A 72,089-nucleotide genomic window follows, 5' to 3' on the forward strand; every position below is an offset into this window, starting at 1 on the left:
GGTGGGACAACTTGCTTCTTCAGTTCAGACCTTGGCAATGACTGTTGAGAAAGGCAAGTTTCCAAGTCAACCAGTGCCTAATCTTAAAGGAGTACATGAAGCAAGTACCAGTTCACCACAGCAACATGGAGAGGTCAAAGTAGTCATGACCTTGCGAAAAGGAAAAGAAGTAGACAACAAAGTGGAGATGCTCATGACAAAAGAAAATCAAATTGTACCTGTGAATGTTGAGGACTCATCACTGGATGAGAAAGAAGAAACCAACCCACGAGAATACGTTCCCAAAGCTCCATTTCCTCAGAGGTTAGCTAAAGGAAAAAGGGAAAATCCACAGGTGAGATTCTTGAAATCTTCAAACAGGTAAGTGTTAACATCCTTTTACTTGATGCTATTAAACAAGTTCCATCTTATGCCAAGTTTCTTAAAGACCTTTGTACTAAAAAGAGAAACATTCATGTTCAAAAGAAGACATTTTTAACAGAAAACGTTAGTTCTATACTCCAACATAAAATTCCTCTAAAATGCAAAGACCCAGGCTCCCCCACTATCTCATGTAGCATAGGGAACCATACAATTGAGAATGCTTTGTTGGATTTAGGAGCTAGTATAAATCGGTTGCCTTACTCAGTATTTTTGAAACTTGGACTTGGAGAATTATACCCAACTCCAGTGGTGTTACAGCTTGCAGATCGGTCCACGAAAATACCTCGTGGTATTATGGAGGACGTGCTTATCCAGGTAGACAAGTTTTATTTTCTTGTTGATTTCATTGTAATTGACACTCAACCAATACAGGATTCAAGGAAGCACATCCCCATTATTCTAGGCCAACCTTTCTTGGCAACTGCGGATGCTCACATTCAATGCAGGACTAGAAATATGCAGTTGTCCTTCGGCAGCATGACTATGGAGCTGAACATCTTCAACATTGCCAAACAACCCCACAATGCAGATGATGGAATTGTTGATGTGGATTTAATAGAAACAATAGTTGATGACACTTTTCTTTCAAACCTTTGTGATGATCCTTTACAAACATGTTTAACTCACTTTTGTTTGGATTTTGATATTGACAGATCAGTCGAGGAGGTCAACGCCCTACTTGACTCAGCACCATCCATGGACACTAATAAATAGAAGTCAAGAGTTGAACAACTAGCACTATTAGAGAAGAAACTCATCCCATCATCAGAATCACCACCAAAACTCGAGCTCAAACCATTGCCCAACACATTGGAATATGCATTTTTAGGAGAAGAAAGTACTCTGCCGGTAATCATCTCATCATCCCTAAATGACGAACAAAAAGGTAAGTTGTTGGATGTTTTAAAATAGCACAAATGAGCATTAGGATGGACCATAGCGGACATGAAAGGTATAAACCCAGTAGACTGCATGCATTACATTCACTTTGATGAAAATGTTAAATCTACTAGGGAAATGCAACGTCGGTTCAATACTAATATGAAAGAAGTTGTTAGAACTAAAGTCCTTAAGCTATTAGATGCAGGTATCATTTACCCAATTTCTGATAGTTCATGGGTCAGTCATGTACAAGTTGTCTCCAAAAAGTCAGGAGTCACAATAGTTACGAATGCTGATAGTGAATTGATACCAACTAGAGTAACTACAGGATGGCGTGTATGCATTGATTATAGAAAATTAAATTCTGTCACACGTAAAGACCATTTTCCTTAACCATTTATTGATCAAGTGCTTGATAGATTAGCAGGCCATGAATTTTATTGCTTTCTAGATGGCTACTCAGGATATAATTAGATTCCCATAGCACCAAAAGATCAAGAGAAAACTACTTTCACTTGCCCTTTTGGCACATTTGCATATAGGAGAATGCCATTTGGATTATGTAATGCACCTGCTACATTTCAACGATGCATGCTAAGCATTTTTTCTGATATGGTTGAACGATTTCTTGAAGTCTTTATGGATGACTTTTCTGTCTTTGGTGATTCGTTTGATCAATGCTTACATCATTTAACACTAGTTCTGCAGAGATGTATCGAGAAGAACTTGGTCTTAAATTGAGAGAAATGCCATTTCATGGTAAAACAAGGTATTGTTCTCGATCACATCATTTCGAGCAAAGAGATTGAGGTTGACAAAGCCAATGTGGATCTCATTTCTAATCTTCCTCCACCCAAAACAGTTAGATAAGTAAGATCTTTCCTTGGGCATGCTGGTTTCTATAGACGTTTCATTAAATATTTTAGTAAAGTTTCTATACCCTTATGCAATTTGCTTGCTAAGGATGTACCTTTTATCTTTAATGATTCATGTCTTGTGGCGTTTGAAAAATTAAAGCAGTTGTTGACATCATCACCCATCATTCAGGCCCCAAACTGGAGCTTAACATTTGAGCTCATGTGTGATGCATCTGATTATGCAGTATGAGCAGTATTAGGACAAAGAGTTGATCGAATTCCCCATGTTATTTATTATGCTAGTATGACATTGAAGGATGCACAGTTGAACTATTCAACTACTGAAAAAGAAATGCTAGCAGTAGTGTTTGCATTGGAAAAATTTCGATCTTATCTCATTGGTTGTAAGATAATTGTGTTCACAGATCATGCTGCTCTTAAATATCTTCTCACAAAGAAAAATACAAAAGCTAGACTAATTCATTGGGTGTTACTTTTGCAGGAATTTGACTTGGAATTCAAAGATAAGAGAGGCACAGAAAATGTTGTGGCGGACCATCTCTCTCGTCTCCACTTTGACACAATTATGGAATAATTACCATTGAATGAGTCATTCCCAGATGAACAATTGATGAGTGTGGAAGTATTACCATGGTATGCTGATATCGTTAACTATCTTGTTACAGGTCAACTTCCAGAGCATTGGACCAAGCAAGACAAGGCTAAATTTTTTGCAGAAATAAAGAATTTCTTTTGGGATGACCCGTATTTGTTCAAGTATTGTGCAGATCAAATTGTTAGACGATGTGTCCCAGAAAATGAAATTCAGAATATTCTTTCATTTTGCCATGAACAAGCTTGTGGAGGCCATTTCAGTGCTAAGAAAACAGCGACTAAAGTTTTACAATGTGGTTTCTATTGGTCAACTATATTTCGAGACCCTTACACTTTCTGTTCTTCATGTGATAGGTGTCAACGAATGGAGAGCATTACACGAAGGAACATGATGCCACTAAATCCAATTTTAGTGGCTGAGATTTTGGACGTGTGGGGTATCGACTTCATGGGACCCTTTCCCCCTTCTTTTGGCCATCAATACATATTGGTTGCTGTTGACTGTTGTGCAAATTTTAATGTACTCGCAAGCGCACGAATCTATTGTAGTATAGACTAATGGTGACGAGTGTCGATCCCACGAGGAGGTGGATTTTAATTATATGTAGAATTAATTTTGTAAATGGATGGTTGAAATTGTGGTGGAAATGATTTAAATTATCCTAAAATTGGAATTGAGATTCTAAAATTGGAATTGCAATAGCGAGAATAAATTGAGGTGAAATCTATTGAAATGACGTACTTGGGTATCTGGATCCGTATCAACATGCATCATGGGCTAAATAATCTGTATTAATGCCAATTAAATCATGAGAGGGGAATCCACACCTCATGAACCACGCTCTAATCAATATGGTGCTAAGGGCTTATCGTGCCAAATAATAATAACCTTGTACTAGAGGACCGGTGAAACCAAGGCGGTACTAGACAAGAATATTATTATTTGTCGACGAGAAGTCAAAACATCCACAAAAACTAGAGGGGAAGAGAAAATAAATTTACCAAATTAAGCCCATGACACATGTTGAGACTTCACCTTCAACCCAAGCTTGAAAGAAAATTAGCCACTCATAATTGAACTAGGGGCAAAATGGGAATTTATTAAAATACGAAGAAAATACAAGATGGAGAAGGAATTACAGAAAATGGATCCCAAAAATGAATTCAGAGATCTTAAATTAGGCGGGGAGGCCCCCTTTTTATAGATACATGGAGTAAATCATGGCCATCGGATTAAAAATAGTTTGGACGCTCAGGATTGCGCCACGTCATCAGTCAACAGTCCACGGTTTGACCACGCGGATGAACAGTAACGCGGTTTGACTCGGATGAACAGTAACGCGGTTTGGTTGAAAATAATCCTGTGTGATGCATGTATCGTACGCGAGATTTTTCATCAACTGATATGCTGCCACGTCACCATCAACAGTACATAAGAATTTTAGCCCAACAGGATCGTGACACCTCATCAGTCAATGCCACATCATCGGTCAATACCACGTCATCGATCCGTCTATGTAAACAGTGTTGTGAACAGTAACGTAGTTAGTACCGTACACGTGAATAGTACCGTATATATGAATAGTGCCATTTTTCCTTTTATGCTCCTCTTAAGGTTTTCGACCGTCCTGAGTTCAAAAGTGATGTTCGTTTTGCCGTCTGATCTCTCCTTTATTGTGAAATGACTATAATGCCCCTAAAATACATAAAATACTTAATTAAAATAAAACACATGTAATTAAATCACAAGAAGGTTAAATACATAAAAGTAAGGGTTGTTAGTAAGACTTAAAATGTAAAATAACGGTTTTCTCCTTTATAAATATGCATTTTCTAACACTCAACACACCCCCCAACCAGCTTATTGCTAGTCCCTAGCAAATAAAGCAAAAACAAAATTCAAATTCAAAATATTTATTATTTTTTTTAATAGAAACACTCGTATTTATTCTGTCAGATTAATGATAGCAATCAAATAAAAGTATAAGCATTATCTCCAGTCTAAAGCAACATCACACCCACATCAACCATCCACATGAATCAGCCCAGTAGACTTTGTCATAGCTACTTTCAAGAATGACATATCAAACTCCAAAATCTCACTGGAAGTAGTGACACTCTCACAAAGAAATTAAAACCAATAAAAATAGTCACTCCAATGAATGGTAATTGAGAGAGAAAATAATAAAGAAGTGATATCACATGCTCTCACCAAGATGAAATAAATATGCCCTCAGCTTATAAATAATACGAACTCAAGTCAAACAAAAATGCTAGTCAACCCACTTTATTTATCTTCTTTTTTTTTATTATGCATCACTACATCTTTTTAGCCCATATAACTAGCTTCTACTTCAAACTATAGTTCCCTAAAATCAAGAATGACTTTTATTAGGACGTAACGTAGGCTAGGGACATGGCTAACAAAGAAAGAAAATAAGGAAAACAAAGTGTATGTTTGAGAAAAATGCAGAGAATTTTTTTTTTTTTTTGGAAGTTGCAAGGTGGATTTCACCTATTATTTTTATTTTTTATTTTTTTTTGAAACAACAACTTTTATTTTTTTTTTTGGCATAACTTTACTGAACAACATAATTATTTATATTTTCTCAAACATAAATAGGTGATGGAACTTATAAGACATTGGGTAATACTCTAAATCGGAGTGAGTCAAGATGATAAGTTGACAAAGAAAAAGTTTTTTTTTTTTAAAGGTTCAAAAGGATTAACTATGGATATTTGATAAAAGAGATGGCTAGAAAGGCTCAAACGGATCAAAGATGGTCTTTCCATCGTCTTTCAGAGCTCTAAATAATCTTCCATATCTACTAGTTAGATGGGCCTCCAAATGTAGCAACACACTCTTTTTTCTTTTTTTTTATTTTACAATTTTTTTAAGGGTTAACTCAAAAGCAATTTAGAGATCGTGTGTAAAATAATAAACGGCTAAGCTGTATAAAGAGTGGGCAAAAGGGTTATTCTCCAAGAATAATAGGCTCAAAAACTCACTTGGTACTTATTATGACATGTTCATTCCTTCAAGCAATTCACATTTGTCTCCGACATCAACATGTAAAGTAGCAAACATAGCGTAACATCACTTAAGACCAAAGATAATACAAATACTAAAATTTGAAATTAATTATGTCATCCAATGTTAAAACAAATCACACAATTTTTTTTTTAAACAACATTCTATCCCCCAACCTATTCTAAACATGAAAGGAAAATATGCATGCAGAAATGTGAAAATGATGCATAAAAACTAATTAGAAAAGTTACACGTAAAATGATAGAAAACGAAAATGATTTTTTTTTAAAAAAAAGATGCGTTTCTAGAGGAACTACACTCCATATTCAGCCATCTTCGACTCAAAAGTTGGAAAATGTATATTTATAGAGGAGAAATTAAAAAGAAGAAAAATAAACATAAACACATAATAAAGAAAAAGAAAATGTCTGAATTTTTTTTTAAGTTTTTTTTTAATTTTTTTTTAAAACGATGAAGATGCGTTTCTAGAGTCACTACACTCCATATTCAGCCATTTTCAACACAAAAAGTTAGCAACAGTTAGTTTCTACAACAAAAAATTAGTAAAAACTTAACCAAAATTCCACAATTGTCGATTATTCCCTCCCCCCAACCAGAACGAAACATTGTCCTCAATGTTTGAAATGAAAGAAGTAGAGTTTAGAAGAGATCACCTGGGTGGTGCAACACAGAAAATAATATTTACAAGCGGAGAGTTAAATATAATTTGTACTTCTTACTGTGGCTATTGTTACCATCATTATGTGGATGTTCCAACAAAAAGGTCCAGGGGTCTGGCTCCGGTTTATAAGCTTGTAACAGATCAAGTAGCTCATTAGCAGTGTAAGCACAAATAAAAAGTTTTTTCACATTAGAAGGAATGAAATAGTTTTTTATGGCATGGTTAAGAAATGCGATAAAGCCATCATAAAAGTTATTGACATTTAACAAACCGATGGATTTCTGGTGGATGTGGAGATGGGCCCAAGATGCTAGTGTGATAAGTGCCTCTAGTGTTGCAAGATCTCCTGGAAGGAAAATAAAAGCATCAGCATGATTAAGCATTTCAGTTATTCTTTCTTGCATACCTAAGACAACTAACTCTTCTCCAGTTGATGAGTCAGACGAACTGCCCAACGGTTTTAGGACTCTTGGGATAATGCCTAACACTTGACTTCCTCTGACAAAAGCTGCTTCAGAGACCATTTTTGATAACCCTCGGTTACCTCCTCCATACACCAAGTGTAATTTTCTCTCTGCTATACTTCGACCAAGATCGATGGCTGCCTCAACGAACTCTTTATGTTTGCCATAGGTAAATCCAGAAAGCACACAAATGTTCTTGAATTGTCTATTTGGAGTAGCTGCCATTGTGATACTTCTCGAAAAATAATTTGTGAGTGCTTGACAAAAAAAATCACATTTAAGAGTCTTGGTGACAGTGGGTCACAGTTGTGTATGAGGTAACATGTCAGTGTCAAATAACGCGTAAAGCACGTGGCTCACGAGTCAAAAAGGAAACAGTAAAAAGGAAAAAGTAAACAGTAATAAGAAAAAAAACAAACAGTAATAAAATTTTTAAGGACAATAATACACACAATAAAACAATAGTGAAATAAAATAACAATAAAGTGAAAGGATATTTACAGGTAGTTGCGACTGTGGCTCACATCTTCCTCTGGTTTTACGTCCAGAAACGGCTTGAACGCCCTCTATGGGTCGAGGATAAGCTTCCTATCCAGTTTTCTTATAAACTGGCAAATAGGGTCGTTTATAGTCAAATTCCCGAGACTATATCGTGCTTGCTCTTTCTGGAATAATGGCCATAACTGGAGAATTGCTCCTTGCACATATCCACTGGGATGCGTTTCAAGAGACAAAAGGATATCATCCAATGACTCCTTATTCAAGCCATCCCTAATGAATTAAATCTTATCTTCCCTGTTATCAGACATCATTCCAAAAGAACATGGGTTTTTATTACAACTCATTCTGGCACACTTATGACAAGCAACAGAAATTCTTCGAGCTCGTCGTTTTCTTGCATAATTTCCTTTACCACAACCAGGCATGTATGCAATAAATTTTGGAGGTAACTCACCTGCCGATCGTACTTTAGCCTCGATTAACCAACGGATGTCAGCAGGTATGTTATTCCTCATGAGTAATCGCATGCATTCGGACCGAGCTTTATAGATCGTAAGGAGGGCATTCTGAGGAAGTGAAGGGAATCGCTTGTGAAGTTTCGCTAGAATCTCGTTTCTGTCCATACCTTCGCCTCAGAATATCAGTTATTATGGGAATCTGAAGTAACCGACTTGATTGTCACGGAGTACCGTTATCCGCCACTTCACCGGGGTAACAAACTAAAGCACACAAACAGAAAAACAAATTAAAACACACAAAGAAAATTAAAATCGTCCTCTTATTGAATTTACCTCAAGCTCCAACTGGATGTCGTAAACACTTCTCTCAATGTCTCTGAGTTGGCTTTCTAAACCCTCAACATAGGCTACTAACTCTGGTGGTTGTAGAGCCCAAATGCGATGTGTTTTACAAAATTGAATCTGCCTTTTGAGATGAGTTTTGACACGTTGAAGTGGTTTAAGAATGTTCAGGAGGAACGGTCTAAGTAAGGTACTCATGATTAAAAACGATAAAAGAAAACTTAATAGTTAAACAAACACACTTATGCAAAAATAATTTCAATTAGCAGAAGAATAATATAAAGAAAGGAAAAAAAATCAAATCAACGAAAAGAAAAAAAAATCAATTCAAATCTGGTGGGTCACTCAAATTTATTTCGGTGTCCTCTCCATGTGGTTGGTATTCTAGATATGGCTTTAATCTTTGACCATTAACTTTAAACGTGACATCGTTCTTTGGGTCCTTAATTTCAATTGCCCCATGTGGAAAAACAATATGAAATGGGCCAGACCAACGAGAGCGTAACTTACATGGGAATAGGTGCAAGCGAGAATTGAATAAAAGCACTTTCGGACCTGGAGTGAATGATTTTCTCATAATTTGCTTATCATGGAAGACTTTCATTCGTTGCTTGTAAATCTTGACATTTTTGTATGCATCATTGCGAATTTCTTCAAGTTCTGCCAGTTGTAATCTTCTTTCTAAGCTGGCTTGCTGCATGTCAAAATTGAATTTCTTGATGGCCCAATATGCACGATGCTCGAGTTCCACAGGTAGGTGGCAAGCTTTTCCATACACTAGCCTGTAGGGTGACATCCTAATCGGGGTCTTGAAAGCCGTTCTATATGCCCATAAGGCATCATCAAGTCTTAATGACCAATCTTTTCTGTCTGGCCTCACCATCTTTTCTAATATGTGCTTTATTTCTCGATTGGAGATCTCAACTTGGCCACTGGTTTGCGGATGATACGGAGTCACCACTTTGTGTGTGATTGAATACTTTGTCAAAAGAGCTTTGAATGCTTTGTTACAAAAGTGGGCACCACCATCACTGATTATTGCTCGAGGGAATCCAAAGCGTGAAACAATGTTGCTTTTCAAAAATACTATCACCACCTTGTGATCATTGGTCCTACATGGAATTACTTCTACCCATTTCGATACATAGTCAATAGCAACCAATATGTATTGATGGCAAAAAGACGGAGGAAAGGGTCCCATGAAGTCGATACCCCATACGTCAAAAATCTCAACCACTAAAATTGGATTTAGTGGCATCATGTTCCTTCGTGTAATGCTCCCCATTCGTTGACACTTATCACATGAAGAACAGAAAGTGTAAGCGTCTCGAAATATAGATGGTCAACAGAAACCACATTGTAAAACTTTAGTCGCTGTTTTCTTAGCACTGAAATGGCCTCCACAAGCTTGTTCATGGCAGAATGAAAGGATATTCTGAATTTCACTTTCTGGGACACATCGTCTAACAATTTGATCTGCACAATACTTGAACAAATACGGGTCATCCCAAAAGAAATTCTTTATTTCTGCAAAGAATTTAGCCTTGTCTTGCTTGGTCCAATGCTCTAAAAGTTTACCTGTAACAAGATAATTAACTATATCAGCATACCAAGGTAATACTTCCACATTTATTAATTGTTCATCTGGAAATGACTCATTCAATGATAATGATTCTGTAATTGTGTCAAAATGGAGACGAAAGAGGTGGTCTGCCACAACATTCTCTGTGCCTTTCTTATCTTTGAATTCCAAGTCAAACTCCTGCAAAAGTAACACCCAACGAATTAGTCTGGCTTTTGCATATTTCTTTGTGAGAAGATATTCAAGAGCAGCATGATCCGTGAATATAATTATTTTACAACCAATGAGATATGATCAAAATTTTTCTAATGTAAACACTACTGCTAGCATTTCTTTTTCAGTAGTTGAATAGTTCAACTGTGCATCATTCAATGTCATACTAGCATAGTAAATAACGTGGGAAATTCGATCAACTCTTTGTCCTAATACTGCTCCTACTGCATAATCAGATGCATCACACATTAGCTCAAATGGTAAGCTCCAGTTTGGGGCCTGAATGATGGGTGATGATGTCAACAACTGTTTTAATTTTTCAAACGCCATAAGACATGAATCATTAAAGATAAAAGGTACATCCTTAGCAAGTAAATTGCATAAGGGTCTAGAAACTTTGCTAAAATCTTTATTGAAATGTCTATAGAAACCAGCATACCCAAGGAAAGATCTTACTTCTCTGACTGTTTTGGGTAGAGGAAGATTAGAAATAAGATCTACCTTGGCTTTGTCAACCTCAATACCTTTGCTCGAAATGATGTGACCGAGAACAATACCTTGTTTTACCATAAAATGGCATTTTTCCCAATTTAAGACCAAGTTCTTCTCGATACATCTCTGCAGAACTAGTGTTAGATGATGTAAACATTGATCAAACGAGTCACCAAAGACAGAAAAATCATCCATAAAGACTTCAAGGAATCGTTCCACCATATCAGAAAAAATGCTCAACATGCATCGTTGAAATGTAGCAGGTGCATTACATAATCCAAATGGCATTCTCCTATATGCAAATGTGCCAAAAGGGCAAGTGAAAGTAGTTTTCTCCTGATCTTTTGGTGCTATGGGAATCTGATTATATCCTGAGTAGCCATCTAGAAAGCAATAAAATTCATGGCCTGCTAATCTATCAAGCATTTGATCAATAAATGGTAAAGGAAAATGGTCTTTACGTGTGACAGAATTCAACTTCCTATAATCAATACATACACGCCATCCTGTAGTTACTCTAGTGGGTATCAATTCATTATCAGCATTGGTAACTACTGTGACTCTTGACTTTTTGGGAACAACTTGTACAGGACTGACCCATGAACTATCAGAAATGGGGTAAATGATACCTGCGTCTAATAGCTTAAGGACTTCAGTTCTAACAAGTTCTTTCATGTTAGGATTTAACCAACGTTGCATCTCCCTAGTAGTTTTAGCATTTTCATCAAGGTGAATGTAATGCATGCAGTTTACTGGGTTTATACCTTTAATGTCTGCTATGGTCCATCCTAATGCCCCTTTGTGCTCTTTTAAAACATCCAACAACTTACCTTTTTGTTCGTCATTTAGGGATGATGAGATGATTACCGGTAGAGTACTTTCTTCTCCCAAAAATGCATATTCCAATGTGTTGGGCAATGGTTTGAGCTCGAGTTTCGGTGGTGATTCTGATGATGGGATGAGTTTCTTCTCTGATGGTGCTAGTTGCTCAACTCTAGACTTCCATTTATTAGTGTCCATAGATGGTGCTGAGTCAAGCAGGGCATTGACCTCATCGACCGATCTGTCAATATCAAAATCCAAACCAAAGTGAGTTAAACATGTTTGTAAAGGATCATCACTAAGGTTTGAAACAAAAGTATCATCAACTAATGCTTCAATTAAATCCACATCAACAATTCCATCATCTGCACTGTGAGGTTGTTTGGCAATGTTGAAAATGTTTAGCTCCATAGTCATGTTGCCGAAGGACAACTGCATATTTCCAGTCCTGCATTGAATGTGAGCATCCGCAGTTGCCAAGAAAGGTCGACCTAGAATAATGGGGATGTGCTTCCTCGAGTCATGTATTGGTTGAGTGTCAATTACAATGAAATCAACAGGAAAATAAAACTTGTCTACCTGGATAAGCACGTCCTCCACAATACCACGAGGTATTTTTGTGGACCGATCTGCAAGTTGTAACACCACTGGAGTTGGGTGTAATTCTCCAAGTCCAAGTTTCACGAATACATAGTAAGGCAAAAGCTTTACACTAGCTCCTAAATCCAACAAAGTATTCTCAATTGTGTGGTTTCCTATACTACATGAGATAGTGGGGGAGCCTGGGTCTTTGCATTTTAAAGGAATTTTATGTTGGAGTATAGAACTAACGTTTTCTGTTAAAAATGCCTTCTTTTGAACATGCATGTTTCTCTTTTTAGTACAAAGGTCTTTAAGAAACTTGGCATAAGATGGAACTTGTTTAATAGCATCAAGCAAAGGGATGTTAACACTTACCTGTTTGAAGATTTCAAGAATCTCACTTGTGGATTTTCCCTTTTTTTCCTTTCGCTAACCTCTGAGGAAATGGAGCTTTCGGAACGTATTCTCGTGGGTTGGTTTCTTCTTTCTCCTCCGGTGATGATTCCTCAACATTCACAGGTACAATTTGATTTTCTTTTGTCACCGGCATCTCCACTTTGTTGGCGACTTCTTTTCTTTTTCGCAAGGTCATTACTACTTTGACTTCTCCATGCTGCTGTGGTGAACTGGTACTTGCTTCATGCACTCCTTTAGGGTTAGGCACTGGTTGACTTGGAAACTTACCTTTCTCAACGATCATTGCCAAGGTCTGAACTGAAGAAGCAAGTTGTCCCACCATCTTCTCGAGGCTTGAAACTGATTGGGCTTGTGAGTTGAAGCCCGCTCTCAATTCATTTCGTAGTCCATCAATGGTGCGGTTCTGTTGCTCAATCGTAGAGTGAGTAAGATTCTTGAGATTCTGGAATGAATCCTCCCATGGTCTAGGTTTAGAGTAGTTCTGGTTCTGATTGTATGGTCTAAATGGGGGCTGAGAGGCTTGAGGAATTTGCGGAATTTGTTGCATTGGTGAAGCTGGAGCTGCTGGTCCATTCTGTTGGAATCCTTGAGACCATGAAAAATTGGGGTGGTCTCTCCATCCAGGATTATATGTGTTGGAGTATGGGTTGTAATTCGATGGTTTTCTTATTACACCTATGGCATTGGCTTGATCTGAGTATGAGTCATGGTCATGTGATTCTGTTGATTTAGCAGTCGATAACGATGCTATTTGTCGAGTAAGACTTTCAACCATCTCCTTGACTTCTTTGATTCCTGAAGTTGATTCGCCAATTTAAACCTCATTCACTCCTTTAATTTTTCTAGTAGTCCTGAGTGATCGACTCCATTGTTGGGAATTATCTGCTTGTCGCTGGAAGAATTACCAAATTTCTGATGCACTTTTTGACATTAGCTCTCCTCCACTTGTTGCCATTAGTCATTCTTGCACATTTGGTAGTAATCCCTCCAAAAAGTATTGGCATTGGTGCCATTTCTCGTACCCATGATGTGGACACTTCAAGAGTAGCCCATTAAATCGCTTCCATGTTTCGAAAAATTGCTCGTCCTCTCTCTGGGTAAACTCCGAGATTTCCCTGCGAATAGCATTGGTTTTATGCACTGGGAAATATTTATTCAAAAATTTTATAACCATTTGTTCCCATGATGTAATGCTATTAGCAGGCAAAGTATTTAACCATGAACGAGCTCTATCCTTTAAAGAAAATGGGAATAATCTGAGTTTAACATCATCGTCTGAAAAATTTTCGTATTTAAAAGTTTGACAAATGGCATGAAAATCATTCAGATGATTATATGGGTCCTCATTTTCTAGGCCATAAAATGTGGGGAGACAATTTAACACACTAGGTTTTAATTCAAAGCTCCTAGCAGCTACATTTGGGTATCTTATACATGATGTGCTCAAATTTGCTAAAGGACTGAAATAATCTTTAAATGGCCTCTCCTGTGGTTGCAAATCCATTTTATTTTTTACTTGTTTGTGTGTACGAAGTGTTTTCTCAAGTTCAAGGTCTATAAGTTCAAGATTGGGTAATAATGACCTTCGACCATGCATGCAAAACAAATAAAATAAAAAATAAAAATGGGAACAAAATAAATAAAAATAAATAAGAGGGAGAAATTACGATACTAACCTTATTGCGCTATTACAACCTTTCTATACAAATACAAAAAAATAAATATGTGAAATAAATTAACTAAAAATTAAATTAAAAATTTAAAAAAATTACAAAGAAAAATAAATTGAAAATTAAATTACAGAATTTTAAAGAAGAGAAAGAGAAAAGAAATTACTAACCTCTAAATGCGGATTCACTTTTTTTTTAATAAAAAATACAATAAAAGAAATAAAAGAAATTATTCACAAAAATTAATTCTATGAATTAAAATTACTTACCTCCCCGGCAACGGCGCCAAAAACTTGTTGTGCAAATTTTAATGTACTCGCAAGCGCACGAATCTATTGTAGTATAGACTAATGGTGACGAGTGTCGATCCCATGAGGAGGTGGATTTTAATTATATGTAGAATTAATTTTGTAAATGGGTGGTTGAAATTATGGTGGAAATGATTTAAATGATCCTAAAATTGGAATTGCAATAGCGAGAATAAATTGAAGTGAAATCTATTGAAATGACGTACTTGGGTATCTGGATCCGTATCAACATGCATCATGGGCTAAATAATCTGTATTAATGCCAATTAAATCATGAGAGGGGAATCCACACCTCATGAACCACGCTCTAATCAATATGGTGCTAAGGGCTTATCGTGCCAAATAATAATAGCCTTGTACTAGAGGGCCGGTGAAACCAAGGCGGTACTAGACAAGAATATTATTATTTGTCGACGAGAAGTCAAAACATCCACAAAAACTAGAGGGGAAGAGAAAATAAATTTACCAAATTAAGCCCATGACACATGTTGAGACTTCACCTTCAACCCAAGCTTGAAAGAAAATTAGCCACTCATAATTGAACTAGGGGCAAAATGAGAATTTATTAAAATACGAAGAAAATACAAGATGGAGAAGGAATTACAGAAAATGGATCCCAAAAATGGATTCAGAGATCTCAAATTAGGGGGGGAGGCCCCCTTTTTATAGATACATGGAGTAAATCATGGCCATCGGATTAAAAATAGTTTGGACGCTCAGGATTGCGCCACGTCATCAGTCAACAGTCCACGGTTTGACCACGCGGATGAACAGTAACGCGGTTTGACTCGGATGAACAGTAATGCAGTTTGGTTGAAAATAATCTTGTGTGATGCATGTACCATACGCGAGATTTTTCATCTACTGATATGCTGCCACGTCACCATCAACAGTACATAAGAATTTTAGCCCAACAGGATCGTGACACCTCATCAGTCAATGCCACATCATCGGTCAATGCCACGTCATCGATCTGTGAACAGTGTTGTGAACAGTAACGTAGTTAGTACCGCACACGTGAATAGTACCGTACATATGAATAGTGCCATTTTTCCTTTTATGCTCCTCCTAAGGTTTTTGACCGTCCTGAGTTCAAAAGTGATGTCCGTTTTGCCGTCTGATCTTTTCTTTATTGTGAAATGACTATAATGCCTCTAAAATACATAAAATACTTAATTAAAATAAAACACATGTAATTAAATCACAAGAAGGTTAAATACATAAAAGTAAGGGTTGTTAGTAAGACTTAAAATGTAAAATGGCAGTTTTCTCCTTTATAAATATGCATTTTCTAACACTCAACATTGACTACATATCAAAATGGGTAGAAGCAATTCCATGTAGAACCAATGATCACAAAGTGGTGATTGAATTTTTGAAAAGCAAAATTGTTTCATGCTTTGGATTCCCTCGAGTAATAATCAGTGATGGTGGTGCCCACTTTTGTAACAAAGCATTCAAAGCTCTTTTGACAAAGTATTCAATCACACACAAAGTGGCGACCCCGTATCATCGGTAAACCAGTGGCCAAGTTGAGATCTCCAATCGAGATATAAAGCACATATTAGAAAAGACGGTGAGGCCAGACATAAAAGATTGATCATTAAGACTTGATGATGCATTATGGGCATATAGAACGGCTTTCAAGACCCCGATTAGGATCTCACCCTACAGGTTAGTGTATGGAAAAGCTTGCCACCTACCTGTAGAACTCGAGCATCGTGCGTATTGGACCATCAAGAAATTCAACTTTGACATGCAGCAAGCCAGCTCATAAAGAAGATTACAACTGGCAGAACTTGAAGAAATTTGCAATGATGCATACGAAACTGCCAAGATTTACAAGCAACGAATGAAAGTCTTCCATGCCAAGCAAATTATGAGAAAATCTTTCACTCCAAGTCAAAAAGTGCTTTTATTCAATTCTTGCTTGCACCTATTCCCAGGTAAGTTACGCTCTCGTTGGTCTGGCCCATTTATTGTACATACTGTTTTTCCACATGGGGCAATTGAAATTAAAGACCCAAAGAACGGTGTCACGTTTAAAGTTAATGGTCAAAGATTAAAGTCATATCTAGAGTACCAACCACATGGAGAAAACACCGAAATAAATTTGAGTGACCCACCATATTTGAATTGATTTTTTTTCTTTTCGGTGATTTGATTTTTTTTTCTTTATATTATTCTTTTGCTAATTGAAATTATTTTTGCATAAGTGTGTTTGTTTAACTATTACGTTTTCTCTTATCATTTTTAATCATGAGTACCTTACTTAGACCGTTCCTCCTGAACATTCTTAAACCACTTCAACGTGTCAAAACTCATCTCAAAAGGCAGATTCAATTTTGTAAAACACATCGCATTTGGGCTTTACAGCCATCAGAGTTAGTAGCCTATGTTGAGGGTTTAGAAAGCCAACTCAGAGACATTGAGAGAAGTGTTTATGACATCCAGTTGGAGCTTGAGGTAAATACAATAAGAGGATGATTTTAATTTTCTTTGTGTGTTTTAATTTGTTTTTCTGTTTGTGTGCTTTAGTTTGTTACCCCGGTGAAGTGGCGGATAATGGTACTCCGCGACAATCAAGTCGGTTACATCAGTTTCCCATAATAACTGATATTCTGAAGCGAAGGTATGGGCAGAAACGAGACTCTAGCGAAGCTTCACAAGCGATTCCCTTCACTTCCTCAGAATGCCCTCCTTACGATCTATAAAGCGCGGTCCGAACGCATGCGATTACTCATGAGGAATAACATACCTGCTAACATTCGTTGGTTAATCGAGGCTAAAGTACGATCGGCAAGTGAGTTACCTCCAAAATTTATTGCATACATGCTTGGTTGTGGTAAAGAAAATTATGCAAGAAAACGACGAGCTCGAAGAATTTCTGTTGCTTGTCATAAGTGTGCCAGAATGAGTTGCAATAACAACCCATGTTCTTTAGGAATGGTGTCTGATAACAGGGAAGATAAGATTCAATTCATTAGGGATGACTTGAATAAGGAGTCATTAGATGATATCCTTTTGTCTCTTGAAACGCATCCCAGTGGATATGTGCAAGGAGCGATTCTCCAGTTATGGCCATTATTCCAGAAAGAGCATGCACGATATAGTCTCGGGAATCTGACTATAAACGACCATGTTTGCCAGTTTATAAGAAAACTGGATAGGAAGCCTATCCTCGACCCATAGAGAGCGTTCAAGCCGTTTCTGGACGTAAAACCAGAGGAAGATGTGAGCCACAGTCGCAACTACCTGTAAATATCCTTTCACTTTACTGTTATTTTATTTCATTATTGTTTTATTGTGTGCATTATTGTCTTTAATAATTTTATTACTGTTTGCTTTTTCCTTATTACTGTTTGCTTTTTCCTTATTACTGTTTGCTTTTTCCTTTTTACTGTTTCCTTTTTTACTACCGAGCCACGTGCTTTACGCATTATTTGACACTGACATGTTACCTCATACACAACTGTGACCCACTGTCACCAAGACTCTTAAATGTGATTTTTTTTTGTCAAGTACTCACAAATTATTTTTTTGAGAAGTATCACAATGGCAGCTACTCCAAATAGACAATTCAAGAATATTTGTGTGCTTTCTGAATTTACCTATGGCAAACATAAAGAGTTCGTTGAGGCAGCCATCGATTTTGGTTGAAGTCTAGTAGAGAGAAAATTACACTTGGTGTATGGAGGAGGTAACCGAGGGTTATAAAAAATGGTCTCTGAAGCAGTCTTTGTCAGAGGAAGTTAAGTGTTAGGCATCATCCCAAGAGTCCCAAAACCATTGGGCAATTCGTCTGACTCATCAACTGAAGAAGAGTTAGTCGTCTCAGGTATGCAAGAAAGAATAACTGAAATGCTTCATCATGCTAATGCTTTTATTTTCCTTCCAGGAGATCTTGCAACACTAAAGGCACTTATCACACTAGCATCTTGGGCCCATCTGCACATCCACCAGAAACCCATCGGTTTGTTAAATGTCAATAACTTTTATGATGGCTTTATCACTTTTCTTAACCATGCAATAAAAAACTATTTCATTCCCTCTAATGCGAAAAAACTCTTTATTTGTGCTCACACTGCTAATGAGCTACTTGATCTATTACAAGCTTATAAACCGAAGCCAGACCCCTGGACCTTTGTGTTAGAGCATCCAAATAATGATGGTAACAGTAGCCGCAGTAAGAAGTACAAATTAGATTTAACTCTCTGCTTGTAAATATTTTCTTCTGTGTTACACCACCCAGGTGATGTCTTCTAAACTTTACTTCTTTCCTTTCAAACATTGAGGACAATGTTTCATTCTGGTTGGGGGGAGGGAATAGTCGACAATTGTGGAATCTTGGTTAAGTTTTTACTGATTTTTTGTTGTAGAAACTAAATGTTGCTAACTTTTTGTGTTGAAGATGGCTGAATATGGAGTGTGGTTACTCTAGAAACGCATCTTCATCGTTTGAAAAAAAAAACAAACAAAAAATTCAAAAAAAATTTCAAAAAAAAAATTTAGACATTTTCTTTTTCTTTATTAAGTTTTGATGTTCATTTTTCTTCTTCTTTTTAATTTCTCCTTTATAAATATATTCAAATATTTGAGTCGAAGATGGCTGAATACAGAATGTAGTGCCTCTAGAAACGTATCTTCTTAGTTAAAAAAAATATTTCTTTTTCTAATTAATTTTTCTACATCATTTTCACATTTCTGCATGCATATTTTCTTTTCATGTTTAGAATAGGTTGGGGGGTAAAATGTTGTTTAAAAAAAAATTGTGTTATTTGTTTTAACATTAGATGACATGATTAATTTCAAATTTTAGTATTTGTATTATCTTTGGTCTTAAGTGATATTACGATATGTTTGCTACTTTACATGTTGATGTTGGAGACAAATATGAGTTGCTTGAAGGAATGAACATGTCATAAATAAGTGTCAAGTGAGTTTTTGAGCCTATCATTTTTCTTGGAGAGTAACCCTTTGCCTATTCTTTATACAGCTTAGCAGTTTATTATTTTATATATGATCTCTAGATTTCTTTTGAGTTAACCCTAAAAAAAATTGTAAAATAAAAAAAAAAGAAGAAAAAGAAAAAAAAATGTGTGTTGCTACATTGGGAGGCATATCTAACTAGTAGATATGGATGATTATTTAGAGCCCTAAAAGACGATGGAAAGGCCATCTTTGATCCGTTTGAGCCTTTCTATCCATCCCTTTTATTAAATATCCATAGTTAACCCTTTTGAGCCTTTAAAAAAAAACAAAAACATTTTCTTTGTCAACTTATCACCTTGACCCACTCCGATTTGGAGTATTACCCAATGTCTTATAAATTTCAACACCTATTTATGTTTGAGAAAATGTAAATAATTATTTTGTTCAGTGAAGTTATGCCAAATAAAAACAAAAAACAAAAACAAAACAAAACAAAACAAAAGTTGTTGTTTCAAAGGAATAAAAATAACAATAATAGGTGAAATCCACCTTGCAACTTCCACAAAAAAAAAAATTCTCTGCATTTTTCTCAAACATACACTTTGTTTTCTCTATTTTCCTTCTTTGTTAGCCATGTCCCTAGCCTACGTTATGTCCTAATAAAAGTCCTTCTTGATTTTAGGGAACTATAGTTTGAAGTAGAAGCTAGTTATATGGGCTAAAAAGATGTAGTGGTGCATAATAATAAAAAAAAAGATAAATAAAATGGGTTGACTAGCATTTTTGTTTGACTTGAGATCGTATTATTTCTAAGCTGAGGGCATCTTTCTTTCATCTTGGTGAGAGCATGTGATATCACTTCTTTATTATTTTCTCTCTCAAGTACCATTCATTGGAGTGACTATTTTTATTGGGTTTAATTTCTTTGTGAGAGTGTCACTGCTTCCAGTGCGGTTTTGGGGTTTGACATGTCATTCTTGAAAGTAGTTATGACAATCTACTAGGCTGATTCATGTGGATGGTTGATGTGGGTGTGATGTTGCTTTAGACTGGAGATAATGCTTATACTTTTATTTGAATGCTATCATTAGTCTGATTGAATAAACAAGATTGTTAAAAAAAAATGTGTTTGAATTTTGTTTTCGCTTTATTTGCTAGGGACTAGCAATAAGCTGGTTGAGGGTGTGTTGAGTGTTAGAAAATATATATTTATAAAGGAGAAAATCGTCATTTTACATTTTAAGTCTTACTAACAACCCTTACTTTTATGTATTTAAGGTTCTTGTAATTTAATTATGTGTGTTTTATTTTAATTAAGTATTTTGTGTATTTTAGGGGCATCATAGTCATTTCACAATAAACAAGAGATCAAACGGCAAAACGGACATCACTTTTGAACTCAGGACGGTCGAAAACCTTAGGAGGAGCATAAAAGGAAAAATGGCACTGTTCACATGTACGGTACTATTCACATGTACGGTACTGTCTACGTTACTGTTCACGACACTGTTCGCACAGACGGATCGATGACATGGCATTGACCGATGATGTGGCATTGACTAATAAGGTGTCATGATCCTGTTAGTCTAAAATTCTTATGAACTGTTGATGGTGACGTGGCAGCATATTAGTGGACCAAAACTTGTGCGTACGGTACATGCATTACACAGGATTATTTTGAACCAAACCGCGTTACTTTTCAAAGCCGGGTCAAACCGCGTTACTGTTCAAAGCCGGGTCAAATCGTGTTACTGTTCACCCGCGTGGTCAAATCGCATACTGTTGACTGATGACGTGGCGCAATCCTGAGCGTCCAAACTATTTTTAATCTGATGGCCATGATTTACTCCATGTATCTATAAAAAGGGGGCCTCTCCCCCCTAATTTGATATCTCTGAATTCATTTTTGGACTCCATTTTCTGTAATTCCTTCTCCATCTTGTATTTTCTATGTATTTTAATAAATTCTCATTTTGCCCCTAGTTCAATTATGAGTAGCTAATTTTCTTTCAAGCTTGGGTTGAATGTGAAGTCTCAACATGTGTCATGGGCTTTATTTGGTAAATTTATTTTCTCTTCCCCTCTAATTTTTGTGGATGTTTTGACTTCTCGTCGACAAATAATACTAATCTTGTCTAGTACCGCCTTGGTTTCACCAGCCTCCTAGTACAAGGTTATTATTATTTGGCACGATAAGCCCTTAGCACCATATTGATTAGAGCGTGGTTCATGTGGTGTGGATTCCCCCCTCATGATTTAATTGGCATTAATAAGGATTATTTAGCCCATGATGCATGTTGATACGGATCCAGATACCCAAGTACGACATTTCAATAGAATTCTCTTCAATTTATTCTCGCTATTTCAATTCCAATTTTAGAATTTATTCTCATCATTTTAATTTAAGTTTTAGCATATTCCAAATTATTTCTACCACAAATCCAATCACCCATTTACAAAATTAATTCTATACACAATTAAAATCCACCTCCTCGTGGGATCGACACTCGTCTCCATTAATCTATTCTACAATAGATTAGTGCGCTTGCGAGTACATTAAAATTTGCACAACAATAGCCTGCCTCATCCGTAAATGTATCAAATTTGACTTGGCCAGTCAAATAAGAGTTTGTCAAATTGATAAGTATCATACACGAATTATAGATGTGATATCATTCACTAGGATTATGATTCGAAAACGTAGCTTAAATAATAGTGAATCTAGTGTGCAGGTGTCTAAAGTCGTCATTGTTATGAAATATCTCAAACCAAACTGCAACTTATAAATTACCCAAAAAGTAGCTCAAAAATTCAAACACATAAGTAGGGCTTCTAGCCATTTACAACTGATGCTTCTGGTCATTTATTTATGCATCTGGGTTTTTTAATGGATAACATCCTTTATGCTCTATGATTATCAATAATATTCATTTACCAATATGATAAAAGTCATTTGCTAAAGATCCATAGTATCATTTATTATTGCTATGAATATTGAAATTTAAACATAAAATAAAGCATAGCATTTTAGAAACACGTAATCATAAAAGAGATGGTAGTTTAAACCATTAAACAAAACCATATCATTATATCAAGGGGATGTAGTGCTATGATAATATAGAACTAAATCATATATGGTAACATAAAATTTTTGTACTAGAAATTGGGTAAAGATGATGAGTCAAAACTCGATCTAACATATATCTTAAGTCAATAATTAGTTTTAAAGAATAAATATAGAATTGAGGTTAAAGAACAAGTGCACCTGAGATTGTGATCTGCATTATTTGATTGGCATTTCATCAAGCAAATTCCAAGCTTGACTTCGCATTTTGCAATATTATAACTTGGGCATAAAATGAATAAAATTTGCGGGAAAGAAAAATCCAACTTTGTCAATGCTTTGAAGCTTGAAAATATGCCTTTCAGTTCTCATCATCAATAAGCATTTGTTTTGTTTTAAAAGCTTTATTAAAGTGAGCCAAAATAATCAATATTCAGCCTTTTCCAAATTATGCTAATTGTACTTCTTATTACACTTCCTTAATAATTATGGGAATTTATGCAATGTGAATGACAACTACCATCAAAAGACGGTGTATATATGCATAATTTCTAATGTTCTCTTTGCGAAAATATAATAAAGCTGTGGTTAAGAATAATTCATGCTCTCAATTAATTTGATACTTATATTGAATAAACTGAAACAAAACCTGGGTTTAGATCTTGGCTCCTGGGCAACATTGTCTCAAGCATATATGTAGTTGTAATCAGCAACAAACTCACTTTTGAACTTTCATATCCCTTGAGGCGATTTAACGAATAGCTCCTGATTTGAATTTTAACAATTTTGCCTCAACTTGTAATGAACTGAATTTCATACCAGAATTATCTAAATACCTTCCATGCATATTCTTCACATGAAAACTAGCTGCATGATTGATTGATGGGGTGTAAAACCAGCAGGAAATATCTTGAAGAAACCAAAGATCCGTGGATTTTTTATGCTTACCACCTGAATTTAACTATATGTGTAATCTTTATTTTGTACCGATTCCCCATAGACGGCGCCAAATGTCGATGCCCAAATCTGATCTATTATATTAGAGACTTAATATCAGACTTCTACACCAGCATTAGATTTATTTGGTGGAGAATCGATTGGTCAATCGTCAAGATGTCCTGCAACCATTAGCGATTAACCTGCGAATACCTGAAATCATAGAAGATAGTCAGAGGCACCGAAAGTTTTTCCAGCGTGAAACCTCTGACGCTCAAGTCAATTTCTGGGCCTTCGCAAAAAACTTGTGCCACCACTCATATGGCTTAATAAACATTGCCTTAAAACCAAAAGCTTTTTGAGTGATTTGCAGAAAAGTGAAGTAGAGTGTAAAAGAAAGAATTTTCCATGAGAGGAAGAGAGAAAAAAATGCCCTCCAGAAAAAAGTAAAAATAAATAAGTAATCCTTTTAAGGTAACGCCCCACTCCCCTCTTTTCCCCTTTGTTCTCCTCCACTTTCGGAAGTTAAGGATGAGATAAAAGCAATGCCTCTACTCTCCATTTTTTTCTCCTTTTTCCTTTACCAAACAAGAATCTCTACTTGTAACGCATTTTCATAGAATATGATGGACCGTAGTCGAGACAAACGGCCAATTTTGGGTGGGATTTTACCATAGAATTTGTTATGCTAAAGATTGATAAGTCTTAAGGAATGTCAAATTGCTCATAAAGGAGAAATGTTACCTGTAAAATTTTGTTCACTGAGATTCAATACAGCGACTCTTTGATGTCAACGGCTACAAGTGACACCATGCCACTGGCAAAAGTTAACAATCATGCCATGTAGTCAAGGCTCCAAAGCGATCATCACCATCCTTGCTTTTGAAAGCAAGCAAAGTGAGTTTATTAGTTTCACTTCCAAGATTAGCCCATTGGAATGAAGGGAAATGAAAGTAATTTAGAAAGATAAATGGAAGAAAATAAGAATGCTACTTGGGAAATTTTAGAACGCTTCATTTATATGAGAACCTGGAATGCAAATGTAAGAGAGATTGTAACATTTTTCAATTTTTGGTTTAACATTCTGGAAGAAAACGACTTGCCGTTTCTGGAGAAAACGGAATTTCAGAGAGCATATTTTCTGTTCTACAGGAAAAGGCTAATCGTTTGGAGAAAACGACTAATGGTTTATTTCCAGAGAGTATGTTTTCTGTTCTATAGAAAACGGCTAACCGTTTGGAGAAAACGGCTCACCGGTTATTTCTAGAGAGCAACTTATTTGACATTCTGGAATAAAATGGCTCGCCGTTATTGAGAAACCGGCTAACCGTTTTCTTCCAGAGAGCGCGTTTTCACGTCAATTAGAAAAACAGTTAACAAGCTTGAAAAATCAATTGTGAATGGATGCAAATTTCAAACCAAAAAGAGTGTCTTTGAAGAAGTATCATTTCTAATGGTTGTAATCTTTCATATAAACATGTTCTTCATTAAAATAGACATATACATTGGATCAAATAGATCAGATTAATTACATATTTCTTTGTGTTCTGGAATACAATCTTATTTGCTAGAGATTGTATTCAGGATTTGTTATATCTTGAAAGTAATTAGAAAAATGGTTAGCAAGCTTGAAAATTCAATTGTGAATGGATGCAAATTTCAAACAAAAAAAAGTGTCTTTGAAGAAGTATCATTTCTAATAGTTGTAATCTTTCATATAAACATGTTCTTCATTAAAATAGACATATACATTGGATCAAATAGATCAGATTAATTACAGATTTCTTTGTGTTCTGGAATACAATCTTATTTGCTAGAGATTGTATTTAGGATTTGTTATATCTTAGAAGTAATTTGCCATTAAAACTCTATAGCAAACGAAGATTGGTGAGGGCAAATAAAACCTTAAAACAAAGTGTGCAAACACGTTTCAAATCCTAAGAAATTTATTTGTTCTTTGCCACCATATCCGAAAATCTACTAACAATCTTTAAGGTTTTATATTTTTTTGTTACAAATGGAGGTTGAGAAGAATTTAACTTCATTTCTTAATCCTAGTGTCCATCTCGATCGTTTTGATGGCACTAATTTCACTCGTTGGAGAGGGAAATTGTTATTTCTCCTTACTGTTCCTAAAGTGGCATATGTTCTTGATCCAAAATTGGAACCGTTTTCAGAACCAAAAGAAGATGATACAGAAATTGTTAAGGCTGCAAGGAAAAGGCGTGAAGATGATAAGTTGATGTGTCAGGGTCATATACTCAATACACTTTCTGACAGGCTCTATGATCTTTACAATTCTATAGCTTCTCCAGTAGAAATTTGGAATGCTCTTGAGTACAAATATAAAACGGAGAAGGAAGATACTAATAAATTTCTTGTCTCTAAATATTTTGAATTTATTATGGTAGACACAAAATCCATTCTTGATCAAATACATGAGTTAAAATTATAATTGCTAAGCTTCGAGAGTTAAAAGTTGAAATTTCTGAATCATTTCAAGTTGGGACTATTATTGCTAAATTGCCTCAAAGTTGGAATGATTATAGAAAGAAACTCCTTCATAGTAAAGAGAACATAACTTTAGAAGAATTACAAAAACACTTAGTAATCGAAGAAGAGACAAGGTCTCACGAATCCAAGGATAAGTATGATTCTACTAAGGTTAATGTTGTTGAAGCTAGTAAATTTTCAAAGAATTTTAAAGTCAAGAATGACAAGAAATTCAAGAAGTCCAGCACACAAAAGTTTCTGGAAATTGTTTCTTTTGTGGCAAGAAAGGCCATCGCCATTCGCCATTCGCCATTCACCATTCGCCAAAGTGATTGCAGATTCAAGAAGAAAAATGAAGAAGTGAATTCCCATAAAGCTAATGTTATTGAAGACAAATTTGAAGAGATTTGTGCTATGGTTTCTGAAATGCAAATTGGCATGATTACCGAAACCAATATGGCTAAAACTAAGTACTATGATTGGTGGCTCGATTTGGGTGCAACAATTTATGTTTGTAATGATAAGAAATTTTTCTTATCATACAAAGAAGAAACGGAAGGACAAATGGTTCTCATGGGAAACAATAATGCATCCATGGTAACAGGGAAATGAGTAGTTGAGATCAACTTCACTTCTGGAAAGAAAGTTACATTGTATAATGTCTTTCATGTACTTTTCATTAGGAAGAATCTTGTTTCTGCTAGTTGTATTTGTAAGCATGGGCTTAAGATTGTGTTTGAGGGTAATACTTGTATTATCTCAAAGAATTGATTATTTGTTGGAAAAGGGTATTCTTGTGATGGAATGTACAAACTCAGCATTAATAATAATGACATCAACTTAGCTTATATTGTTGAGTCTTGTGATGTTTGGCACGCTAGATTAACACATGAATTTTAGATCTTTGAAATACATGTCTAAGCATGGTTTGATTAATTGCAATGATGTTAAAGGTCATAAGTGTGAAATCTACATTCAAGCTAAATTAACTAAGAAACTTTTTCCTAAAGCCGAACGAAATACTCAAATATTGGATTTAATACATACTGATATTTGCGAGTATAATGGCGTTTTAACAAGAGGAGGTAAGAGGTACTTTATCACTTTTATTGATGATTGTTCTAGATACACTCATGTGTATTTACTTAGAACAAAAGATGAAGATTTTGATAAATTTAAAATTTTCAAAGCTGAAGTTGAGAACCAAAAAGATAAGAAAATCAAAATGGTTCGAAGTGATAGAGGTGGTGAATATTTCTCAATTGAATTTAATAATTATTGGGAAGAATTTGGAATTATTCACCAAAGATCAGCTCTATTTACTCCTCAACAAAATGGTTTGGTTGAAATGAAGAATATGATCTTTACGGATATGATAAATTCCATGATCCTTAATGCAAAACTACCAAATAATTTGTGGGGGGGAGCATTACTCACTGCATGTCATATTCATAACATAATTACATCTTTGAAAACACATGTATCTCCTTATGAAATTTGGAAAGAAAGAAAACCAAACTTGATGTATTTAAGGGTCTGGGGTCGTTTAGATTTTTATAAAATACATTATCCTAAATTATCAAAGTTAGGTGCTAGAGGTATAAAAATTGTTTTCATAGGATATGCTGAAAATCCAAGGCTTAGAGGTTGTTAAATTTAGATTCTAATATGATTGTGGAATCTAGAGATGTTGAATTTATTGAAAATAAATTTCAACATGATTCCAATATTGAATTAGAATCAATTATTGATCAACCAAGTGATAATACTCCTGGTACTTCCACTAATAACAATAAAAGGAAATAGTATGTGACATCTTTCGAACCAAGGAGGAGTCAACGTGAAAAGAAAGAAAAAAGTTTAGCTCTGGATTTTATTTCATCACAAGTACTACTCTTCTTGGTTGAATGGGATAGAAAGAATGTACTTAACAAAGTACCATTGTTGTTAAATATTGAAAAAGATTCAAAGACATTTAGCGAAGCTATGTCTTCTAGAGACGCTTCATTTTGGAGAGAGGTGGTAAATGATTAAATGGATTCGATTATGTCGAATCAAACTTGGGTCTTGGTTGATCTTCTTCCAAGATCTAAACCAATTAGCAGCAAATGGGTATTTAAAAGAAAGTACAATAGTGATGGTTCTTTGCAAACTGTTAAGGCTAGATTAGTAGCCAAAAGGTTTAAGCAAATAAATGGTATTGATTATTTCGATACATATGCTCCGGTAGCAAGGTTAACTTCTATAAGAGTGCTATTTGCAATTGCTTCATTGAACAATTTGTATGTGTATCAAATGGATGTTAAAACCGTTTTTCTTAATGGTGATCTTGATGAAGAAATCTATATGGAACAACCTGAGGGATTTGTTTTGCCTGGTGAGGGTAAATAAAACCTTAAAAGAAAGTGTGCAAACACGTCTCAAATCCTAAGAAAATTCTTTATTCTTTGCCTCCATATCTAAAAATCTACTAACAGCAAATGTCTTTATTCGGAATTCTAATGTTCCTGATTTGTTGCACTGCTGTGCTTCGCGCCTTCCTGATTATAGTACATAGTTTCTAGAAAATGACAATTTCTTCGATCAGTGACGACATTTGATGACATTTACATGAAAAATCGTTGTAAATAGGCAATAATATTACCAGGAAAGCTCTTAAATCAATAAAAAAAATCGTGTTTTTTTTTTCTTTATGCATAAAATTTTGATAATAAATGCATCCTTAAACTTTTATTTTTGGACTGTTGAAAATTTCTGTATTTAGAAATTAAAGAAAATAAAGTTTTTTAGATTTGATGACACGTTTGCATGACAACAACTGAAGAAGCGTCAATATGAATTGTGTAATATTTTATTATTATTATTATTATCTAGCCTAACGGCAATTTATTATTTCCCCCATCTTATATAAATAGTGTTCAAATCCAGACCCCTTATTTTTAATATAAAAATTTTTACTATTTGTGCTAGATAAAAGAAGATTCAATAAAATAAAACATTCATGACACCCTTGCTTATTTTCACGTAACTTAACCTAACCCAAATAGAATAAATTAAAAAATGACTTTTGTGCTTTGACTTTTGTGTTGCGACTGCATGCATCCACTAACGAGACTACTAAACAAAAAAAAGCAATGCTGCATTTTTTTTCCCTTTAAAATAGCTTTATGGAAATTAAATTTGTCCCAATTCATATGAGCATTCGTTGAACCTAAATCTCTTTTATTCAATTTAAGAGATTTTATAAATTGAACTAACTACCCTTAAAAGATTTAAAGTACATAATTTTTATCACAAGTGATATGATATAACTAGGGATGGCAAAAATCCCCACGGGGACGGGTACCCTCGGGGATTTTCCCCATTCGGGGAGGGTATGGGGATAATTTTATACCCAATTTTTTATTCGGGGAGGGGACGGGGATGAGGTGGAATCCCCATCCCCTACCCATTTCCCCATTTTAATTTTTAATTTTATTTTTATTTTTAAAATTACTAATAAATAAATAACAAAATTATAAATATTGTTAAAAATAATAAATATCAAAATATTTATATTATTAAATGCTAATAGGTATCCTACATTAGCTCGAATTGCTAGAGATATTTTGGCAATTCCAATTACAACAGTTGCTTCTGAATCAGCTTTTAGCACCGGTGGTAGAGTTGTGAGCCCACACCGTAACAAACTTCATCCAAGCACATTGGAGGCCTTAATGTGCTGTCAAAGTTGGTTACGAGCTTACAATAACAATATGAGTTTATTTTACATTGTGATTATATTATACAGTTATTAATATTTGCACTTATAAGTTACTTTACTTATATTATTTTCATTGTTTTATAATTATTTTAATAATTTATATTTTGAATGTGACTTTGTAATGGATCAATATTAATGTAAGATATATTTTGAACTTTATTTTTATCTGAATTTTTTATTTTAATATGATTAATTTAAAATCGAAAATAAAAATAATGTATTAGACTATTAGTTATTCGGGGACCGGGGACCCTCGGGGATCCCCTGTTATTATTCGGGGAGGGGATGGGGATTCTCTCAAGTAATTCTGACGGGGACGGGGAGGGGACGGGGACATATGCAAAATATCGGGGATGGGTATGGGGAGATTGGTCCCCTCCCCTCCCCTCCCCATTGCCATCCCTAGATATAACCTTATTAATTGATAGGCGGTATAACAGTGTCAAGGTAAAATGAATTATAATTATAATTATAATTTTATTATAATCATAAATATTTTTTTAATAGATTATTGTTATTAAAATAAAATTTTGTTTAGCCCCCTCTACTCAATTTTATTTTATTAAAACCATAGAGTATAAATTCGCCCCCATAATTTTAAATTCTCAAAATAACCTCCATTTAATTAAAAATATAATTATTTTTAAATGAATTATAATTATAATTATAATTATAATTTTATTATAATCATAAATATTTTTTAATAGATTATTGTTATTATTAATAAGTAATAACAAGAATAAAAAGCATTATAAATTGTTAATAATAATAATAATAATAATAATAATAATAATAATAATAATAATAATAATTAATGATTATCTAACTAATAGTAAATATATTGCTAATGCTACCTTCGACTTTAAATACTCATTATCGGGTTTCAAGAGACCAATGAATGATAATTTCTGTCAGAATTTTAAGCTTGACCCAATAAAAATAATTTTGTATTTAAAAAATAGAAGCAAGAAAAATGTGTTTACATCCTCGAATGTGTAACAACTTAGCAAAAAGCACTTAAAAATAACCGTTTAATAATGAGATGCCTACAAAATCATTATTTATGAAGGTAACAAAAAAATCCTAAAAGTACTTGAAATTAAAATGTATAGAAATATAAAAGAGTCTCCTATATAAATATAGACTCAGTGTTTATTCTATTTTATTATAATCATAAATATGTTTATTATCATTCATTATTATTATTATTACTAACAATTTAATAAAAATATTATTAATTATTGTTAATAGATTAATTAATTATAATATTTTTTATTATCGTTATTAATAATAACAATAATCTATTAAAAAATATTTATGATTATAATAAAATTCTAATTATAATTATAATTTATTTAATTACAATATTATATTTTTAATTAAATGGAGGTTATTTTGAGAATTTAAAATTATGGGGGCGAATTCATACTCTATGGTTTTAATAAAATAAAATTGAGTATAAGGGGGTTAAACGAAATTTTACATTTTAAAAAATTTATAATATTTATAAATAAAATATAAATAATATAGAGTATAGGGGGACAATATAAAATTGGACGGGCTGAGCGTAACTTACGTTTAACGTAAGTTAGGCGGACCCAATTAATCAACACCCTCGTCTTTTTTCTTTTCTTTTTTTTGTGGGGGGTCAACAAAGGATCTGTAAGTGTTAAAATACGGGGCCATGAGAAAGATACGCTTCATAAAATAAACTCTTGATAATACTGCTTTAAAAAATGTCGATAAAATATATTGCCATCTGTCACTCATCAGATTAATGTCAAGCTGTCAGCGGAAAACAGCAATTATTTGAGCAGATAATTTCAACGGAGTTAATTATCTTCCAAGAAACATTCGATCATTCTATTTTTTATCGTTATTTCTCCTTTTGTTATTCTAAATAAATTGCTGAAATTTGCATTGACTTCTGAAACTCTTCAATCCTCAAACAATGGAGTATCAATTTTTGAACTCCAAATGGTTTTGGCTACACTTCCTTGAGTTCATTCATGTTTTATGGATGACTCCAGGTTTAAAATCGGCAATCATTGAAGTTGATGACAAGCTTGCTTTAATTGACTTCAAGAGTCACATAACTCAAGATCCTCTGCAAATCATGAGCTCATGGAATGATTCAATACATTTCTGCAACTGGGTTGGTGTTACATGCAGTCCCTCCAATGAAAGAGTCACAGCCTTGAAGCTGGAATCAAAACAGTTAGTTGGCTCAATTCCTCCTTCTGTAGGAAACCTTACATGTCTTAAAGTAATCAACCTGCAAGAGAACAACTTTCATGGACAAATTCCTGACGAAATAGGCCGTTTACAGCAGCTGCAGGATCTCAATTTGACTTACAATTACCTTAGTGGGAGTATTCCATCAAATTTATCTCACTGTAGAGAACTTCGAGTGTTTGATACTAGTGCCAACGGTCTCATTGGCCAGATACCTGATCAGCTTAGTTCACTGGAAAAACTTGAAATCATTCGCCTTGGACGCAACAATCTTACAGGAAATATCCCAGCTTGGATAGGGAATTTTTCTTCTTTGCATGTTCTGTGGCTTGCTCTGAATGATTTTCATGGAAACATACCAATTGAACTTGGCCAGCTTTCAGGCCTAGGAATTTTTCAACTTTATGGGAATTTTCTGTCTGGTATGATCCCTTCTTCAATTTATAATATCTCATCCATACATTATATTTCTGTGACTCAAAACCAGCTGCACGGACAGCTGCCTTCAGATGTTGGCCCAACTCTTCCAAATCTGGAAATATTTGCTGGTGGCGTTAACTACTTTACAGGAAGTATTCCTATATCATTGTCTAATGCCTCCAAGCTTCAGATTCTTGACTTTTCTGATAATGGTCTCACTGGGACAATTCCTCAAAACTTTGGAAGCTTGAACAGTCTAGTTAGACTTAATTTTGAGATTAACAAACTTGGAAGTGGGAAGATAGGCGACTTGAAATTTCTCTCTTTCTTGGCTAATTGTACTAGTCTTGAAGTGTTAGGTCTTGCTCAAAATCGCTTCGGGGGAGAATTGCCTAGCTCCATTGCAAACCTTTCAACCCATTTGCGAATTCTTACAATGGGAGATAATCTCTTTTATGGAAACATCCCAGTTGGAATTGGAAACCTTGTTAACTTGAGCCTTTTGGGATTTGAAGGGAACAATTTAAGTGGCAGTTTCCCTGAAGTTATAGGGAAGCTCAACAAATTAGAGGGATTGGAGTTGAATGCTAACAAATTTTCAGGATTTATCCCGTCTTCCGTTGGTAACTTGACTGTATTAAGTAGGCTTTTGATGGAGGAGAATAGATTTGAAGGAAGCATCCCTTCGAGTCTTGGAAACTGCACAAAGTTACAGGTGTTGAACTTATCAAGTAATAATCTCAACGGCACCATACCCAAAGAAGTTGTCAGCCTTTCTTCTCTTTCAATTTCTTTGGTCATGTCTCATAATTCTTTGACTGGTTCACTCCCACCTGAAGTAGGCAAGTTGACCAATCTTGTTGAATTGGACGTGTCGTACAACAGGTTATCAGGTGAAATTCCAAGCAGCCTTGATAGTTGTATTAGTTTGGAGCGTCTGTATCTGGGGAATAACTCATTTAAAGGGACAATTCCTGTATCCTTAAAAAGTTTAAGAGGTTTAGCAGAATTAGATCTTTCATGTAATAACTTGTCTGGCAAGGTTCCCCAATTTTTCAGCAAGCTTTTATCTCTCAGGCATCTCAATCTCTCTTACAATGAACTGGATGGAGAAATATCCAGGGAAGGGATTTTTGCAAATGCCAGTGCCATTTCCATTGTTGGGAATGATAAGCTCTGTGGTGGCATCCAAAAATTACAGTTACCTGAATGCTCCAGAAAAAATCCCAGAAAACGTCTTTCTCTAAAAATAGTAATCCCAGTAACTATTTCAGTCCCAATTTTTATTCTTCTTTTGGCTGCTTTGGTTATTTATCGTATAGTCAAAACTTCAAGAAGACAGTCCGCTCCTCCTTCTAATGAGTGGCAATCCGGCCTGTCTTATTTGGAGATCTCAAATGCAACTGAAAACTTCTCTGAGGAAAATTTGATTGGTTCTGGCAGTTTTGGTTCTGTATAAAAGGAACTCTTGCTGATGGGGAAACTGCTGCAATTAAGGTACTAAAACTGCAACAGCAAGGAGCTTTAAAGAGCTTCATTGATGAATGCAATGCTTTGAGTAGTATACGACACCGTAACATCCTCAAGATCGTATCTTCATGCTCAAGTGTTGATTATGAAGGGAATGACTTCAAAGCTTTAGTTTTTGAGTTCATGCGGAATGGAAATCTGGACCAGTGGCTGCACCCAAGTACTGATGAGTATTGTCATTTTAAGAAATTGAGCCTCATGCAGAGACTGAATATAGTGATAGATGTAGCATCAGCATTGGATTATCTCCACAACCAGTATGACACACCAATTGCACATTGTGATCTAAAGCCAAGCAATGTACTCCTTGATGAAGATATGATAGCTCATGTTGGTGACTTTGGATTGGCAAAATTCCTCTTTGAAGAATCCAATACTCCCTCCAAAAATCAAACAATGTCAAATGGGCTCAAGGGTTCCGTTGGTTACATCCCTCCAGGTACTTCTTAAACCAAATACATCACACTTCTTTCTTGACACTATCAACTTTGATATTCTAATTACAAATTTCACAAAGTGCAGAGTACATCAACGGCCATGTTTCAATACTTGGAGATATATACAGCTATGGCATACTATTGCTGGAGATATTTACAGGAAAAAGACCAACAGATGACATGTTTAAAGATGATCTGAGCATTCACAAGTTTGTATTAATGGCCTTGCCCAGCCATGTCATGGATGTTCTTGACCTATCAATGTTGCTTGAAGAAGAAAACGATCATGAAAAACATGAGGAAGAAGATTTGTTTCCAGACATTGAATCACAATTTGCTCAAAAGAAATTGGAAGAATGCTTGGTTTCAGTGATGAGAATTGGAGTCATTTGTTCTGCAACTTCGCCAAGAGATCGGGTGGGCATGAAATTTGTTGTTAACAATCTGCAAGCGATTAGATCAAAAATAAGAATGCGAGAAGAATGAGAAGTCTAAAAGATTTCAACTCATCTTTTAGAAGTATGTAATTTCAAATTAGTAAAAACTTAGATAAATAAAGATGGCCTGGTTTTATTGCTGTAATTTAATGTTCATGGAACATTTTCGTGCTGACATATATATATTTCTTATTACTTGCAGCCACCTCGCTGAAACAACAGTGAAAGATAACTGCTATTTGCCTGCATCTTGAGTTGAGCATTAATTAATCCCACATCGACGAAGAGTGCTTTTGACTTTCTGCAGATTGTTTACAACATCACTGATGTCCATCCGTTCTCTGGGGGATTCTACTGAACAAGCAACTCCAATTTTGAGTATTGTGGCCAGACTCTCTTGTACTTGGTCCTGTTTAAGTTTTTCTTCAGCTGTTCCTTCTCCTTCTTCTCCTCCAGTAACAAAGAGTGGGTCTAAAACTTCTGATATTTGTTCAGGCAATGCGTTTTTAACAAAATTGTGGAGGTCCAAACCTTCCGCAAATATGTCACTGGTAGGCCTTTTCCCTGTAAAAGTTTCCAGCAAGAGGATCCCATAGCTGTACACATCACCATATGTTGAAACCCGACTTCCCATGCCATATTCTACAATATTCAAATCGTTCATTAGTTAGAAGCAGGAGAATTTTTCAGTTTTAAGTACAGTTACTTCTCACTTGTGCTTAATTTGGCCTGTTTGTAAGCACAGGTAACGTGTTAAGAACTTATATTACCAGTACACCGACCAAATTGATAGCTAATGATTACTGAACACCTACCCAATATATAGTTATATTTTGCATCTGGGATACAATTTCCGAGAATAAAGACTTCTAAAAAATTGTTCATGAATAAAACAAGAAATCAATGGTTACCTGGTGGAGCATACCCAACGGTTCCTTTCAGTCCAATTGAGCTACTTTGATTGGAACGGATAGCTTCCGGAATAAACCTTGTTAACCCAAAATCGCCCACATGTGCAGTCATGTCATTATCAAGAAGAATGTTGCTTGGCTTTAAATCACAATGAACAATTGGCTTTCCGTATTGGCGATGAAGATATTCTAGAGCAGAAGCCACATCAATGGCAATGTTCAATCTTTGAAGAAGACTTAAAATCCTGGAGCTGTAATTCAGATCATCCGAAGTTGATTCTGGATGCAACCAGATCTCTAAACTTCCATTGTGCATGAACTCATAAACTAAAGCTTTGAAATCATTGCCTTCAAAATCGGAACTTGAACATGCAGTTATGATTTTGACAAGATTACGATGCCTAATGTTTCTTAAGACCTCGCATTCAGCCATGAAGCTCTTTAAAGCCCCACGTTGATGTAAGAACAGCACCTTCACCGCAACAACTGTTTGATCCGGATCTAGTATTCCTTTGTAGACTGAGCCGAAGCTTCCAGCACCAACTAAATTGGCAGAAGAAAATCCACCGGTAGCTTTCAGGAGACTTTCGTAGGAGACATTTAGAAGCAAATCCTTCCTTGATGAAGACTCTGAACCAGTCACTGTTCTTTTCTTTCTCAATCGATTGATTATTAAAAGAGACATGACCAAAACTAGCCCCACAAGCCCAGGGAGGAGCGGAATCATAAACTTGAGCCCTTTGGATTTCTCACTTTTCTTTGACTCACTGGAAGTACATGGTGGCAACTTGAGTTCTGAGATTCCTCCACAAAGCTTTCCATTACCAGCTACCGATATGGCAGATGAATTCTTAAAGATCCCTTTATGTGGAACTTCTCCCTCTAGATTGTTGAAGGACAGATTCAACCTTCGCAGAAAGGGAAATGTATCCAAAAACTTTGGCATTTTCCCCGAAAAGTTGTTTTGCGAAAGATCAAGTTCTTCAAGACCTTTTAAAGAACTAAAGCCTGGATGGATTGGGCCACGAAAAAAATTATCGCTCAAATTTAGATACTCCAGGCCAACACAACTTGCAAGTGAGCTTGGAATTTCACCTGATAACTTATTCTCCGATAAATCTAATTGTCGAACATTTTTCAGATTTCCAACTTCCGATGGTATACGACCAGTGAAATGATTGTGCGACAAATCCAACCATCCTGATAAGGAGGATACGCCAATAACTTCACTGGGTATAGCCCCAGAAAGATTATTATCTGACAGATCTAATTTCTGCAGTTGATGACAAGTTCCTAGAGCTGAAGGTAAGCTTCCTCGTATGGAATTTCTATGTAAATCAAGTTCTGTCAGGAAAGTTAAATTCCCAAAAGATGAAGGAATTTCTCCGGAAATATTGTTTCCAAACAAGGACAATAGTTGTAGCTTGGGAAGAGATCCAACAGAAATTGGAATGCTTCCTGCGAGGAGGCACACCTCAATGGCTATTAATATCAAATTTTTCAGGTTACCAATTCCCGTTGGGATGGAACCAGATATCGGATTAGCTGACATATATAAATAGCTAAGATGGGATGAAAAATTAGCAATTGAATTTGGCAATATCCCTCTTAGATTATTTTTGCTCAGGCTGACTACTTCTAAGTAAGTGCAATTGACCAAAGAATCTAGAAATCTAAGGTCATTACCCTTTCTGGTTCCAAGATTATTTCTTGCAAAATTGAGCCTAGTCAGATTCCTTAATCTACCCAAATCTTCTGGTATCGAGCCCGTCAAAGAGTTATTTGCAAAATCTAGCCACTCAAGCTTACTTGCATTAGATATAGAATGGGGTATATTCCCAAAAAACTGATTACCTGCCAATAAAAGTATACGGATATTAGGAAGTGTGAAGCCGATGTAAGGTGGAATTTCACCAAAAAGTTGGTTTTCTGACGCGGCAAAGTAATCCATTGGAGTGATATTAAAAAGCTGGATGGGAATTGAACCTGTTAAGGAATTTACAGAGACTTGGAACATGTTTAGGTGCTTCAATTGGCCTAGCTCAACAGGAATGTTGCCATTAAGACTGTTTTCTGAAAGAGAAAGCTGTTGAAGAAATGAGAGATTTGAAAGGGACTGAGGAACAGGCCCAGTGAGATAGTTACTAGCAAGTCCAAGTCCTTTTAACTTGAACAAACTGCCCAATTCAGAAGGTATTTTACCTTCGAGCTTGTTCACGACTAAGTCGAGAATCCTGAGCTCAGAACAATGAGTGAGATTGACAGGAATCTCTCCTTGTAACATATTACGATTGAATATGATTGATCGTAGCCGAAACAAGCGGCCTATTTCATGTGGGATCATTCCCGAGAAGCTATTTTGTTGAAGATTGATAAGCCTAAGGAATGTCAAGTTCCCGATGTAAGGAGAAAGTGTACCTGTCAGATTTTGGCCACTGAGATTCAATGATATGACTCTTTGATGTTTGAGACTGCAAGTAACTCCAAGCCACAGGCAAAAGTTGACGGAATCATTCCACGTACTCAATGCTCCAAATGGATCAGCTACCTTGCTTTTGAAAGCAAGCAAAGCTTGTTTATCAGTTTCAGTTCCAAGATTGGCACAGTGGGAAAAAGAGAAATGAAATAAGAAACTTAGAAGGATGAAAAGGAAGAAAAACAAGAGTGCTATTACAGGGGAAGTTTTAGTGTCCCTCATTTATAAAGCGAATTTTAACAAGTATTCAGCGTTTGGTGCAATGATCTGCCTCAGTGCCTGGTAATTTTATAAAGCTATGAGTAAGTGGGAAGGAAGTTGCTGGGAAGATCTTATATCAATAGTAAATGATTCTTGCTTTATTTCTTTCGTACGAAGCTTGGAGACAAAGAGGCCTTATTTTCTTGATAATGAGCACTTGGGTCCCTTTCAAGCTTCGTCCTTTTTCACACTAATTCAAGATTCCATCCAACCTAACAACAGTTGGTTCAATCGACATATATATTATTAAGTGCGATTCAAATAACCCGTTACATAAAATAGTCACGCAATTTATTGTCATCTTATCAAAGAAAAGATACAGACATATAGTCTTGGTATTCTAGAAGCGGTGAAGCACAGTCCCTTTTTGGTCAATCCTTTATTATGTTTGTATGAATTTTTTTATGATTAATTAAAAGAACATATATGACAATAAATGAGTAAAAAATGAACAAATAAAGCAATTGAGACTATTGAGATCTTTCACAGCTTAGGTAAATAAGAAAATTACAATATACCCTTCTGAAAAAATAAAAAATAAAGCTATCTAAATCCACAAAACATTTAAATTTGAGAGGAGAGAATTCAAAGCTTAGAAATAATCTGCTCGCACTAGACAAAAATTTCCACCAACCAAATGAATGACTAGAGGGTAGTTCTTTCTGTCGGCGGAAAACGCGTTCTAAGCCTCTTGTTTATTTAGGGTACTTTCAAACTTTTATATTGAAATTTCGTGCAAGCACTCTACATTCAAACTTCCATAATCGGATTTTGAAATTTCGTTTCAAGCATTGGTTAATTATTTATTGCATGTTTTCATAAGTAAAATGCTCGATAAATTAAAATTTCTATTAAATAATAGGATTTGTCGATCCATACTTGTGAAATTATAATTTGATTACTTGACATTCGCTTAATTAATAATTTTTTCTTGATTCCAATATCGTTAATTTATCAACGTTTTATTATAATAATATCATGTAAGTATGTCTTATATTGTACTCGATAATTTAAGTAGCTAGATTTACACAAACTTATTTTAACAGCTTAATTTGTTTGCTTCTTATATTAAAAGCAAGGGTTTAAGGACTCAAGTATAAAAGAGGAGTAGGGTAATGTAACCAAAAAGTAATAAAAATAAGACACTAACACTTATTTTCTCTCCAATTATAGAGTAATGTTACACATTCCAAATTTTTTATCCCAAAAAATTATCTCAAATGATGTGGCATTCGTTAATTAATTGGTAAGATAAGACATTTAATCACTTAGATTTTGTAAAGAATTATTAAATACTCAATTAATAACACATCATTTGCGATAAATTTTAGGATAAAAATTTTGAAATATCTATCATTACTCTGCATTATAATCTCTTTCTTTCTCTATTACTGTAGCAACTAAATTGAAACATTTTAGAATCAACATCTGACAAGTTTAATTAAAGGGCTTTATGTGTTAAAAAAAAATTAAAGAGTTTAATGATGATGATGATGATTATTATTATTATTATTTAATATTATTATTAAGAAGAAGAAGGTCCAATGTGATGTGTGTAGCAAAAACGGAGCCTCGGTGTTTTGCACATCCAATAAACAGCTCTTTGTGACACGTATCCCCACCATGTTCACCACGCCAACAAGCTCGCCTCCAATGCTTCTCTCTTTTTCATCCTTCCCCTAAGCGATTTGCCGACTTTCATGTCTTAATTTATTTTGATGAGAAAATAATTCTCTTTCTAATTTTTTGGCGTACGTCCCCTAATTCATTAAAATGAAGTGTTAATTTTCAGAAAAGAAAAGAATTTCTTGACAAAGAAAGAAGTGATTTACTGGAAAGAGATTGAATTAGAACAGGTTTGGCAGTATATAAGTGTCTTTTTAAATTTATGAAGTCCCTTAATCAGCTAATTGGGGTTTTTCTAGTAGAGGGATTTTATCAAAACCCTTCGGACTTCTAATTTGACCCGATGGAAGGGCCTGGGCTTAATTGACAGGTTGAATTTTGGGCTTTCCTGATTATCCAAAAGACTGGAACTTTTAACAGCCCGTTGAAATTCTTATAACACCCATTTTGAATTTTATTTCCCAAAATACCTCGTTTTAATTTATAAAATATTAATGCATGTATTAAAATTAACAATCTTCCTATAAAATTTCACAAAAATGAATATTTTTCTTAATTTTCTATTTATAAAATAAATGAAAATCCTAAAACCTTAAATTATTTTCTTCTCATTAATTGTTTCTATTTCTATAACTGTAAACTCTTATAATATATCAAAATTTTGTATTAAAATTAAAATATAACATAATTAATTATGAAATGAATTAGGTATAAAAATTTTGTTAAAATAATAAATTATTTAAGTGTTTAATTGAATTTCCATTCAAAAAATAAGAAATGAATTAAATTATCTTTAATTTTAGCATTTTCAATTAAAAAGTAGTTTTATAAGAATTTTTGAAGGGTATCCAAAGGCCTAGTCTATCCAAAAAAGATTAATTTTTAACAACGTTGCTTTGTTTTAAAAAAAAAAAAAAATTGACCCTCAATTCTCATTAGCCTAAATTTCTCAATTATCTTCACCAAATTCTTTTTGAAAAAAATTTCCTAAATACACCTTATATAATCCTCAATGTATCCTTATTATCGTTTTTATTCCTTTTTAATATGATTATAAATTTTATTTTGAAAAGATTGACACGGTCAAATATTACTAATTGTTAAGTGAGAATAAATTTTCAATTAAATTTAATTGTTATATACTTAAAAAGTTAGAATACAAAATTTGTATCCCAAATAACGTGTCATCTAATTAAATACCAATGATTACCAAGTGTTTGGTAATAATTAATTTTTTATATCATCACTAACGAGATGATTTCATAGCACTAATGAATGACCAACATTTCTTATCTTCATCATTTGCAATATGAATATCATATCCCGATTTTGTAAGCATGTGATTCCTCCTGAAGCAAGGTTTAATTATTAAACAAAAACGTGAAAGAAAAACATTGGGGACTATTATATGTTTTTTTGTATTTACTTTCCCTTTCATCGTCTTATTTGTTAATGTCGAAACACGGCCGGTAAGAAATCATCAATGGAGTTAAATAAACGAAATTTAGTAATTTTCTTCCCAAATTAATGAACTCTCAAAAAAAAAAACACTATAGCTCGAATATGAATTCTGAATAAAATATCTGAATATGAAATCTGAAACAAGCAATGGGAGTTGGCAGCCACTGGATAAGTTACATGATCCGTAACTTAGCCAACTCCTAAAATATCTTACTTAACGTCAATTGGACTTAATTCTGGTCCCAGAATATTTAACTGCCCAGTTTAATGTCAACGAAATAAATCAAGTAGTTGGACAGATAGATAATAACAATGGTCCCAGAACATTTAATGACTCAAGTATTATTTTTGCCCTTTATTAGTCTAAAAGGACAAATTGCTCCAATTTGCATTGCCTTTCGAATCACTTTATTCCAGAAAGTGAATCCATGGAGCATCGGGTTTTGAACTTCAAATGGTTTGTCCTCGTTCATGTTTGACGGCTAGCTCCAAGCTTAGAATCAGCAACCATTGAAGCGGACAAGCTTGCTTTACTTGACTTCAAGAATCATATAACTCAAGATCCTCTGCAAATCATGAGCTCATGGAATGATTCTGTCCATTTCTGCAACTGGGTTGGTGTTACGTGCAGTCCCTCTAATGGAAGAGTCACATTCTTAAAGCTGGAATCAAAACAGTTGGTTGGCCCAATTCCTGCTTCTATAGGAAACCTTACATATCTTACAGGGATCAACCTATTCCAGAACAGCTTTCATGGCCAAATTCCTGAAGAAATAGGACGTCTACAGCAGCTGCAGGATCTCAATTTAACTCACAATTACCTTAGTGGGAAAATTCCAACAAATTTATCTCACTGTACAGAACTTAGATCATTTGAAGCTAGTGCCAACGATTTCATTGGCCAGATTCCCGACCAGCTTAGTTCATTAACAAAACTAGAAATCATCGGCCTTGGAACCAGCAATCTTACAGGAAATATCCCAGCTTGGATAGGCAATTTTTCTTCTCTGCAAGTTCTGTTGCTGTCTAGGAATAATTTACATGGGAGCATACCAAATGAACTTGGCCAGCTTTCAGGCCTGGGATTTTTCACATTTTATGGGAATTTTATATCTGGTATCATTCCTTCTTCCATTTATAATATCTTATCTATCTACTATTTCTCTGTGACTCAAAACCAGCTGCATGGGCAGCTGCCTGCAGATGTTGGCCTCACCCTTCCTAATCTGAAAATATTTGCTGGTGGTGTTAACTATTTCACAGGAAGTATTCCTGTGTCATTGTCAATTGCTTCTAATCTTCAGGTTCTTGATTTTGCTGAAAATGGTCTCACTGGGAGTATTCCTGAAAACTTTGGGAGCTTGAAAGATCTAGTTAGACTAAACTTTGATGAAAATGAACTTGGAAGCAGAGAAATAGGTGACTTGCATTTTCTCAAATTCTTGGCTAATTGTACTAGTCTTGAAGTGTTAGGTCTTGCCCAAAATGGTTTTGGGGGAGAGATGCCGATCTCCATTGCAAACCTTTCAGCCCATTTGCGAATTCTCACAATGGGGGATAATCTGATGCATGGAAACATCCCTGTTGGGATCGGAAACCTTGTTAACTTGAGCCTTCTTGGATTAGAAGGTAACAACTTAAGTGGTAGTGTTCCTGAAGTTATAGGGAGGCTCAACAAATTAGAAGGATTGGAGTTGAATGGTAACAAGTTTTCAGGATTAATCCCATCTTCCCTTGGTAACTTAACTATACTGATTAGGCTTTTGATGGAGGAGAATAGATTTGAAGGAATCATCCCTCCAAGTCTTGGAAACTGCCAGAAGTTGCAGGTGCTGAACTTATAGTAATAATCTCAATGGCACCATACCCAAAGAAGTTGTCGGCCTCTCTTCTCTTTCAATTTCTTTGGTCGTGTCTCATAATTCTTTGACTGGTTCACTCCCACCGGAAGTGGGCAAGTTGACAAATCTTGCGGAATTGGACGTGACATACAACAAGTTATCAGGTGAAATTCCAAGCAGCCTTGATAGTTGTATTAGTTTGGAGCGTCTGTATCTGGGGAATAACTCATTTAAAGGGACAATTCCTGTATCCTTAAAAAGCTTAAGAGGTTTAGCTGAATTAGATCTTTCATGTAACAACTTGTCTGGCAAGGTTCCTGGATTTTTCGGCAAGCTTTTATCTCTCAGGCATCTTAATCTCTCTTACAACGATCTGGATGGTGAAATATCCAGGGAAGGGATCTTTGCAAATGCAAGTGCTGTTTCCATTGTCGGGAATGATAAGCTCTGTGGTGGCATCCAAGAACTACATTTATCTGAATGCTCCAGAAAAAATCCCAGGAAACATCTACCCGTAGGAGTAGTAATCCCCGTAACTATTGCGGTCATAAGTGTTATTGTTTTCTTGACTTCATTGGTTATTTATTGTATGGTAAAACCCTCAAGGAGACAATCCCCTCCTCCTCCTCCTCATGAGCGGCAATCAGGCATTTCTTACTCAGATATTTCCAAATCAACTGATAATTTCTCAAAAGAAAATTTGATTGGTACTGGCAGTTTTGGTTCTGTATACAAAGGAACTCTTGGTGACAGAACAATTGTTGCGATTAAGGTTCTAAAACTTCAACAGCAAGGAGTTGTAAAGAGCTTCGTTGATGAATGCAATGCTCTGAAAAGTACACAACATCGTAACATTCTCAGGGTCATAACTGCTTGCTCGAGTGTTGATTTTGAAGGGAATAAACAGTAACAATCTCCGTGTCATTTATTTTTTATATTTTATTGTGTTTTTAAAAAATTAATATTTTTTATCCTGATAAACAGTAATCATAAACAGTAATTATGAACAGTTGTGGTAAACAATAATGTTTGAGGGAAATACTCCGACGAGAACAGACGTGATGAGCAGATGTTTGGTGGCAGAAGTCTGCGAGTAGGTGTGTCCTGTAAGAGCCAGGTAGCAGGGAAACAGGGGCAGGAATATCCTGCTCATCCACGAGCACGTCATCCGCGAGGCCAATTTCCTGTAAGAAGCATAAAGCCATTTCTTCTGTATTCTTGCTAAAGGTTAATTCGAGGAGACCCGGTCAACGACAGTTGGCGAGGCATGCTCTCCAGCCCGAGAATCTAGGCATGAAGGCCACACAACCACCCACGACTACGGAAATGGGGAATCCACGTTCAAGAGGTGGGAGGATAACAGACGTAGACTGTGGAAAACTGGGATTCAGAGGAAGCCTATAAAAAGGTAGCCAACGAAGGTAAAAGGGTTAGCAATTTTGATTCTAAAAGAGAGAAAACAACCTAACAGCTATAAGATTTGTGGCAAGCGTTCCCCGAACCTTCATATCTGACTTGAGCATCGGAGGGTTTGCGCCGAGAAAACAACCGGCGTACTCTGACCTGTCTGTGTACGCAGGAACCTCTGGAGAAGAAGCTTTACGAGGAGAGATCCTGGTCGTAGTGAAGTTGATCGAGCAGAGACCCTGGTCGTAGAACGAGGACAACCAGAATCTCGCATAAACATTTTGGCGCCGTCTGTGGGAAGCTGAGCAAAAAGCTTCTGTTGATAGCAAGAAGAGAAGGGAAGCAGCTGAAAAGCAATGGAGACAGGAGGAAGTAATACACAAGGGGGTGATATGAGGCTTAACGATTCCGTAACGCTGAGGGAGATAGCCAGTGAAGCACGGGAAAAAGCCATGTTCGACTGGATGGAATGGATGGAAAAGCAGATGGAGACCTTGACAACCATCCTGCATGAGCTGCGAAGCGAACGAAGGGTAACCCAGGAAGAAAGAGTGAGAGGTGATGGAGTGGCACCAGGTCCTGATAATACGAGGAGAAGTCAGACCATCGGGAGATTTGGTGAGGAAAGAGGTAACATACCCCAGCGGGGAGAATTCCATAGAGAGGAAGAGCAGTCCCCGGCAAGACAGATTTTTGACGAGGACGATGGGGTGGCGAACGCAAAGGAAACAGTGCTGAGGCAACATTTACATGATGTAGAGCAAGAGCGGGATCAAGTTGCAGCACATGACCCTGGTCGTGCAGTGCAGCTGGAGGAGGAAGTACGCAGACTAGCGCAGATAATTGACGACATGCAAGGGAGGAGCAGAGCTCCTGGTTGGAGGATAATGCTGGACGGAGAATCACCGCTCGCAGCAGAGATCATGAGGGCAGTTATTCCGAGAGATTTCCGCCTCCCAGACCTTAGATATTCGGGAAGAACTGATCCGCTGGTACACATAGAGCGCTTCAACGACATAACTGGGGTACAAGGATTATCTCAATCCCAAAGGTGCAGGGTGTTCCCACTATCCCTTGAGGGACGTGCACGAGAGTGGTACAGGAAATTTCCTCGGGGAAACATTAAAACCTTCGAGCAGATGTGCCAGGAATTTGCGGAGCAGTTTAGTGGGGCAATGGCACCAGAAGATGACATGATGGAGCTGAAAAGCATGAAACATGGAGAGCAAGAAACCCTTCGGGAATTCATCAAGAGGTTTCATCGTGCTGTCCTCGACTTGGGAGCCTTCAACCACCCTCAGGCGTTAAGGGGATTGAAAGAAGGGGTGAAGATAGGAAGGTTGTAGTACAACTTAAGAAGCCCAGTTATTCAGACGTATGCGGCCGCATACGAGCAGGCTAAGAGAGACATTGAGATTGAAGAGGAGAAGGCCGCACGGATTAAAACAGACCAGTTAGAAGGGTTGGGGAGGAAAGAGAAGAGAGCATTACCAGGGAATGGGCCGATCAGGAGGAGGGACCACCAGACCTCGGGTAGTGGAGCAGGAGGTCGGGTAACTGCTTACCAGCCCCAGCAGAGGCCACCACAGTATCAGCGCAGCAGGGCGCAATCTCCTCGTTCCCCAGCTAGGGAGCCTTGGAGAAGGCATGATTCGGCATATGGTGGTCTTCATCAACATTCTCACGGTAGCAGAGGGAGCAGACCAGAAGTACTGCCAACGCCCCCAACTCAGAACGGAGCAAACAGAGAAAGAGCAGTGCACCTGATCGACCAGAACTAGGACTATGGGCGGTATACTTCCTTGAAGATATCCCTGGATGAGGTGTATGAAGCCATAAAGGATCGAGGGCTGCTGTGCCTCCCTGCCCCAATAACAAAGCCATCCAGCAGGAGGGATAGGGGACGCTATTGTAAGTTCCATGGCACTCATGGCCACACCACAGCAGATTGCAGGGATCTCAAGACCCAGGTTGAAGATTTGGTGAGAAATCGGTATCTGGACGAGTTTATAGATGTGACATTCCCAATGGTAGCATCAACAAATGAATGGGAGCAGAGTGACAGGAATTTAAGGCGCGAGCAGCCTACAGTAAGGATGATAGCTGGGGGCCTAATATTGGCTGGAGATTCCAACAGGTCGAGGAAGAATTATGCTAGATACGCCATGACCAGCAAAGAGGTATTCTTCAACACCCCAGCAGTCAAACGTGTAAGAGTTAGGCAAGTGCCAATCATGTGGACAGATGAGGATGAGGAAAGGATTTTATACCCTCACGAGGATGCTTTGGTCATCGAGGCCACTGTTGCTAGCAAGAAGTTTGACAGGATACTGGTTGACACAAGGAGCTCAGTTGACGTATTGTTTAAGTCAACCCTGGAGGAGATGGGAATAGCAGACCGGAAGCTAGAATATACCAACACCTCCTTGAAAGGGTTTGGAGGAGGAAAGCTGATCCCTCTGGGCATGGTCGAGTTGCCTATAACAATTGGGAGCTCCCCGACAGAAAGGACAATGATGCTGGACTTTGTGGTGGTAGACGAAGAAAGTCCTTACCAGATGATCCTAGGCCAGCCATTTCTGAGGATGAGCAAAGCGGTGCTGTCCAATCATTATCTGGCTCTGAAGTACCAGGTGAATGGGGTAGTTGGAGTGGTACGAGGAGACTAGAGGATCGCAAGAAGCTGCTACTCCTCGGCAGCAAGGGAAGCAATGCAGATAACATCCCTCGATACCCGAGTAGAAAACAAGAAGGGCCATATAGAGTCAAGCAAATGGTGGGACCCGGAGCTTACAAGCTGGTTCGTACAGACGGCCACGAGGTGAAACGCCCATGGAACGCAGCACACCTCCGAAAATACTTCCAGTAAGACTTGTTCACATTTTAAAGCAATTTCTGCTCGTGCTCTTTATCTTTTATTTTTATGTTTTACGTCAAAGCAAGTTCATGTAAAATCAAAACCTGCAATTAATGGAACGTCGAGGAATGTCATTCACTTGAAACTGTGATAAATCTTCCAAGGCATGCAAAGGCTCACCAAGTCTCAAAACCTGTTTTATGGCGAGATAGAAGCCAAGCATGCCAGGATCTGCTCGACCACGTAAAGGCGAGCAGAATCCCCAAGCATCGAAGAAGTCACTAAGGCATGCAAAGGCTCACCAAGTCTCAAAGCCTGTTTTATGGCGAGACAGAAGCCAAGCATGCCAGGATCTGCTCGACCACGAGAAGGCGAGCAGAATCCCAAGCATTGAAGAATTTACTAAGGCATGCAAAGGCTCACCAAGTCTCAAAGCCTGTTTATGGCAAGACCAGAAGCCAAGCGTGCCAGGATCTGCTCGACCACGAGAAGGCGAGCAGAATCCCAAGCATCGAAGAAGTCACTAAGGCATGCAAAGGCTCACCAAGTCTCAAAGCCTGTTTTATGGCGAGACAGAAGCCAAGCATGCCAGGATCTGCTCGACCACGTGAAGGCGAGCAGAATCCCCAAGCATCGAAGAAGTCACTAAGGCATGCAAAGGCTCACCAAGTCTCAAAGCCTGTTTTATGGCGAGACATAAGCCAAGCATGCCAGGATCTGCTCGACCACGTGAAGGCGAGCAGAATCCCCAAGCATCGAAGAAGTCACTAAGACATGCAAAGGCTCACCAAGTCTCAAAGCCTGTTTTATGGCGAGACAGAAGCCAAGCGTGCCAGGATCTGCTCGACCACGTAAAGGCGAGCAGAATCCCCGAGCATCGAAGAAGTCACTAAGACATGCAAAGGCTCACCAAGTCTCAAAGCCTGTTTTATGGCGAGACAGAAGCCAAGCATGCCAGGATCTGCTCGACCACGAGAAGGCGAGCAGAATCCCAAGCATTGAAGAATTTACTAAGGCATGCAAAGGCTCACCAAGTCTCAAAGCCTGTTTATGGCGAGACCAGAAGCCAAGCGTGCCAAGATCTGCTCGACCACGAGAAGGCGAGCAGAATCCCAATTCTTGAAGAATCAAAGGCATGCAAAGGCTCATCAAGTCTCAAAGCCTATTTTATGGTGAGACAGAAGCCAAGCGTGCCAGGATCTGCTCGACCACGAGAAGGCGAGCAGAATCCCAATCCTTGAAGAATTGAAGGCACGCAAAGGCTCGTCAAGTCTAAAAGCCTGTTTATGGCGAGACCAGAAGTCAAGCATGCCAGGATCTGCTCGACCACGAGAAGACGAGCAGAGTCCAAAGCATTCGAAAAAATTCCTAAGGCATGCAAAGGCTCACCAAGTCTTAAAGCCTGTCTTATGGCGAAACCCGAAGCCAAGCATGCCAGGATCTGCTCGACCACGCGAAGGCGAGCAGAATCCCAAGCATTGAAGAATTTTCAAAGGCATGTGGCAAAACCATGTGCCAAGCCAGAACTTGCTCGACCAGACAAAGACAAGCAGATTCTCAAACGAAAAATAACTCATGATTACAACACAAGAAAGTAATCAAAAACATCTTTATTAATTTGTTAATAATTAACAGAGGAGATAATCTTCACAAACATTGTTCATTACAATACAAGAAATATATCAAGAAGATAGTGGATCAGTAAGCCGAGCAGCATCGGTTGGCTGGACCTCCTCAGGTGCAGGGGGGTATCACCAGTTGCGTCCGGGGCGGGTGCTCGCCTCGCCAACATCAGCAGGTACTGCACGAGGAGGAGAGTTTTCCTCCTCAATCACGATCGGCTCTACCCCTTCAGCGTCTTCTTTGGCCGCCTCCTCGTCCATATGTTGAGCAACACCAGCTGCAAGGTCATCTATCTTCAGATCAGGGTGTTGCTTCCCGAGAACGGCCATGATGCAACGATAGGAATGCCGAAGTCCCTGGTTGTACTGGTTGTCAGCCTCCTTCTCTAAGTTCTCGACCCGAACCCGGTGGGAATCACGGAGAGATTCGAGCTGAGCCTCATACATAGCCTTCTGCCTTTGAAGATCCTCCTTGACCTTGGTTAGCTCCTCCTCGAGGCATTTTCCAGTCCCATGCGACCAAGAACCGCTAAGTTTCTACTGCCGGTCCATTACATTACCCAACACCAGAAACTGGGGGACCGGTGTTTGAGGGAAATACTCCGACGAGACCAGACGTGATGAGCAGATGTTTTGTGGCAGAAGTCTGCGAGCAGGTGTGTCCTGTAAGAGCCAGGTAGCAGGGAAACAGGGGCAGGAATATCCTGCTCATCCATGAGCACGTCATCCGCGAGGCCAATTTCCTGTAAGAAGCATAAAGCCATTCCTGCTGTATTCTTGCTAAGGGTTGATTCGAGGAGACCCGGTCAACGACAGTTGGCGAGGCATGCTCTCCAGCCCGAGAATCTAGGCACGAAGGCCACGCAACCACCCACGACTACGGAAATGGGGAATCCACGTTCGAGAGGTGGGAGGATAACGGACGTAGACTGCGGAAAACTGGGATTCAGAGGAAGCTTATAAAAAGGTAGCCAACGAAGGTAAAAGGGTTAGCAATTTTGATTCTAAAAGAGAGAAAATAACCTAACAGCCATAAGATTTGTGGCAAGCGTTCCCCGAACCTTCATATCTGACTTGAGCGTCGGAGGGTTTGCGCCGGGAAAACAACCGGCGTACTCTGACCTGTCTGTGTGCGCAGGAACCTCTGAAGAAGAAGCTTTACGAGGAGAGATCCTGGTCGTGGTGAAGTTGATTGAGCAGAGACCCTGGTCATAGAACGAGGACAACCAGAATCTCGCATCAACAAGTAATAATAAACAGTATTTCTGAAAAAATTAAGTAATTAATTTTTAGTTTTTAATTACCTACATCTAATTTTGATAAATCTAAATTCCTTTCAAATACCACGTTTAAGAAAAGTGCTTTTGACTTTTTGCAGAATATTTACGACACTGATGTCCATTCGCTCTCTGGGGGATTCTACTGAACAAGCAACTCCAATTTTGAGGATTGCAATCAAACTCTCTCGTATTTGACCCTTTTTTATGTTTTCTTCAGCCGTTTCTTCTCCTTGTTCCCCTCCAACAAGAAATAGTCGGTCTAAGACTTGTAATATTTGATCTGGCAATGCCATTTTAACAAAATTGTGAAGATCCAATCCCTCTGTAAACATGTCACTGGTGGGTCTTTTCCCTGTAAAAATCTCCAGCAAGAGTATCCCGTAGCTGTATACATCACCATTTGTTGAAACCTGACTTCCCATGCCATATTCTGCAACATTCAAATTCTATAGTGCTTACATTTTGAGTACAATCACTTCTCACTTGTGCTTCGGCTAATTTTAGAAACACAATAAAATGTTTGATTAACACTTCGGCTTTACTTCTGAATTTTTATGGTTTTATTCTGCAGCTATTGACATTAAAAGTTAAAAAAAGAAAAAAAAAATCATATTACCTGGTGCAGCATACCCGACAGTTCCTTTCAGTCCAACCGAGCTACATTGATTCGAACTTATGACTTCTGGAATAAATCTTGTTAATCCAAAATCACCCACATGTGCAATCATGTCATTGTCGAGAAGAACGTAGCTTGGCTTTAAATCGCAATGAACAATTTGCCTTTTGCAGTGGTGATGAAGATATTCCAAAGCAGATGCCACGTTAATGGCAATGTTCAACCTTTGAAGAAAGCTTAAAATGCTGGGGCTGTAATTCAGATCATCTGAAGCTGATTCTGGGTGCAACCAACTCTCTAAACTTCCATGGTGCATGAACTCATAGACTAAAGCTTTGAAATCATTGCCTTGAAAATCGGAACTTGAACATGCAGTTATGATTTTGACAAGATTACGATGCCTAATGTTTCTTAAGGCCTCACATTCAGCCATGAAGCTCTTTAAAGCGCCACGTTGATGTAAGAACAGCACCTTCACCATAACAACTGTTTGATCTGGATCAAGTATTCCTTTGTAGACTGAGCCGAAGCTTCCAGTACCAATTAAATTGGCAGAAGAAAATCCTCTAGTAGCTTTCAGGAGACTTTCGTAGGAGACATTTAGAAGCAAATCCTTTCTTGATGAAGACTCCGAACTAGTCACTGTTCTTTTCCTTCTCAATCTATCGATAATTAGAAGGGACATGACCAAAACTAGCCCCACAAGTCCAGAGAGGAGCGGAATCATCAACTTGAACCCGTTTGATTTCTGCCTTTTCTTTGACTCACTGGGAGTACATGGAGGCAATTTAAGTTCTGAGATACCTCCACAAAGCTTTTCATTACCAGCTACCGATATGGCAGATGCATTCTTAAAGATCCCTTTTCTTGGTACATCTCCGTCTAGATTGTTGTAGGACAGATTCAAACTTTGCAAAAATGGAAATGTATCCAAAAACTTTGGGATTTTGCCTGAAAAGTTATTTTGAAAAAGATCTAGGCCTTCAAGACTTTTCAAAGAACTCAAACCAGGATGGATAGGCCCGTGAAAGGAATTAATGCTCAAGTTTAGGTACTCCAGGCCAACACAACTTCCAAGTGAGCTTGGAATTTCGCCTGATAACTTGTTCTTCGATAAGTCTAGATGTGGAATGCTTTTCAGATTGCCTGCGGCCAATGGTATAGGACCAGTTAAATGATTGTGCGACAAGTCCAACCATCTTGATAACGAAGATAGACCAATAACCTCACTGGGTATTGCCCCAGAAAGATTGTTTTTGAGAGATCTAAACTCTGCAGTTGGTGACAATTTCCTAGAGCTGAAGGTATGCTTCCTCGTATGGAGTTTCCACGTAAATTGAGTTCGGTCAGGAAAGTGAAATTCCCAAGTGATGAAGGAATTTCTCCAGAAATATTGTTTTCAAACAAAGACAGTACTTGTAGTTTCGGAAGATATCCAACAGAAATTGGTATGCTTCCTGTGAGGATACATTTTTCAATGGCTATTATGATCAAATTTTTCAGTTCCCAATTTCTGTTGGGATGGAACCATATATAGGATTAGCTGACATATAAATAGCGAAGATGAGATGAAAAATTAGCAAGGGAATTCGGCAATATCCCACTTAGACTATTTACATTTAGGCTGACTATTTCTAGGTAAGTGCAATTGACCAAAGAATCTAGAAATCTAAGGTCATTAACCTTTCTAGTTCCAAGATCATTTCTTGCAAAATTGAGCCTAGTCAAATTCCTTAATCTACCCAAATCTTCAGGTATCGAGGCCGTCAAAGAGTTATTTGCAAAATCTAGCCACTCAAGCTTACTTGCATTAGATATAGAATGGGGTATATTGCCAAAAAACTGATTACCTGCCAATAAAAGTATACGGATATTAGGAAGTGTGAAGCCGATGTAAGGTGGAAGTTCGCCAACGAGTTGGTTTTCTGACACAGCAAAATATTCCATTGAAGTGATGTTAAAAAGCTGTATAGGAATTGAACCTCTTAAGGAATGTTGCCATTAAGACTGTTTTCTGAAAGAGAAAGCTGTTTAAGAAATGAAAGATTTGCAAGTGACTGAGGAATAGGCCCGGTGAGAAGGTATATTACCTTCAAGCTTGTTCAAGACTAAGTCGAGAGTCCTGAGTTCTGAACAATGAGTAAGATTTACAGGAATTTGTCCCTGTAACGTATTACTATTAAATATGATGTAACGTAGCCTAAACAAGCGGCCTATTTCGTGTGGGATATTGCCAGAGAAATTGTTTTGTTGAAGGTTGATAAGCATAAGGAATGTCAAGTTTCCTATGTAAGGAGAAACGGTACCTGTCAGATTTTGGCCACTGAGATTCAATGATATATATGACTCTTTGATGTTTGAGGCTGCAAGTAACTCCAAGCCACTGGCAAAAGTTGACAGAATCATTCCATGTACTCAAAGCTCCGAATGGATCATCATCTACCTTGCTTTTGAAAGCAATCAAAGCTTGTTTATCGGTTTCACTTCCAAGATTGGCACAATAGGAAAAAGAGAAGTGAAATGGGAAACTTAGAAGGATGAAAAGGAAGGAAAACAAGAATGCTATTACAGGGGAAGTTCTAGCGTCCCTCATTTATCAATCGAATTTTAACAAGTATTCAGTGTTTGGTGTTAGTGCAATGATCTGCCTCAGAGCCTCCTAATTTTATAAAGCTGTGAGGAAGTGGGAAGGAAGTTGCGGGGAAGATCTTATATCAATGGTAAACGATTCTTGCTTTGTCAGAAATTTGGAAACAGTGAGGCCTTATTTTCTTTATCGATTATCGAGGGAAAGAACACTTGGATCCCCCTTTCAAACATTTTTTTCAATTTCAAATTGAACATTCATTCAATTCCATCAAAATAATTACAGTAAGTTCAGTCAAATTATATGTTATTAAATATCACAATAGAGGTCAAATAATCTATTACATCAAACAGTCAGTCAAATTATTACAATCTTATCAAAGATATAAAAAGATAGTCTTTTGAGTGCTCTAAAAGTATTCGCTTCCTTTCTATTAAGTTTTTATCATGTGTGCATGACCATTTCCATAATTATTAAAAAGATAAACATGACATCAAATGAATCAAAATGAATAAATAAATCACTCTAAAAAAACTAAACATATCTAAATCCACAACACATTTAAATTTGAGAGGAGAAAATTCACATATATGAGAAAATCTGCCCACAGACTATACAAAATTTTCCACGATTTGAAGTTGCAAAAGAAGAGGTGTTGGAGAGAGTAGAGAGTAAACGCGTTCTAAGCGTTTTTTTTATTTAAGTTATTTTTCAAACTTTAACGTTGAAATTTCGCGCAAGCACTAACGTTGCATTGAAACTTACATAATTAATTAGAATTATTGAATGACACGTTTGCATTAATAAAATAATATGTAAAATCCTTGATAAATTTAACACTCTTATATTAAAATTTTGATTAAATAATAGGTTTGTCAATCACTCTTGATTTCAACGTGCTGAATTATAATTTGATCAATTAATATTCGCTTGATTAATGAATTTTTTTTTTTGTCCCAACACTATTAACATATCACGATTTTATAGTAATAGACTAATAGTATTACGTTATATTGTACCAGTATATGTTAAAACCATGAATTGCAACAATTATTGGTACTGGTAGCATCATATACACGATTCCAAGGCCGAAAGTCATCACACATGCGTCAGTAACGATTTTGCTCCCCATATGCAGTCAACATGTGCGAAGGCTCCTCAATTGTCAACTTTGGTGGCTCCGACGATCTGCCCTACCCAAGCATCCTAGGCAAACTCCAAACCTCCCTCATCGCATGCGATCAAAACCAACCCACCAGCGAAAGCGTTTTTCCCCGACAATGACCTTTGGGCCCAGAAATTCACTTAGGCAGCCCATTCCCATAATTCTCATAACCCCAATATAAGCCCACATGGCCAAACCACAAACCCATCAAATCCATCAACCCAAAACCAAAAACATTACCTTACACACTTACTTAGTACCCCTACTAATTTTACTCAAAATGACCTTGTTGCCCAAAACATCACTCAGCCCGTTTCCGTACAAACGCGTTAGTTTTCAATTCCACTTTAAATCGGAACTCAAATGGCCCCCCAAAAAAAGTCTTTTACATAAATTATGAATGGGCTACCGACGGTTCCTATTACAACCGTCTCTTCATTTGAAGGTAAGCATTTCGTTCAAGGATCCCTCTAAGTTACATGCATGTACCTTACAACCCTCTCACATGAATAGTGTTCATACACTATTCATGTGAGAGGGTTGTAAGGTACATGCATGTAACTTAGCATTAGCCTTCGTTCAATTTTTGTCCACGGAAGTTCAAGTGATGATCGTTCCATTTAAGTTTTCATTGGTTGGTAAATTTTCTTATAACCGACCTCGACTGGAAATGATTCGTAATTTCTTTGCATCATTGGGATTGGAAGAAAAATCTTAGGTGTCCTTCCTCGACAACTGGCATGTCTTAATTCAACTTAATTTAGAGGAAGATTACTCTCGTTTATGGGTAAAGCAGGTGTGGTACGTCTCTAGAAGTACCATGCAGATCTTTAAATAGACCACTGACTTCTTATGCTCTAAGGAATCTCTCAATAGTTCCGATATGGTTTTCTTTCCCTTACTTGCCAATTTATTTTATGCATTGTAAGGAAGCATTATACTTCATTGCCTCGGCTATTGGCAAGCCACTTAGAATAGATGAGGCCACTGCATCTCTAACTCATCCTTCAATTGCAGGGTGTTAGTCGAATTAGATGTAACCCAACCTTCACCTTCGCGAATCCGGATCGGTGTGGGCAATTTTGGATTTTGGCAGAATGTTAACTTTGAAAAAATCCCACCTTATTATGCTTCATACAAGCACCTCAATCACACTGCTGAGACATGTTATGTGACCAACTTGGGACTTCGTCCTCAACAATCGAACAGGGAATAACAGAGAGCAACACCCGAAAAAGAGAATGCGGTCTAGAACCCAAATGCAGATCAAACTTCTCGTCCATTAATGAAGCCTCTCATCACCCCAAAATCTGCCGATGAAGGGATTCTAATTACTAAGGGATCTCCTACGGCGACCCAATCCGATGGTATGGGCACTAATGAAGTTGCAACTCCAGATTACCTGCCTGAGGTCCGGTTTGAGGATTCAAATGCCCATAGAGTTTTCACGAGCACAAAATTTTTCAGATCCACCATGGCAAATATCTCACAAATAGTTGTTGGGTTCAATTCCTACAACACCGACATTCATGTCTCTGATAAAGACGATAGTATTGATGAGAACCGAGATATTCAGCATGCTATGGGCTATAACCCTCATTTTGATGAGGTCATTAGCTCCGATGACATCTCGATAGCTAATGGACACTTTTCATCTACACCCAAGGAGCCTGATCCCGGGCCCAATTTTAGTGTTGCTGGGTCGCAACATAAGAAAGGCTTCACTTTTGTCACTCACTGCAAGCATCACAAGGGGTGGTTATTCTACGTCCCCATTCATATGTACATCATTTTTTATTATTCTATATAACAAGTAAGGGTCTATACCTAACCCCCCACCTTACTGTTGGTTTAGTTAAAAAAATCCTTCATGGCCCTGATCTGTAAATGGACCTTTATGAGCCTCTAAAATATCTTTTAGACCATGACCAATTCAAGATTTTATAGTAATAATATTACGATATATTATCTTAGTATTTGTTGAAACCATCACAATTTTCAGGTGCTTGATGCTTAGGCCTATTTAAGTAGATTTACACTAACATATTTTTTTTATATATTGAGAATGATAATAAAGGTATATTGAGAATTACTTAGAGCATATAGTGAGAAAACTATTGTCAATTTGTTACCAGAAACATCCAAGTGTCTAATATTTCTCAAGTTACCAACTTCTGAAGGCATAAGTCTAAAAAGTTGATTTTTAGCTAAATTAAGAAGAATGGTTAAGGAAGAAAGTTCCACAACTAATTTGGGTATGATTCCTTGAAGATTATTTTGAGAAAAGTCTAAGTCATACAAGTTTTACAAGTTTCCGAAAGCGGAAGGAATGTTCCCACTCAACTGGTTCTTTTCAAGATGAAGTGAGTACAATTAATTTGTGTTGGCTATGGAAGATGGAATGGGACCTGAAAGTGAATTTCTTGACAAATCCAAACGTCGTAGCATCCTTAGACTACTAATAACATTTGGAATGCTCCATGTTAAATTGTGGTTTGCTATTGTTAATTCTGTCAAGTTAACAAGGTTTTATATTTTAGTAGGGATACGTCCATATAAATTATTCCCACCCAATCTTAATTGCCTAAGTTGGGTTGAGAGGATGCCTAGAGAATAAGGCAATACTCCTCCAAATTTGCTATCACCCAAATCAAGAATCTATAAATTTCTACATTTACTCAAGGAATCCAAGAAGCTTAAGTCATCAACTTCTCCTTTTTCCAAGGGGTTTGAAGGCCAGAACTAGCCATCACAGGCCAGGTAAGCCTCCACAATCAATTTCAACTTTCCGAGTGAAATTACTCCCATTGATATCGAATTCAATGAGATTTCAAGCATTGGATAGTGATTTTGGAAGGGGTCCAGTGAACATGTTATGACCAATATTCAAGACTTGCATATTAGAAAGAGTAAAGCCCAAGTTTGTTGGCAAATTCCCATGCAGTTGGTTATAAGCCAAAGTGGGGACTAGAAGGGATAAAAGATTATAAAATGAGTTAGGAATTTTACCAAGCAATCTATTTAGGCCAAGACCAAGTAAAATTAAAGTCTTTAACCGTCCTAGAGCTTCCGGCATGCTTCCCTCAAAATTGTTAACTGACATGGACAATGATCGAACAAAAAAAAGATTGCCCAAAGAATCTAGGATTGGGCCACTAAGATTGTTGTAGTGGAGCTGAACCCGCTCAAGCTTTTGCAATAAGGCAAACTAATGTTGGGTTATTTTTGTTGCTATAGGTGTTAATGTGTAAGTTTACACAACAAGTAATATATTGAGTATTCAGATTGTCTCCACAGGGATTGATGTTACTAGATTTGCTACAACAATCTTAACAGTGCAGTTTTATTCTAAATTAAAATCAGACAATTAATGAAACTAATAAACTAACTAAAATGAACACGCAATAAATAAAAACTTAATAAGGAAAATTCTCATGTCAAGTACAATGAAAAATCCAATGGAAATGGAGTAGTTGAGTGATTAAACTCATTTAATGGTGTTGCTATTTTTCTAATTAAGAATTTGCTGTTACATCATCTACTATCTTACTAGGCAGAATCCCTTATGCATCCTTAGATGTCGCTTGTTAGATATCTTATATCTAAATGTAATCTAACAGTAACCAATTGTTACGCTAATATTAGATATAACATTAAACATTCTAGGTTTCACTTGCCCTACAAGGTGAGTCTCTATGTCTAGTTCTTCACTAATTTTAGATCAAATATGGCCCTAATCAGATTGAGATTTACTCAACTTGGAAAATCCAATCTAAAACCAAGTATTGTCTTTATTTGTTCCACTAAGTCAAACCTTTTTTAGGCTCTTTATTAGCTAGTATCCATTAAATAGATGATCATTTGAAATAAGGAATTATATTTAATATAATTAAGACAAAATGGTTTAGCAAATACAGAGCTACACACATATATCAGTTAAACATCCACTAAGATTATTTATCACTCAACCACAATAAAATTCAGTTCATGATTTACAATAGAACAGTAGATAAAACTATTTTTGCCATCAAATACATTCTCATAAATAAATAGAAAATAAGAAAATAAGATAAAGAGTTGAAGTCCGATTAATCTTGTGATCTCTGCTTTTTATTCTCTGTAAATCCTCTATTGCGGCCCTGAAATCTCCCTTATTTTCTGTTTTTCTTTGTTGTTTTTCCTTGAATGACGACTCTCTCCCCTCTTTTTTTTTTTCTTTTCATGCATGCTCCTTTAATAATTTAGAATTAAGGCAACTGAAAGTGTGTGGCATGTATCCTCCCTTTTTGGAAACTTCAGATCGCAATCTTTTAGTTATTGCGCACAAAATCTAGTCTGTCATTACTCCAAGATTGTTGCAGCAACGACTACAGCATCTTCACTATTCCAAACTTGTTTTGACTCTTCTGTAGCCAAGTTATTGTGTCATCTCTGAAAGTCTGTTGTAGCAGCATTCCATCCCCCGATCACTTACAATCATGCACATAATATAAGCACACAATTATCTAAAACAACTCAATTTATTGAAAATAAACTAAAATGGATGCTTATGCCAAATGTAACTAAAATGCAATAAAAACACATCATTTACTCTCTAAGTATTATTGATTTAAATATAACAGTGTCATGATAACTCTCATTTCATCGAGTTATCAACTGACCATGGATTTTGCCAACCAAGTGGCTGAAGCCTAGCCAAAATATAACAAGGCTAGAGTAGCCAGAGAGATTGGCCAAAGTTCTCCAAGAAATGAGTTATTGGAAAAGTTAAGATACTTGAGCCTCAATAAACAGCCTAATTCTGGTGGAAGTTCACCTTGTAAGTAGGTTTTTTCAAGACTTGTACCTCTAAGGAAAGTAAGGTTTCCAATGTGAGGAGAGAGTGAACCCACTAACTCATGGTAGCTTAAGTTCAATGTGATCACTTTTTGATGAAGTTGGCCACAAATGACACATTTCCAATTGCAGAAATGGACTGAATCATTCCATGAGCTCATTAAACCAAGTGGATCATCAGTTATCTGAGCTTTGATGGCAAGTAAGGCAAGTCTATCGGTCTTGTTTCCTCGCAAACTTGAACTTGGTGCTGCAAGAGTAAAGGATGGTGCAAAAAGAATGGCGATAAACAATAAAAAGGAATGCAGGATTGAAGTCTTGCTTAGATGAGAAGGTAATGTCATGGCTGCTATGAAAAAACACAATGGTATGTATAGGGATGGCAATTATACCCGCAAACCCGCAAACCCGCCCAAACCCACCCGCCAAAACCCGTCCGTTGCGGGTAATTTTACCCGTTGCGGACGGGTTTAGTATTATAAATTAAAATCCGCACATGGATGCGGGTGGGTTTGGTATTAACCTTATATCTGGTGGATACCCGCATGGATATCCACCAAACCCGCAATATTTTTTTCAAATATTTTTAATTTAATTTTAATCTAAAAATGTATAAAGAAAATAATGTCATTAATTAAATTACCAAATTGCCAAAGGCTCAAAATTGTGTATATGTGTATGTGGCCTATATCCTATTCTAAAGTCATAATCTAAAGAAAACAAAAGACATTTTCCTTCGAATTAGTATTTGAAAATATTAATCTTAATTATTATTATAGGCATTGTGTTGGATGGGTGCTTATGGTGGTGAATGAAATGAATATCTTCTCTTGGAGCTTGTTTTAAATGATAATATGAAATATAATTATTATTTTTAGATACTAGTTTGTGTTTTTTAAATGGATTTTTATAATTTGTACTTAAATTTGAGAATTTGTGTTGAATTGATGTGGAAATTTTAATTTTTCATTTACATTATTTAAATATAAAATTGAGTATGTTATATGGAATTTGAGGTTATTATTATAAATTTATATATTAAACATTTGTGATTTTAAATACGGAAACCCGCAAAAAATCCGCCGGATACTATTGCGGGTTTGGTAATTGTTAAAACCCGCTGCGGGTGGGTTTTTGTAAAAAAATTAATACCTGTTGCGGGTTGCGGGTGGATTTGGTAATTTAAATTTTGTGCGGGTTTGGGTTTGGTAATGGCAAACCCGCTGCGGGTGGTGCCCATTGCCATCCCTAGGTATGTAACAGAGAACAAGTTTTTAATTGGAAAGTTGGCTGAGTAAATTTTTTGGGGTGAGAGGGCTTATATAAGAACTTTTGTCTGACTGTCGAGATTTCGTTGGTTTTATAACTTGACATACAAGTTTGCCCTTTGGCACCAAATTTTACACCATGAAACTTTGTGCTGTGTTGGATGGCAGGACAAGGGTAAGTTGGTAATTATGAACAAAAGAGGAGCAGAACCGTTGTCATTAAATGTGAAAGCATAGACTCAATTGTACAGCAAGGTCAATGCCAATGCCCATAACTTATTTCAAGTTATGGAAGACTGATGCTGATGCTGCACACAGTTATTGGGCATAGTGTTCTACAAAACTTCAAAACATGATTCATGAGTAACATCCCACTGTTTTGACTAGGGGTGGGCATTTTATCTGATCCAATTCGAAAAAAATCGAGTTAGGATCGGATCGGATGGAGGATAATATCTGACCGGGTGAGTTATTGCCAACTCGATCGGGTCGTGATCGGATCGGATCCAAAAACCCGATCGGGTTGGCTAGAAAAGCAAAAAAAAAAACTCACAGACTACACCCACAATTTCACACACCACACAACACACGCGTAACACATACCACACACTCATTCACATGGTCACACCACTCTCAGTCCACTCAAACTCAAACCTACAACAGTGAGCAGCCAACACTCTCGTCTCTCTCAATTCTCAAATCAACTTCACTGCTTTAGTTCTCATCTCACTCTCGTCTCTCTCTTAAATCTCAAGCCTCGTCTCTCTCTCAAGTCTCAACTCTCAAGATTCAAAAAGATAAGAAACAATACAGTGACACACACACACGGGGTTGGACGCACACACACACATTGGAGAAGAAACTCAAGAAAGCGGCTGTGATGCCACCAGACGCAGCAAACCCATTTTGCCCGCAGTCACCACTGCCGACTCCAACCGAATCTGCTGTTACCGCCTACATATCTATCGCTCCATGCCTCCATATCACCAAGTTCCTACAAGCTCCATCCGAACCCGGCAAGTGGCAACCCGAACTTGAATTTCACTTTTGAAATTTGAAGCTTCCAATTCCATGGTGTATATGTATTTGATTAGTTGTACCGCGTTTCTCTGGATGGGTAATATATTATATATTATATGTTGAATTGGTAATTCATTTGTTTACTAACAAATGTATTGTTAAATTCCCGATCCGAACCTTATGTTATCCAAACCCGATCCGAACTGAATTCAACTCGAGATTTTGACCCGATCCGATCCGAATTAAGTTCAGATCGGATCGGATCGGATCGGGTTAAGGGTTCGAGTTAAGTTCGGATGAAATTTTCAACAACCCGATTAATCTGAAATCCGATTGGGTTGACCCAAACCCGAAAATGCCCAACCCTAGTCTTGACTATTTTCGTGCATTAATATTGTGGGTTGATAAGGCTAAGTGCTCTTTAAAGTATATTTCGAAATTGTACATAATGGACCAAAACATTTAAAAAGTGGTAAACATAGGAATAATACCTCAATGTGGCCAATCAAAGATTTCAGGTTACAATATGCTCGTGCCAGTGGGGTTTTAGTGATTTAGTTGAGATGCATTAACAATAGAATAAGCATTGGCAGATCAATGATGTAACCCTTGGAGTCAAAACTTGTATCAATATCAAGTCAAGAAAATAGACGAAAATCTTGCTTTCTTTCTAGAAATTTGAAGAGTTTGAACTATTTAATGTAAAGGGAAATTGCTTTAATATTTAGCACACTAGACTGAAGATCTACTTGGCTACTTCAACAGCTTGCCAGTACTCAGTAGTCGGTAATGAAAGAGGAAAAAAAAAGGGGGGGGGGCAATTATTACAGGTCACAAACTGTAGTTGCAACTAAACTCTTATGCCTTTCACATATCTTGTAACTAGGAAATAGAACCGTGCTTCACGCGGCTTTGAAAATATCAAATTAAAAATAAAAAATTTGATGAAATTCAAATTTCCTAAGAAATTGTTCTGATCTCTTCTCAAAATGAAGATTAAACAAGTTAATTTTGTATGTTTATTTCAATAATAATAACTATCGCACATAATAATAATAATAATAATAATAATAATAATAATAATAATAATTGGCACCTGACGACGCTGAGGCTCATGAGCATTCTACAAAATATAAGTTTCAATTGCATCGAGCCCTCCATCCTTTGCCTTCTGTATAAGATCTGACCACATCTGCACAAATACAACGCATATAGAAATAAATCATATCAAATTTTACATATTTAAAGAATAACAATGCTGTTGAATCCAAAAATATTGCCCATAATTTTTCCTAAACATGAAAGCGCACCGTTTTGAATGTGGGATCATGTTTGGCTTGTTAGGAAAAAAAATTAAGATAATATTTTCGCAGCAAAGTAGCTTTTTTTTGGGTTAAAAGAAGAAGAAAATGTGAAAGTGCAAGTGATTTGAGAAATTGTAAATTAATTATTTGCATACAGTACTTGTGGACTGCTGCGAAAATATAATGAATTACACCAGAGAAGATAACTCGTCGTTCTCCATTAATTATAATGGTAGTTGCATCACAATCGACTTGTGTTGCTGATGATGACAAGCAAATGAAACTTAAATTTAGAATAAGAAGAATTAGGCCATAGTGGCATTGTTGAGGGAAGATGAAAGAACCTCTTTTCCTATGTTAATTAATTAATGTATTTTAAGCCACTAAAGTTTAATTGCTAGCATAATAAAATTTGAAGAAGCCAAAAGACACTAAATAAAAGGTTGTATAATTAAATATGAGATTATGACATTAAAATTAGGCCCTTATGACATTGTTGAAGGAAGATGAAAGAGCCTCTCTTCATATGTTAATTAATTAATTAATTTTAAGCTACTAAAGTTTAATTGCTAGCATAATAAAATAAATGAATGTTTCAAAAGATGTATAATTAATTATTATTCATGGTTACATATTGTTAGATTTCAATAGAAAGAGGAAGAGACATTAAAATTATTAAAATTAAACTTAGGCCCTAGTGGCATTATTGAGAGAAGATGAAAGAACCTCTCTTCCTATGTTAATTAATTGATGTATTTTAAGCAACTAAAGTTTAATTGCTAGCATAATAAAATAAATGAATGTTTCAAAAGACTTATAATTAATTGTTATTAATGGTTACATATTGTTGGATTTAAATAGAAAGAGGAAGAAATAATGATGCCACAAATCTTAAATATTTAATATTTATAGAGTTTTAAGAAGCCAAAAGGCACTAAACAAAAGATTGAATAATTAAATATGGGATTATGACATTAAAATTGGGCTCTAATTGCATTGTTGAGGGAAGATGAAGGAACCTTCCTTCCTATATTAATTAATTGATGTATTTTAAACCACTAAAATTTAATTATTGGCATAATAAAATAAATAAATGTTTCAAGACTTATAATTAATTATTATTAATGGGTACATATTGTTGAATTTAAATAGAAAGAGGAAAAGGATATGTAATCATTTACAATCTAATAATTATTTTCTATTTTTAATATTTTGTAATGTAATTATTTTTTAATTTCAACCAATTTATTAGATAATAGAGAATATGAGAAAATGAGAAATGGTGATGCCACATCACCTCTTGTAGTCCCAACTTTATATATATATATATATATATATATAGGAGAAAATATAGTTCCAAAGAATTCCCTCCCATTTTTTTAGGTATTGGAGAATTTTAAAAAGATGAGGTTGAAGGAAGATGAGAAGAAACTTTCTTCCTATATTAATTAGGGGATGTATTTTAAGGCACTAAAGTTTAATTGATAGCATAATAAATTTTGAAGAAGCCAAAAGACACTCAACAAAAGGTTGCATAATTAAATATGAGATTATGGCATTAAAATTAGGCCTTAGTGGCATTGTTGAGGGAAAATGAAAGAACCTATCTTCCTATGTTAATTAATTCATGTATTTTAAGCCACTAAAGTTTAATTGCTAGCATAAACAAATAAATAAATATTTGAAAAGACTTATAATTAATTATTATTAATGATTACATATTGTTGAATTTAAATAGAAAGAGAAAAAAAAGTACAAAGAATATCCACCAATATTTTAGATATTTTAGATAATAGAAAATATAAAAAGATGAGGAATGATATATATTAATAAAGTTACTATTTATTAAATGAGTTAAATGCAATCAAATTAATTATGAGAAGATGAAAAGCCAAATCTTTAAAAAAAAAAATCTATTTATTAGATAATAGAGAATATACAAAGAAGCAAAATGGTGATGCCACATCACCTCCTCAAGTCCTAGCTTTATAAATGAAAAAACCTTTCTTCCTATGTTAATTAATTCATGTATTTTAAGCCACTAAAGTTTAATTGCTAGTATAATAAAATAAATAAATGTTTCAAAAGACTTATAATTAATTATTATTAATGATTACATATTGTTGAATTTAAATAGAAAGAGAAAAAAAAGTACAAAGAATATCCACCAATATTTTAGATATTTTAGATAATAGAAAATATAAAAAGATGAGGAATGATATATATTAATAAAAGTTACTATTTATTAAATGAGTTAAATACAATCAAATTAATTATGAGAAGATGTAAAGTCAAATCTAAAAAAAAAATTCTCTATTTATTAGATAATAGAGAATATACAAAGAAGCAAAATGATGATGCCACATCACCTCCTCAAGTCATAGCTTTATATATATATATATTATTAATGATTGCATATTGTTTAATTTAAATAGAAAGAGAAAAAAAATACAAAGAATATCCACCAATATTTTAGATAATAGAAAATATAAAAAGATGAGGAATGATATATTTTAATAAAGTTACTATTTATTAAATGAGTTAAATACAATCAAATTAATTATGAGAAAATGAAAAGTTAAATCTAAAAAAAATTATCTATTTATTAAATAATAGAGAATTTACAAAGAAGCAAAATGGTGATGCCACGTCACCTCCTCAAGTCACAGCTTTATATATATATATATAGATAGATAGTTTGCTATGAATCCTGAATGATGTAGATTAGACCCCACCCACTTGTTAGTGTTGTATATGCTTCCACTAATAAATTTTGCAAACTCAGTAACAAGAATGTTTGGCAAATAATTAATCCCATAATAAAATAGTTATCATTAAAATATCCTCTAAATTATTAAAAATTATAATTTATCCCTAATTATTGTCAAGAAAAAAAGTTTAATCAACAAACCCTCCTTTACCTTTATTTTTTGAACAACAACTAGGGGTAAGTTAAAGTTTGCAATAATTTAAAAGCACTTTAAAAATAGTCAATTTATTAAAAGAATAGACTAAATTAATTTAATATATTTTTTAAAAATTATCAATTATCCTCCCAAAATTAGGTTGTGTTAAAAATACTGAAAAAATTTGAATTTGTTTGATTATTCACCATAAATTTACAGCTTGTATCAGTCATTCATTAGAAAAATACAATTATCCTTACAAAAAGACCACCATTATCATTTATATTTATTCCTCTTTTGTCATTTTATAATGATAATTTTATCTTTTTATGGACTAACAGAAATTGCAAAGCTAGTGTTAAAAATTGGACAAATTAAAAAAATTTCAGTATTTTTAAATACGGAGTACAAGTAAATAAATGACAGATAATTCCCATATATTTTATACTCCCAAAATCTTTTTTTTCCCCCTTCTTTGACTTTCTTTCTTTCTTTCTATACTCCATAGGGATTTAGTGCAATATTAATTAACAATAGTATCTGCATATCAATGATATCATGAACCTCGTCGAAGTCAATGATAAAAGTTCTAATCTTTTGGGCATTGTGGAGATTTCTAATCTTTTGGCATAAAAGTAAATAATATAATCGATTTTAGGTTAAACATATAAATACGAGATAGTCCTTAATTTTTAATTTATTCTTAAATGAATGAGGTTCTCTTAACTTAATTTTTTTTTTATACTTGAAAAGGTAAATAAATACTTGACCTAAGTTAGGCCATATGCTTCTGTAGATATGAGTTATCAAAGAATTTAAACGAGACAAACCAATTAATTGGTCACACCCTTGGGGTCAAATTTTCTATGATCATCAAGGCCTTGCCCTGCTTCATTTCTAGAAATTGAGAAAATTGAACCTTATATAGTTATATTAATGTATAAAATGATTACCTAAAAAAAAAAATGTATAAAATGAATATGGTCAAAATGCTACCACCTTGTTCTGACTTGAGATCTGTATTAAGCTCTATCTAGAACGTGGTTTAGTTATTTCAATCAAGAACAACAATTGAGCTTCCACGAACTTGTTTGCAAAGTCCAAATTAATTGTTTTTCTTATTATCCTCGGATTTAAAATCAGGTTATTAGTTAAAAAAAACTATTTAAAAAATCATTTGATCAAGTTCTTGGGAGTATATAAAACCTTTTCAATTATTATAAAAAATATAAAACAAAATAATTAATGGCTTGTTCATGTTATGATGAGTGATATTATTGCGTCGTACTCTAAATTAATCCATCATTTATAAAAGAATTGAAATATTGGCACTTCTTAATTAATCTCAACAAATTCCAATTCTATTAAAATCACATTCAAAAGAAATTATAAATGGAATTAGAGTAGTTGACAACCCTCAAAAAGTCTCGAGAAAACCCCTTTTCTAAAGATAGACCATTAAAAATTTTAAAAATACTTATAATCCTAATAACATTATTATTATTCCATAAGAGTCTCTCTATCTCTCCCTCTTTATTCAATTTCTACAATCAAAATTTATAGAAATATTTAACTAACATTATATTTCTCTCTCAGCGTTTAATAAATGGAGTGTTTTGGCCTTAATTAATTAGGATACAGCCTTCTTTTCTTTTTTTCTTTTTAATTTTTTTTTACATTATTTGATTTCTTCTATTTCTTTCTTCTTTGATGTTGGAGTTACTACATCTGTTTTCAAGGGAGAATAACACTTAATATATGGTCTTACATAATTTTTGTACCACTTGGTTATTTGTAAATTTTAATATCTTATTTTGTCAATTGTGTTAAATGGTTAATGAAAAAAAAAAGGAATAATTTTTTATTCGGTAAACCATGACAAATCGAGTAAGCCTTTATTAATTAAACTCCAATAAAAAGCAATCATAAAAAAAAAAACTAAATTGAAAGAAGGATCATGCAAAAACAAGTCAAAGCTAACAAATCCTCAACACAAATCAATTAAAATTGACCTCGCAAATCAACCGTCAGCATAATGAAAAAAGAACAACTCTTATGAAATATGACATTTTGACATATGCATTGACATAAAATTAAAATATAATGAAAAAAAAGTCACATTTACATTTCAAAATGTTCTTTTTTATTAATATTTTAACGCGAAGGATTATGGGCAAAAAAATAAAAAATAAATCATGAAGCTTGGACAGGAAGTGCTTCGTTTGAATGATAGTCTTTAATTCAAAGCAAGCATATTTATCAAGATAAATAATTACAACACGCTTTATAAATTTATCAGAATTTCTATAGTGGAAATTAAGCACAAAACCAGAGATTTTAGGCATAGTACATGGACTTATCATTAATCAAACGTATAAGAAGACAGGAAGCCATCAACAGTTGGATGGATGGTGGGTCTTCAATCACCTCCGCCATCACCGCCGCCGCCGCCGCCGCCGCATCCACAGCCGCAACAACCTACCGCATGTCCGGCAGCCTCTACGGCCGGTCCCATGTCAATCTCAACTTGGCGTTTTTCTTTAACCTCATTCTTCTTTTCTTCTTCTCCTTGAGGGGGAGGCGGATCCACGCATGCAAAAGCTATCATTGATAGGATTGAAATTGCAATCAAAACTTGGCAAAGTAGCATTATGCCACCAAAGAAACTGTTCAAACTTTCATTCTGTAAACTTACTACTAATTGTTCCTTTTTTTCCCCCCCTAAGCTTAAAAATATTGAAACAACTTCAATTTATAGGTCTGATAAGTACTGCATGTACTTATTAATTGGATGCGACGCCGTCCTCGGAAAATATATTATATTGATATAAATTAAATTGAAGCTTCTTTCTATCTTCGCGACTTGTTTAATTAACATCCAATATTCTAGCAAAATCGCAGCTTATTGTTTAGGTTTTGTCTTGTATGCTTAGTATTTGTTTGGTATGGCTTATTTAATGACTACAAGTGTTTATTTAATCTCATAAGCTCCTATCATAATTTTTGTTATTGTTTGGTTATTTTTCTAATAGAGTTTTTGAAACTTAAATAAGTTATTTTACCTCTACTTGCAAAAACTCAAATTTTGAGCTTTTGGAAGTAGAGGTTGAAAAGTTTTTTTAAATGTCAAAATATCTAAAATATCTTTTACTTATTTAACAATCTTATTTATTATTTACATAATATAACTTTAAAAAACTTGCCTATTAAATTAATTTCACAAATTTTTAATAAAAACTCTTATTGACAACCAAAAAACTAAACTTTTTTTAATAAAAACTCTATTTATAAAAGCTCTACTTAAAATGTTGTACCAGACGAAGTCTTAATATATATCGATCGATATCATATCATATAGATAAATAATCGCATACGTTAGATTGTGCAAGGGTATTAATTTCCAAGAAGATTCATCTGATTTTGTAATATTATATAATTCAACTTTATATAATTGAGAGTTAGCCTTAAATTAGATTTAGGATTGAGGTATCTTCACTTTTGTACTAAGGGTGTGTTTGAGAGTGATGTGTGGCAACTGGGTTTTAGCATATCAACAATTTTTTTTTTTTTCAGTTCTACTCCACAACTATGATTTTTATTCTACAACATCTGTAGCTTAAAAACTACATCATCTCACTTTCAAACGCATCCTAACTATATATTTGCAGTAGCATAATCATTAGTTGTGTCAAGTTAACAATTCTATGTAGCTTAATCTGCAGTTGAATTTGGTTAAAAATTTCATAGCAGATTTTCTACGAAGATACAATAGAATTAACATTCCATGTGAAAGACCGTGTAGTTGATTACTCTTGGAAAATATACTTGTACTTAAGAATTAAAATATTGTCCAGTTGTCTTCGTATGATAGTAATTGTTATCATGCGGGTTAAGTACGCAAGTTCACTATACAACTCGATTCGGGGATATTCATATATGTTTTCCAATCATTTGAAAAACAAAAGTGGGTATAATTCAATATATAAGAATGAAGAAAGATTTGTGCCGGAAACCTAGCTGGGTTGAAGAATTTTATTGAAAAAGTGAAAAAAAAAAAAAAGCAAAGAAAATGATTGTATTTGTTGGCTTGTTGCGGACCAGATGCTCTTATTCGTTAAAACTTATGCCTGTTAGGCTGTCTATTGCTGAACTGAGACTACCCAACACAATTTTTTGTTTTTTCCCTACGCTTTGCGGGTTGGCAGTGCAATGGATGGGGGCTGTTGTCACAATATATTTTTTTTTTCAAAATTTTAAATTTGGTGGGTACCACATCCCATCAATAAATGTAACCACAACTAGTTTCACTACCGCAGCGAATGACATGGCTTGCTGGGCAATTGGGCATACACAAAGTTGATGAAAGAATTCCATATGTTTCTTTTTTTTTAGTTTAATTACAATGGATTTCGATGTCATTTCTTCTGGTTTATTATATTAATCAACAAAAGTACCTGGTATATTGTTATATTAATCAACGAAAGCATATATATATATATACATACACATACATTACAAAATTCACGCTAAACAAGCCCAGTAATGTGCAGCCTAACTCTAATCCTAAATATTAAATTTCCCAAATTCACTGACCATTGCGTCACAGGAACTCGATTCGGTCTTCGGGCCCAATTTCAATTTCCCAAATTCACTCACCATTGCTTCACAAGAACCCACCTCAGACTTGACATCAATGTAAAACGTCACCGTCGGCGGCGGACTGACCGCATACTCCGGGAACATAAACTGCAGCATACCCAGAACACTCGAAGCGTCATTTAACGTGGGGCTGACGCCGTCAACCTCCGCCTTCATGATCTCCCAAACCGAAAATGCCGAGACGTTATCGAAGCCGCCGGACTCTTTGGCCGCTTCAACGAACTTCCGGTGGCAGTTTGGAGTCCAGATGAACGGCCGCTTCGACGTCCGTACGTAAGGCGAGTAACGTCTCGTCCTCCGATCACGAGGATATAATTTGATATTTCCCAGATGAAAAGGATTGATTCTTCTATCCCCTCTCATTGCTCAGCTCAAACCCCAACCCTAACTGTTAAAAATTGATGCTTGGCCTGCTGCTGTCCTCAGTTTGATCTCAAGCTAAAAGTTTGATCTTATTCTATGTGTACACGGTGTCGTTTCGGATGATGACTGAGTTTGCTATACATTTAGTAAATGTAAAAGGTAAATGTATATATGCTTACAAGCCCATACATAATCGTCCCAGCCGCTGCAACACATTAAACGCAGCGTTTTGGTGGTAATAAAATTACGAAAAAAAAAAAAAAAAAAAACCGCAGTGCCGCTCGGAGAATCGTAGTAGCTTTCAAAGAAATGAGAACAAAAACGTGCAGTGGCGGGGGTGGAGTCCCTAAATTCGCTTCACCAAGTCGAGTTTCAACAACTCAGTCGCTTCATTTCTTCAATCACGAACATGAATTGGTATTTTCTCTCTGTTTGCTTCTCGAGAGCTTTTCCTTCTGCTTAGTTAACCATTTTTTTTTTTTGGAACAAAATGGTTGACTGAAGATGCTCGCTTGCAACTGCTCATGCAAATGTGGCTTTTTTTTTTAATGATTTAATACGATCATTTTCTTTCCGTGATTGTTCTCTTTTCTGAGTGTTTGAAAAATGTGTGTGTTTGTGTGTGGTTTTCAAAGATCAGGGGAAGTCTCTAAAGTGATGCATTGCTTCTTGAAAACAAAATATTACTAGATGTATTATATGTTAATTTTAACTTTTAATTATGAAACTTTTGAAGTGACAATTTCTGAGCATTTTAGTTGGATCTTTAAAAGGGATGAAGCAAATGGAGAAACATTAAGCAAAATGAATGGCGATGTGGATGTGTCTTCTGCATATAATGATGATGAGATTGGTATTCACATGGAAAATCATAGTGGTTCAGGCTGGAGTGGAGATTTTATGGATGCTTATTTGTTGGAGGAAGAGCCTTGTATTAAGTGTAATAGACATGATGAGAACCTGTTGGTTTGTAGTCAATCTGGTTGCCCAATTTCTGTACATGAAAACTGCCTGAGCTGTGGAGTCAAATCTGAC

The 72,089-nt window shown here is 35.8% G+C and overlaps 4 protein-coding genes and 1 pseudogene across 6 annotated transcripts in view; 3 read left to right on the forward strand and 2 right to left on the reverse strand.

Annotated features, from left to right (window-relative positions):
• The first annotated feature begins 27,812 nt into the window (after positions 1-27,812).
• On the forward strand, positions 27,813-34,680 carry LOC18039289 (annotated as a pseudogene).
• A 21-nt stretch (positions 34,681-34,701) lies between these two features.
• Positions 34,702-38,331, reverse strand: LOC18039290 (putative receptor-like protein kinase At3g47110). Of its 3 annotated transcripts, none has more exons than XM_024181639.1 (3): positions 37,486-38,331; positions 35,500-37,353; positions 34,702-35,230 (listed from the first exon to the last, which is right to left on the reverse strand). In XM_024181639.1, the coding sequence occupies exons 1-3, from the start codon at positions 38,195-38,197 to the stop codon at positions 34,851-34,853; spliced, it is 2,946 nt and encodes a 981-aa protein (XP_024037407.1). In that variant the 5' UTR covers positions 38,198-38,331; the 3' UTR covers positions 34,702-34,850. The 3 variants fall into 3 exon arrangements, with proteins under 3 accessions (XP_024037407.1, XP_024037408.1, XP_006429335.1); XM_024181640.1 differs by having other exon boundaries at positions 37,918-38,330; XM_006429272.2 differs by having other exon boundaries at positions 35,500-38,329.
• Positions 38,332-41,898: 3,567 nt separating this feature from the next.
• LOC18039772 (probable LRR receptor-like serine/threonine-protein kinase At3g47570) lies at positions 41,899-44,074 on the forward strand. The gene is made up of 2 exons (XM_024182584.1): positions 41,899-43,152; positions 43,283-44,074. The coding sequence occupies exons 1-2, from the start codon at positions 41,899-41,901 to the stop codon at positions 44,072-44,074; spliced, it is 2,046 nt and encodes a 681-aa protein (XP_024038352.1).
• A 6,312-nt stretch (positions 44,075-50,386) lies between these two features.
• On the reverse strand, positions 50,387-53,352 carry LOC18039773 (probable LRR receptor-like serine/threonine-protein kinase At3g47570). Its single transcript, XM_024182585.1, has 4 exons — positions 53,037-53,352; positions 52,797-52,871; positions 50,947-52,218; positions 50,387-50,760 (listed from the first exon to the last, which is right to left on the reverse strand). Exons 1-4 carry the CDS (start codon positions 53,350-53,352, stop codon positions 50,387-50,389), a joined length of 2,037 nt encoding a protein of 678 aa, XP_024038353.1.
• A 17,945-nt stretch (positions 53,353-71,297) lies between these two features.
• LOC112097190 overlaps positions 71,298-72,089 on the forward strand; it is a 1,823-nt gene continuing 1,031 nt past the window's right edge. The window contains exons 1-2 of the mRNA XM_024181641.1: positions 71,298-71,471; positions 71,828-72,089. The exon at positions 71,828-72,089 is cut by the window's right edge and continues 1,031 nt beyond it. Of these exons, the coding sequence (XP_024037409.1) occupies positions 71,464-71,471; positions 71,828-72,089 (270 nt within the window). The 5' untranslated portion in view covers positions 71,298-71,463. The remainder of the gene's footprint in view (positions 71,472-71,827) is intronic.

This window comes from Citrus clementina, unplaced genomic scaffold, assembly GCF_000493195.1.
Source record: "Citrus clementina cultivar Clemenules unplaced genomic scaffold, Citrus_clementina_v1.0 scaffold_6, whole genome shotgun sequence".
NCBI lineage: Eukaryota > Viridiplantae > Streptophyta > Magnoliopsida > Sapindales > Rutaceae > Citrus > Citrus x clementina.

What these genes read in the sequence shown, in the direction of transcription:
- LOC18039290 (XM_006429272.2), bottom strand. Translation starts at nt 38,197, where the DNA reads ATGAGGGACACTAAAACTTCCCCTGTAATAGCACTCTTGTTTTTCTTC. An exon ending in CGTTGGGTATGCTCCACCAG is followed by an intron (nt 35,231 to 35,499) that starts GTAACCATTGAT and finishes TGAATATTGTAG; the next exon opens with AATATGGCATGGGAAGTCGG.
- LOC18039772 (XM_024182584.1), top strand. Translation starts at nt 41,899, where the DNA reads ATGAGCTCATGGAATGATTCTGTCCATTTCTGCAACTGGGTTGGTGTT. An exon ending in GAAACTGCCAGAAGTTGCAG is followed by an intron (nt 43,153 to 43,282) that starts GTGCTGAACTTA and finishes GAAGTGGGCAAG; the next exon opens with TTGACAAATCTTGCGGAATT.
- LOC18039773 (XM_024182585.1), bottom strand. Translation starts at nt 53,352, where the DNA reads ATGATTCTGTCAACTTTTGCCAGTGGCTTGGAGTTACTTGCAGCCTCA. An exon ending in AGTCTTGAACAAGCTTGAAG is followed by an intron (nt 52,872 to 53,036) that starts GTAATATACCTT and finishes TTGCTGTGTCAG; the next exon opens with AAAACCAACTCGTTGGCGAA. An exon ending in TGTCGGGTATGCTGCACCAG is followed by an intron (nt 50,761 to 50,946) that starts GTAATATGATTT and finishes TGAATGTTGCAG; the next exon opens with AATATGGCATGGGAAGTCAG.